Genomic DNA, 72089 nt, shown 5'->3' on the forward strand with positions numbered 1-72089 from the left:
CCCTCCTCTGCACACGTTCCAGCTTGTCAACATCCTTCTTAAGTTGTGATGCCCAGAACTGTACACAGTATTCATTGTTGTGTATATTTTAAAAGGTGGGTTTCTGTGGAGAACAAATTCATGGAAATGCTGGAATTTCACATGGAAGCCTTTCCCCCATCACACTTGCTTTTTAGTCCAGCTCTGCAGATGCAGGAATCCTGGTGTAAGTTTGATCGTCTGCCAGGAGAGAATCATTACCCGGAAGAAGGCATGTCCCAGTGGGGCTATTTTGTCTGGAGTGTGTCAGGGAATGCTTCCCATTAATCAAGGCTGAGGATCAAAGCAAAAGAAAGGCACTATAAATATTCACGGCGGGTCAATATCATGAACTGCAAACCAACAGTGTAGTTCATATGTTGCTCCGACCGAGGCTTGAGTAATCATTTATGCCTGACAGCAGATCGGTGATTTGGATAAACACCGGAAAGCCACAACACACGCACAAATGCAGATACTTTTGTGTGCATAAAATGCATATATAAGTGAAAATAGCATAAGAAGAACTAGAGAGCTAGAATCATGGAATTGGAAGGGGTCGTGAGAGTCATCTAGTCCAACCCTCTGATAACACAGGAATCTTTTGCCCAACCTGGGCTTCGAACCCATTACTCTGAGATTAAGAGTGTCACACTCTACCAACTGAGCATCTAAGGGACAATTGTTTTGTACTGCTTACACACACGTGTCTGCATATTAGGAGAAATTGACAGTAAAATGCAGCTGAATTTGAATGAGCTTTTTAAAACAAGCAATCAATTGTAGACTGCTGTCTAAGATGTTGAGATTTGAACTTCAGTGGAGAAATGAACTGAGAGAATTGACAGAGTCACCCATCCCTATGTATCACCTCCCTCTTTGAACACCAAACATCACCAGCTGACAGCCTCTGCCCCCTCTCCAAACACTCTTACACCCTGCCAGAGGTTCTTCTTTGCCAGCTGGGCTCTCTCTTCATTTAAACTGCATTAGGGTTTCCGTACCAACTTCTGAAGCAGGTGCAAAAAGCCAGCTATCCATTTGCTGCCTCAGGTTCCACAGAGGTGAGATTTCTCAAACAATCAGAGAAAACGCACACTCCAGCCCACAGACTTTCTGAGCCTATGATGGGATAGAAATTCTCAGAGAGTTTCTGCCACATAGAACTAATCATTAAGGAAAAGTCATGGGTGGCCACCGATGGCTCGTTACCTTAATTAATTCTAATTACTTCCCATAAAGCAATTATTGGAACCAAGGTATGCTGTGTAGATAATAGGATTTTTCTTGGCATTTGCGTCCTGTCCACTCCATGATATACTTTTGGAACAGAAAAGAATCTACCCTAGAATTGAAGAATTCCGAGCCTGCCATTTGCACAGGCAACAGAAAGAGAATAGAACTGAAAATAAAATCGCTGACATCATAATGCTGTTATACAGCTCTATGGCGCAACAAGATTTTGAATACTGTGTAGAGTACTGGTCACCTCATCTCAAAAAGGATATTGTAGAGCTGGGAAACCAAGGGGATCAAGGGCAGGTGTGCTGGGTTCTGTTCAACATTTTGAGAGCCTGGCACATGTGTGATGTCACATGGTAGGAGGAAGTCCGATGGGGCCTGTCGCAACCCACGAAAGATCCAACGGGGCCTAGTCACAACCATGGGAGGGCCTGATAGGGCCCGTCCTGCTGCAGAATATTGAGGGGGTCTGCCCCCCTCAGTGAAAATTAGGGGGGTTCGGCTCTGCATAGATAGCACACCTGATCTAAGGAATGGAACAACTGTGCTATGAGAAAAGATTGCAGCATTTGGGGCTACAGTGGTACCTCGGGTTAAGAACTTAATTTGTTCCAGAGGTCCGTTCTTAACCTGAAACTGTTCTTAACCTGAAGCACCACTTTAGCTAATGGGGCCTCCTGCTGCTGCCGCGCCGCCAGAGCACGATTTCTGTTCTCATCCTGAAGCAAAGTTCTTAACCCAAGGTACTATTTCTGGGTTAGTGGAGTCTGTAACCTGAAGCGTATGTAACCTGAAGCGTATGTAACCCGAGGTACCACTGTATTTAGTTCAGAGAAAATGTGAGTAAGAGGTGACCTGATAGAAGATTATAAAAGTATGCATGGCATAGAGAAATTAGATAGGGAAAAGTTTTTTCTCTCCCTTGTAATACTAAATCTCATGGGCACTGAATGAAGCAAAATGTTGGAAGATTCAGGACACAAACATCTTCATGCAGTGCCTAGTTAAACTATGGAACCAGTTTCCACTAAGCTGGATGGCTTTAAAAGAGGATTAGACAAATTCATGGAGGGTAAGTCTCCCAATTGCTGCTAGCCATGATTGAGGCGAATGTTCTGCTTTCATGGTGAGAGGTATTAATGCTCCTAAATAGCAGCTGCTGGAAGCCAAAGGAGGGCAGACTTGCAGATTTCTCACAGGATGCGGAACTAGGTGGGCACTTGGCCTGATCCAGCAAGCTCTTGTGCTGTTCTTCTGCAAAGGAAGTGGTAGAGTCCTGCAGCAATAAGAGTACTGTAGCACTTCAGACAGACATAGACAGCATCTTAAAAAGCAGAGAAATCGCCTTGCCAACAAAGGTCCGTATAGTTAAAGCTATGGTTTTCCCAGTAGTGATGTATGGAAGTGAGAGCTGGACCATAAAGAAGGCTGATCGCCGAAGAATTGATGCTTTTGAATTATGGTGCTGGAGGAGACTCTTGAGAGTCCCGTGGACTGCAAGAAGATCAAACCTATCCATCCTGAAGGAAATCAGGCCTGAGTGCTCACTGGAAGGACAGATCGTGAAGCTGAGGCTCCAATACTTTGGCCACCTCATGAGAAGAGAAGACTCCCTGGAAAAGACCCTGATGTTGGGAAAGATGGAGGGCACAAGGAGAAGGGGACGACAGAGGACAAGATGGTTGGATAGTGTTCTCGACAGAGGACAAGATGGTTGGATAGTGTTCTCGAAGCTACCAACCTGAGTTTGACCAAGCTGCGGGAGGCAGTGGAAGACAGAAGTGCCTGGCATGCTCTGGTCCATGGGGTCACGAAGAGTCGGACATGACTAAACAACTAAACAACAACAACAACAACAAATGTACTCTCCGCAGTTATGAATACCCCCCTCTGCAAAAACGAAAACAAACCTTGCAAGTAGGGGAGAAAAAACAACCCAGCAGAGAAAGGGCTGTGCTAGAGTCTTGCACCCTGATAACCTTATGTTCTACTTCCAGAAATATATTTTGTTCTGTTCCCCCCATCATGGGAGAGCCTTCCATAATGCTACCCCACACCTGAAGTTGGAAGTGGTAAGCCCACCTTAGATCACTACTAGCTCATTTTCACTTCATTCCGCTGCAAGTACACATTCCAGTTTTTAAATTTATCAACACATTCATCTCACTAGATTGCTTGTGCCCAACATGCTTGTATTCATCATATTGGTTTCTGTTGTGTGCCTTCTGAAATGTGTTCCACCCTGGCTGCTGTTTGCAGAGATCCCTCTAATTAATCGAATCGAGACATTTCCTTTCTAGTGATTTACCGTGGTTTCTACTCCTGGCAACGAGGTTCAAATAAAGTAGCATAAATCTCCCCATGATTAGAAAATGTGATCATTTATTAGCTGGACAATCAGTTTATTTAAAGGCCTAATTAGTTTGCACCTTGAGAATCCTTTCTGCAGGTAAGATAAACTACAAATAATTACTGGTTCTCCTCTGGTAAAATTAAAAGTCACACAAGACTGCTAGTAGGAATTTGTGACTCGACAAGGCAAATAGAATAGTCTTGTATTTGCAAAAGTCTGATTTATTCCCCACTCTCCTCCTAACATTAGTGTTAGGAAGGATTTCAGAGACATGAAAGGTCCCCAGATGGCAACAGAACATGTTAGTGTTGCTTCTTTACATGCAGTAGCCTTGTTCTGTGCAAAATTTGCTGAAATATACTCAGGGTCCTGTAGTGATTTCATGCTCTTTATTGCAGCTTGTAAAACAGTGATTGAATTGCCCCCCAGACCTCAGGCTTTAATATACATTATTTACCCAATGAGTCCCATCTGATTGGCTGATTCTGCTTCCCTCCTGGAGCTTGATTGGTCTTTTACTGCAGGCCAATCAGTTGTTGCATTCTACGATCCTACCAGCCCAATAGGCTGATTAACTTCCTCCTGGAGCCTGATTGGTCTTTTCCTGCAAGCCAATCAGTTGTTGCATTCTAGGATCCTACTTGCCTATTGTTCTAGGATCCAAGCTTAGTACATAACATTTGCGCAATCTGTTTTCCACCTGTCCTGGAAAATAGTTTTGAGAGAGCCCCTTGTTTCTAATTTTGAGCAACCCCTGAGCAAAGTGTCCTCTGCTGGGTCCCCTCCTTTGTCAGTGGGTCCTGGTCAGCTGACCTGGCAGCACCTCAAGCATCTGGATCTAGCCACCCTATTAATTTCCCACAATCCCCCATTAGTGCTGCTAGATTTGGGGAATTATAGGAAATGAAAAAGAAATGGCTAGATTCATTAATCGTCTCTCAGAGTTTGGAAGGCTGGGCCAGAATATTTTTTTCAAGGAGGGGGGTAACCGATCAAGGATGTAGGGTGCTAATACCTGACCTGCACTTGTCAACATATTTTGGTGTTGTCTGGAAGCGCCCCTTCTGTCCAGAGACACTTGGGCAAAACAGCCCCCCTTTTCTGACATGCTCCTGGGAGTCGATGTCCCTTCTTCAGTGGGTGAGATTGAAGACTCTGGATCAGAAGGAGAATTGCACACAGGCAGTGGCGGAGCTTCATGCTCCAGCACCGGGGGGCGGAGAGCAGGCGTGGGCGTGGCTGGTGACACCCCGGGGGCGTGGCACACCGCCTGGGGGCGTGGCGCCCAGCGCGGGGGGGCCCCCAGCCATGACGGCACCCCACCGGGATCGTGCTGCCTTGGGCAGTGCGCTCCCCCGCACTCCTCTTCCTCCGCCACTGCACACAGGGCCAACCCCAGAAGCACTTTTGTGAGATGAGGCCAAGCATGTTGCCCTGCTGTCCTCTGATTCAGAGGACTCCATTGCAGAAATCACAGTACAGTCAGACTCTTCCCTCACTGCTTTGAAGTCAAGGGTTGCAGGAGTGGGCTGGACCTCTTAAACGGAAGAGGCACTTTTCAGTCGAGAAAAAGAAACTGTGGCAACAGAAGGGGGCGAGCAGCTAGGATGAGGGGCCTGGAGAATGTTGAATGGTTTCTTTAAATGTAAAGGTTCATCATTGTTCCACCCGATGTGTATGTCTTTAAGGGGCCAGAGCAAGGGCCAGAGCAAGATAACGAGACCCAGCTTTACAGCTGTGAAACATAGCAGGTGCTGCTGAATTGTATTTGATTAAGGTGTGTCAGCATTTGGGTGTAGTATATAAGGAGCAGCACCTAGCTCTCCCATTACCGTGGGGGATGGGTTGGTGGTTGGGTCTGGTTTGGTTGTTAATGTATTTAGTGTAAAAGGAGTTTTTGTTTTTCTTATTAAAACCTTGTTTAAGTTATTTTTGAGTCATTTTATTTTTAATGCATGGTCTCCCCAGCAAGCTCTCTGCAGCGCTACCATACTGCAAACAGCCAACAGAGAAGACCCTTTTCCCAGTGTCCCCTCAAACCTGCAGTAGTCTTGGTTCTAGGAAATGTTACTCCTGCAAATGCCCAAATCCTATGAGATCCTAGAGCAGGAATGGGAAATCTTTGTGCCTCCAGATGTTGTTGGACTACAAGTCCCATCAACCCCTGACCATTGGCCATGCTAGCTGAGGCTGATGGGAATGGGGTTCCAGCAATATATTTCATAGAATTTTAGAGCTGAAGGGATCAACTCCCTGCAGTGCGGGAATTACAGCTAAGGAATCCTTCTCAGATGCCATCCAACCTCCATTTTAAAACTTCTGATGGAGAGTCCACCAACTTCCATGGTGTCCATTTCGCACTCAAACAGCTCTTACCACCAGAAAGTTCTTCCTAATGTTTAGTCGGAATCTCCTTTGCCGCGTTCAAATCCAGGAGTACAGTGGTACCTTGGGTTACATACGATTCAGGTTACAGACTCCGCTAACCTAGAAATATTACCTTGGGTTAAGAACTTTGCTTCAGGATGAGAACAGAAATCGTGTTCTGGTGGCATGGCAGCAGCAGGAGGCCCCATTAGCTAAAGTGGTGCTTCAGGTTAAGAACAGTTTCAGGTTAAGAACGGACCTCCGGAACGAATTAAGTACTTAACCTGAGGTACCACTGTACAAGTTCTATTCTCTGTAGACTGTAGTCCACAAAAGCTTATGCCATAATAAGTCTGTTAGTCTTTTTTTTAAAAAAGATATTTATTAAGCTTTTCCATTTTATACAAAGCAAAAAGAAAAAGAAAAAAGAGAAAAAAATTAAAAAGAAAAAATATTAAAAACACATAAATTTCATATCATATTTTCCAATAACATATTTCCCTGACCTCCTCATACCTCCCCTTCTTGTATTCCAGTTCAAATTGTTCATCCAGCAAATCCTTATCTCATAGCATTACAGCTACAAACCTTATTTTCTATCCATCTTCTTAAATTATTGTAACTTATACTTTTACTTATGTACAAAAAAGAACTATTTTTTCATATCCTTTTGACCATTACAGCTGATAACCCCTTAATTTCAATCCAACATCACTCAGTATTCCTTAATGTTACAATATTTTACAATATTTTTAAGGCACCACAAGACTCTCCTTTGTTCTTGCTACAAGAGCCTAACACGAGTATCCCTCTGGAAAATGCCACAAGTCTATCATAGTTATTATTAAACTTATAAGACAAAGGACTGGGGTTTTTTTAAGTCTGCATATCTGTTAAGAAGAAGTAGAAACCAGATTCCTTGGATTGTGGAGGAAATGAAAAGTCCACCTTAGGTCTGGAATTCGTTTCTGACTAGATTTGTAATAATTTGGAGCATAACAAGTTCTCCATGCCTGGCTTAGAGGAAGAAGTGGACTTTCTTCACTTGGAAATGCGCAGCAGCAACACATACATTCAGTGTCACAACACGCTGTGCATTGCAGCTGACACAGCCGTGTAAACCACACTAAAGAGCTTCTGGTTGTCATTTCACACAGGCTTATTTCATTTACTCACAGACCATGAATGGCAGGAAAATGAGAGACATGCCGCTGAATATATCTTTTGTTCAGCCCAATGATTACCTGGTTTCTGTCTAGCACAGCTCGCTGTCAAGGTAGTTACACCAAATAAAGATCTATTGTACCTTGACAGCAAGACCAGTCGGAGCGTGTCCTGATCATTATTTTGCATTCTTTCTTTCTTTTTATTTCCATGTATATATTAATACATCAAAGCAAATATTTTCGGACAAGAAAAACAAGGGGAGGGGGAGGAAAATACAGTAAACAGAATGTACAGGAAATAGAAGTGACATTAAGTGATGTCTCAATAGAGTTTGGCGAAAGGAAACATAGGGTTGAATATTATATTGGAATTTCCAGAAGCTCATAAGCAAGGACTAAATCTACCATTTTGTAAGTTACGTTGACCACTCGAATGGTAGGCTGGCTTGTAAGCAACACTGTATTCTATACTTTTCTTAATCATTCTACAATGGTATGTATTTTCATTGGTGAACAATATTGATAATTATGCTTATCATCTGAAAATTCCTCTTTTCAGACACCTGAAGCATCAAAAATGAGTCTAAAGGCATCCTTATTATGCATTTGTCACATTTGTACCTCATATTTCCACAATAAAATCCACAATAAAAATAGCCACTCCATAAAACAAACAAAAAATACCACAATAAAGTCATATATAAATCAGATAAGAGGCAATACAATGATTTTTTAAAAAAATGACAGCCATTTAAAAAACAAAATGAAATAAAATTCTGCTTAAAAATCAGACCAGCAGTGAGGCGGGAATCAGCACAGCAGGACAAAGACCGCTTGGAAGGCCATTCTATGCCATTTTAAGATGTGTTGGGGCGTGTTATTGGGTTGTTGTTGTTTTTATTTCAATTAAGTACTTTGTGGTTTTATAGTCTGATTTTATTCTGTGATCTGCCCTGAGACCTGAGGGTATAGGGTGGTATATTAATAATAATAATAATAATAGTAGTAGTAGTAGTAGTAGTAGTAGTAGTAGTAGTAGTAGTAGTAAATAAATTACAAAAACAAGGGGGCTAAATGAGCTAAACCAGGTTTCCTCAACCTTGGCCCTCCAGATGTTTTGAGACTACAATTCCCATCATCCCTGACCACTGGCCCTGCTAGCTAGGGTTCATGGGAGTTGTAGGCCAAAAACATCTGGAGGGCCGAGGTTGAGGAAGCCTGAGCTAAATGATCATTTACCAAGAGAATTCTGCATACCTCTCAAATGTCCTGATAAAACTGGGACTTTCCATTTTCCTCTTGCATGAGAGCACGGCAGCCATTTTGGAAATGGATGTTGGAATGTGGATAACTGAACTTACGACTGGAAGAATGGGAGCCTGAGAGAAACTGAATTCGACCCATTTACTGACCCCTAGCTCTTAAGAGTCCTGTCTGAAGTGTTCTACAATGCCCAGCTGAGATATAACGAACTTTTACACTCGCTGAAGGCATTGTTCATGAGGCAGTTTTAATGTTTTGGATTTTATTAGCACCATGGACTTCTAAAACAAATGGTATTGTTGGACTTTGAGAGACTCATACATTTCCTCCCCGTCAAAACTGTTCTGGAAAAAACACTACCCCTAGAATGTACACTTGCTCTTGACATTTAAGCCAGGAAAATCACCGTTGATCACTTGCACTTTCCAATTTCATTTCACCCAGAAGGCTTAGGGTTGTTCAAGCTGCTGATGTCCTCATATTTACACAGGGAAGTGATAAAGAGTCTCCCAGAAGGATTTGAAATTTGATTTGCCCTCCTCTCCAGTCTCCAACAATGATAGATGATGAAACCAGACTCCTTTATCAAGTGAGCCAGATCCAGTAATAAAATTATTCAAGGCACCAGAGACTACTGTAAAGGGCCGAGGTTGTAAATTCATCGTTGCAGCTTTTGTACACAATTATGCAGCCATGGCAAAATTGTTCCACTTCCTCCTTTATGGCGACATGGCAACCCAGAGTTTTAAACACCTTAATTGGCACAATAGGGAGCACTCTGTGATTGGGGGAAAGATGGCCCTGCAATGAAGCTGAAAATTTAAATGGGAATGTCTTTATGGCCCTAAATGTTTTATGCAGTTTTCAGCTGTGATTAGGAAGGCTTTAAAACACTCTGTGGAAATGTATCTATAGGGAGAACCTTTATGAACAATGGAAAGTGCAATAGTTCCTTCAGCAATATCCATCCTTGGTGATTGCTCTACCATTTAATCTTTAGACACAACAGCGCACATTTTGCATAGCAGAGACAGATAGGATGTGGGAAATGAAGTCAAAGAGCTGCAAGTTGGGTCCACAATATCCTTTCTAGTTGGTGGTGCTCAGTCAGGAAAAACTGGTAAATGCCACCATAAAAGAAGACCATCGAATCAGAAAAACAATGCTGGATGTGCTGTGAACAGGGAGGTACCTACTAGGGATGCTGGAGGAGTTTGATCTTAATAATAATATCAACAACAACAACAGCAGCAGCAGCAACAACAACAACAATAATAATAATAAATTATTATTTTTACGCCACCTATCTGGCTGTGTTTCCCCAGCCACTCTGGGCAGCTTTCAACAGAACATTAAAAACAGAATAAAACTTCAAATATTAAAAACTTCCCTGAACAGGGCTGCCTTCAGATGTCTTCTAAAAGTCAGATAGTTGTTTATTTCCTTGACATCTGATGGGAGGGCATTCCACAGGGCAGGCGCCACTACTGAGAAGGCCCTCTCCCTGGTTTCCTGTAACTTCACTTCTTGCAGTGAGGGAACCACCAGAAGGCCCTCAGAGCTGACCCTCAGTGTCCAGGCAGAACGATGGGGGTGGAGACACTCCTTCAGGTATACTGGGCTGAAGTCTAATAGGAACAAAGTCTAATATGAATGAAACTGATCTGCCCCTCCTGATCTCATCTTTGGGTTGAGCACATTTATCCTTTGGATACTGCGCTTCTCTGAATTTTCCGATGCATCTCTCAGATGCAAAAAAAGCATCTCTCAGATGCAAAAAAAGCATTTTACAATATTTATTTTTGTGTTACGTCATTTATATACTGCATTTTGCACCAGAGGCCGCCAAAGCAGTGAACAGCATATTAATACAAAGTAAGATGCAATAACAGTACAGTAAGTCAAAAGTCAAAACCATATAAAACAGCAAAATCACAAAATACCTGCTAGTGGTTTGTCTATGCAGTGAACCAGACAAAATGTGATGCTAATTGGCTAAACTAGGGCTATCCTTTCTCACCTGGGAGGTTTCAAAATCATATTTGGTCTTTGTATTCCTGAGTAATCTAAGGGCTCATCCAGACTTCATTTTGCACTGCGATTTTCAGGCACAAGTCCACACTTTAAAGTTCTGAGTCTGAGTATTTTGTTTTCCCCCCTCCCAGAGCTTTTCTGGGGAGAACCTGCATTTTGCTGCTCAATTGGAGCAAACAGTAATCCATGGAAAACCCAATGGTCATTTGCTCTGACTCAGCATTAAAGAGCGGGTTTTCCTAGGAACAGTGTCAGGACAAAAATAAAACAAAACACAATTGGACATGAAGCATTAAAACCCAGACCTGTGCCTAGAAACACAGCACAAAAGGAAACCTAGATGAGCCCTAGGATGCTGCGTTAGTTTCTCCATAAGGGCTATATTGCATAGTCTAGTCCAACATGCCTCTAGTGTTAACAGCTGTTTTCCATCCATAACAGTAACCAGAGGAGGAACAACTGCTAGAGTAGCACAGAGAGAAGAAACGCCATGGTGCATCTGCAGCAGTGCAACCGGACACCTTAATCTTCCCCGGCTGCAACAAAACATGTCTCTCCCATACCGGCCTCTATAGCCACAGCAGGTGCTGTAACCTTCCAAGAGTTTGACTTCGCCCCCAAAGGCGCACTTGTGTCCCAAGACAGGCGGATGCCAACCAATACTGTGTAATTATATTTTGAGCTGCAGACATGAAAAGGATTAGCAATGCACTTTAAAGCTATGGTTTCCCCAGTAGTGATGTATGGAAGTGAGAGCTGGACCACAAACAAGGCTGATCACCGAAGAATTGATGCTTTTGAATTATGGTGCTGGAGAGGTGCAACCTATCCATTCTTAAGGAAATAAGCCCTGAGTGCTCACTGGAAGGACAGATCCTGAAGCTGAGGCTCCAATACTTTGGCCACCTCATGAGAAGAGAAGACTCCCTGGAAAAAACCCTGATGTTGGGGAAAACTGAGGGCACAAGGAGAAGGGGACGACAGAGGAAGAGATGGTTGGACAGTGTTCTCGAAGCTACTAACATGACTTTGACCAAACTGTGGGAGGCAGTGAAAGACAGGAGTCCTGAGGTGCTCTGGTCCATGGGGTCACGACTAAACAACTAAACAACAAAGCAATGCACTCTTATGGTCATTTATAAACAGATGTAATAACGTTAACCTCAGATCAAGTGGCACTACCTGTCCTGTAACAGAACAAACTTTTTCAAAGACCAATTTCCAAAATAGGTTTGCATCCCCTGTAGGTAAGGACTGATCCGATTTATCTCTGGAATAGCTGAGTTTATTCTACTCTGTCAAAAGCTCTGGATATGAATGGCGTTGCCCTCATTTGCACCACCAGCCAAATTGGCCCCTTGGGAAGGGAGAGGAACCAGTTTAGGAAGAGTGTGAGAGAGTGAAAGCAAAGGACAAACTAGGATGGCTTTAAGCTTTATCTTCTATGATACAGATCCTAATAAGAGGGAAGAATCAATCCATAAAACAATTTCTCTTTCTTTGGTTCAAGGCTGCACACACAGATGGGCCTGTGTGTCTGAGATGAACCAGAGCACTGTGGGCAATGTGTACTTATATTTAGCAGCCGGCTTGTCGGCCAAGTCAATTTGTATTCAATGGCTCGCTCACATCTCCCACATTCACAAATGTTTGGGGGGGGGGGGGACGGGACTGAGAACTCATATTGATTTTTTTTAAAGCACTATTTTAGGTTTTATTCCCAGGAATTGATTCCAGCAGTCATTTTATATTATAAATCAGGACAGCTAAGTAATATGCACGCGAGTGGGTTCCCTTTAACAAAAATTAGCTCTAATGTTTCATCTTGATTAAATATGGCAGATAGGTTGCTTTACTGTTTGCACAGGAGAAATCTATTAGGTGCTTTATAAATCCCAAGTAATAGAGAAATGCCATTAATTCCCGACTCCTTTCTGATTAATATACATTGGACTCGGATCATAAGCATTCCATTATTTCAGTAGCATCTGCGTGGCTTATTTTAGCTTTGGAGTCCATTCCGGATAAGGGTGTAATATGCCTGCTTGTGCATTATGCATAGGAAGAATGTGCCGGGGGTTCATTCATTCATTTATCTCTTGCAACAGTTTTTATCCCACCTTTCTGCACAAAAGGTGCTCACAATTGAAAAATCAAAACAAGAAAATTGCAAAGAAAATGGCCTGCAAGTTATACAAATAGCAGCAGGGGAAACCCTATCAAAGGAGGTGGCATTTAAGTAGAAACATGCTCGAATAAAGCCATTTTCATTACTCACCAATAGGCAGGCACAGATGGGGTCAAGTAAAACAGAGGCTTTCAACAATCTGGTCACCACGCTTGTGTGATGGCACAAGCAGAAGCAGGAGAGGAGGGGAATCAAGTAACTAACCCAGCTCCTTTCGGTGTGATCCTTTTTTCCTTTTGCTCTGATGCCTTAATATTTTTAGTTACATTTTTTTCTGCACAATCCCCAGTCCTCCTATATTCATTCTGAGGTATGGCAACCAGAACTGTACAAAATATTCCACATGCTTTTGCACCATGAATACGTATAAATGAAAGGCAGTATTCCATATTTGGCTTAGTTTTGACCCTCTTTGGCAGAGCCTGAGACTCTTAATATCAGGGTTGTGGGTTTGAGCCCCATTGCAGATGGTTGGACAAGATGACCCTGGTGGTCCCTCCCAACTTTACAATTCAAAGAGCTCTGTGGTTCAGTGGCCTGTTAGCTGTGATGGCAATGTTCTGCCTCCGCAGTCGCTGGAAGCCACGGGCGAGCAGAGTGTTCTTGTGCTCAGAACCTGCTTGCAAGTTCCCCAAGGCATCTGGTCAATCACTTTGAGAACAGGAAGCTGGACTTAGATGACCATTGACCTGATCCAGAAGCCTCTTCTTATGTTCTCCTCCCTTTTTCACAATTGCTGTACACTGGGTCGACATCTTCATTGAGCTATCCACCATGACCCCAATATCTCTTTCCACTATTTCATCTTCTTTGGTGATAACTTGTAGCCGAGTAAGACTGTCTTCCATACACACGGTTTTAACAGTGAGCCCATAAGTGACTGTGGAGGCCAGTTCTGGATCCACACGTCCTTCCACAGTGGGAACATAGGTTTCCAGGCGGGAGTTGATCATGTTGAGGGTTTGCCAAGCATGCCTTCCTCTTAGTACGCTTCTCCCTTTAGTCCTGGGTTCAAGCGTCTTCAAAGTCCATGACACCTTTGGTAAAGGCTGTTCTCCAATTGGAGTGCTTGCAGGCCAGTGTTTCCCAGTTGACGGTGTTTATACTACACACACACACACACACACACACACACACACACACAAACATATATATGTATGTATATACTATACTTTTTAAGATTTGCCTTGAGGGAGTCTTTAAACCTCTTTTGTTAAATACCAGCATTACACTTTCCATTTTTAAATTCATACTCCATTGCTGTATATGAAGTTCAGATTTTTTAAAAAATAATAATTTAAAAAAATATTTTTTGTTTTTAACCACATCAGCAAGCCGAGCCACTTCCCTGCTCACCCCTAGCTCCAGATGATTCATAAACAAGTTTAAAAGCACCAGTCCCGATACAGACCTTTGGGCCACCAGACTTCTTACATCTTTCCTTCAAACAGCCAGGGACACAAAACAAGACCTCCAAAGCAGAATAAAGGAAAAGCTTCATTCTTTCTTGCTTGGAGAATGCGGAAGAAGTCAGGCAGAGAAACAAAATGCAGGCCATCAAAAGATTGGGCTTTTTAAAGCATTCCATTCAAGTCTCAGGATGTAAGTATTCTTAATTGTATTTACTCTATATACGTGCCCTAGCAGATGGTTCTGCGTGTGAGATCTTGTTGGATGGGCAGGGTGTTCCAAACTATAGGCAGCCAGCACAATTTACACTGGGGCAAATTAAGCTGGCGTGACTTACTCCTACTCCAAACTCCACCTGGGAGTGGGCCTATAGCCGGCAGAGCAAAGGGAAAACAAGCGTTCAAAATAGAGTTTGACTTTCACCACCTTTCTTGGCCCTGCAGCTTCTGCTTGGTTGCTAGACGATGTGACCAAGCTAAATGGAATCTGGAATGGAAGCCAAGTCTCTCCCTGCTGTGTTCCATGCGCATCACACCCCTGAAATGCCCCTTTTTGGAGACATACACTTGCCCAGTGTTATCTCTGGCTGAGTCAGGATGAGAGACTCAACCGGAGATCCTCCTGTTTCAAACTCCTCTCGGCAGATAATGGCTAGCTCCCCACAGCTGCCATCTTCCCAGACCACAAAGCCTGCAAAGGGGGGATGGTTGATGAAAGTGGCAGTCCAACAAAAGCCTTCGCCACGTTGCCACCTGCCAGCATGAGGCTTGCTTTGCACTGACATCTAGCATACCTGGGTTCAGGATCCGCCCATCCAGAGTTTTGCAAGGGTGATGGGGGGGCGGCCAACAACTCTCACCCCCCAAAATATTGAGGAGGCCTAAAAGGGCTTGCCCCCAGGAACTGGTACCCCTGCCCCAATCCTACTTTTTGAGGGAAGAGAATATTTCTGGTACTCCAGAAAACCTGACATGCTGCATAGAAGGCATGTTCACACAACTCCCACCTCCCCCTAATCACACACCTTGTTTCTTGTAGCAAGTTATTTTCTGCACTGCACAGCTTATCAAGCACTCTTCTTTACATGCCCTTGTCTTATTTCAGATTCATTTCCCCAATGGATTAAAAAAAACCTATCTTTGGTTTATGTTGTCATATCATAATGTCTCTCCCCCCACCTTTCTTTCTGGGCTCTCTTCCAGGCATCTCCAGTGGAAATTGGTTTCTAACTTTTAATTAAAATAAACTTTTGTTTGGCCTGTAAATTAAAAGGCTTCTGGGTTCATTTTACTATGGCCTGGTGAGGCCGGTGAGGTAATTGTCAAGCGCCAGCTTGTATATTTATTTTATATCTCGCTTTTCTCTCAGTGCAGGACCCAAGGCGGCTTAGAGCATGAATCAAAACAGACACAACATGCATTAAATGGAAATGCAGCACAGCTTATACTGGTTTCCCCACCTCTCTCCAGCGTTAGAGCGTCCTGGCTAGGAAACCCGTGTTTCTAAACGGCACCATTCGCAAGCCAGTGGCACCCACACGCTACATTTCCTCCGTGACAGACTTCACATTTTACAGTCCAGAAACCTGGTGTTGTGTATGCCGGCGTGGTTGCTCGAGAGCAAACAGGCAAGACTCCCCATGATCTTTTCAAGGCTTTATTATCTGTCCAGAACATTCACAATGCAGATTGACTCAATTCCATGTCTGCTCATTCGCTAGCAGAATCTGGGAGTGGGCGGTCCTTAAACTTTCCCCAGCAGAGTAGTCTTTTGACCCCCATCCTACGCCTCCCCTCTCTGCACGTAAAATGACTGCGCAGAGAGGGCGTGGGCAGAGGGGGACCTGCCTCCCCCCCTTTGTTCATGCTTGGTGCTCTGGCTCTCCCTTGCATCCTCCGAGCCCTGCACCCCCTCCCCACTGGAGGCGGGGCTTCCCTCCTCCGCAGAGGAAGTGCTGCTTCTCACAATCTTTGGAGGCTCCCTGTAACCCAACTGCCCTTCCACCTCTCGCCTCTGAGCTGATGGTAGTTCCCTGACATCTGGCTTCAAGGTTAGCACTGCCGCACGGCAGAGTGAAGCAGGCAGCCTTGGGCAGAGGAATTTAGGGTGACAAACATGGTAATTTTGGTTTCTCCACATTTCTGCATCACTTTAGGGATCCCTCCGCAAAAAAAAGTCATAATGAAAATTCACCAGCATTTTAGCATAATTTCCCCCAGCGTACACATTTCCCCCAAGCTATTTCCCTACTATAATACATTTATTTGCATGTTGATTTCACTCATTTGTACATGTATATGCACACTAGACCTTAGTACATATATGTCTGTTTCTGTACGCATTACTTGGCTGGAGAACTGCACTGCAGGATTCAAAGAAATGTCCATTTCAAAGGGTGGCTGTGTTTCCGTGCATGTAAGCATGTAAGTAAATTCAGCAAGTTTGCCTTTAAATGCAAACTGAATCAAATTGCATGGGGGACCAACACGTGTTGAGATTCCTGCATTGCAGAGGGTTGGACTGGATGACCCTCCAACTCCACAATTCTATGATTCTCCCCCATCCCTAGATGAAGGCAGGAACGGTTATCTGGATGCTATACTTCAGATTTTTGGGTGTTGGTGTTAGTGGGCCTTTCCTTTGCTCCATTTCAGGCATCAAAATGTCTTTGGCCAATTGTCCTTCCAAATACAGCAGTTCTTTCCAAGGATATCAGGACAAAAGGAATGAGGAGGTGGAAGGGGAACCAAAACAGTTTTATTAACAAATAAACAGCAGGCATGCAAAGCACAACATAAAACATACCCGACAGGGGCTACCCAATCTCCCCTTCAGCTGCCCGGAGCCCCAGGTAAAGCAGCAGGAGAAAGACCCCACCTGTCAGTCTCCCAGCATCAGGTCCTTTGATCTGGGTGGAAGCTCCCCGGGCCCCTCCCACCTATGGCTTTTATAGCCTGTCTTGATGTAATCAAGTGCACCTAGCATCCAGCCAGCACTTGCAACACAGAAGAACCCAAGAAACTCCCGACAGGTGTGTGAAACACAAGAATCCAGCAGACCTCAAACTGGGGATGTTAAAGGGAAAGGGACATGCCACCTAACTCCACGAAATAAAATTGTTTTCCACATTTCCACTATACCAATATACATCTTTGTGTGCTGGTTGTTGCCACCGGTCCTGGGCTTACAACCAGGCTGGGACATCTTGTTAGGAGAGCTGTAGCAGGAGATCCTTCAAGAGTCCTCCAGAGTTCTGGAGGCTTTGTTTGTTGGCAGCAGGGAAGGGGGAGAGAGTTAATTTCGCTTGCATTTAAAGCTGACCCATCCTAACCATCACTTTCCAAAGCAACAGGCAAATCTTTCGAAATATTAGGGTTGCCATGTTTCCAAAAGTAAAATTCCTGATACCCACAAAGTTGTTGAGGTCTTTTTAAGGAAGACCCCAAAACTTTTGAGCTTTTTTGGGGGGAAACCTCCTCCAAAAATATTGATTTTAAGCTTTCGGAGCTTTTTCCACTGCTTTTTCCATTGCATTGCCATACATCTGGGTTTTCCCTGACTTTATTTTGCCGATTCTGCAAAATCCCCCCCCATGCCATTTTTACACCTGAAAACCAGGAGGTGTCAGGAGTTTTCCTGGCGTATGGCAATATACACTTCCCTGACTTCTGCAATGCGGTTCTTCATCCAAGTACAAAAATGCATAAACTTATGCATGAGCACATGCAAACTTACCGGTATGTGTAAATGTGAAGAACTGAGGATTGGAAAAATTGAGAAACAGGGAGAAACTGAACAGTTTTGTACACCCTTAGCTGATAGCACCACAAATTAATTGGAAGGCAACTTATAAAATTGCAATTAAAACTTTCACTGATGAAACACACCAGCTTATCAGTCAAATCACCCCTCATTGACATTTACACAGAGGGAGCTTGCCAAACTTTAAATGGCGTTAAATTTAGCTCAGGTTTTTGGCCACTTCACACAGTAAATTCACCAGCTTGTCTACATTATTAAATAGACAGTGTATTGTAATAGACACAGATTGTATCTAGCATGCCACTTTCAAGCAAGAAACTGTGTGGGTCTTAAGGTGGCCAGCTAGGTACTCGACACAGCATCGGGGCAGACTTGAGGGCTGGACAGGGGAGGTTGCTGTGGTGTGTAGAGATTATTTTTCTCTCTCCAGCCTTTCTGTCCAGCTGAATGGGGATCTAGAGAGTTTGTTCCTGCCATTGGGTAATCGGGACAGATTAGGGATTCTGGTTTACTGTCTGCCTCGCTACCCAGCAGTCTCCCTGTCTGAGCTAGCAGACCTGGTATTGATTGTGGTGTTGAGAGCTCTCAGAAGCTGGTTCTGGGAGACTTCAACTTCCATACCAAGGTGATTGGTTCTAGGGCATCCCAGAACTTCATGGCTGCCATGTTAACCATGGGGCTGCCCCAATATGTCACCAGCCCAATGTCCCACTCTGGATCTTCTGTTTTCGACTGTGTGGACCCTGCACTTGTCATCTGAGGCCCTTCTCTACATTCTCCCTGAGAGGTCTGGAGGGTGACAACATGAGAACAGGCCTTTTCTGTGGTGGCTCCCTAACTCTGAAATGCTCTCCCTAGAGAGGCTCGCCTAGCACAATCATTACACATCTTCAGGTGCCAGGTAAAAATATTCCTCTTTCCTCAGGCCTTCAAACCTTTAAGTAATCTATGGCCTGTTAAATATAGTGGAGAACTGTTATTATGATTATTTTATTACGCTGTGTATTATTATGCTATGTGTTATGTTTTTATTATTAATTATGCTCTCTAAATTATATTTTTTATGTTGTACTCTGCCCTGGGATCTTTGGATATAGGGTGGTATACTATTTGTAATAATAATAATAATGTGAAATTATGACTCGACACCATCATGTTCATTCTAGTAATACAAACACCAATCACAGGCTAAACTGAAGGTCACCTGAGATACAGTGCTACTCCGGAATACGTCCTGTTGCACTCAGTGGGGAATATTTCTGATTAGATATATATAAGGTTGCTTTGTTACTTGACTTTAACCCAGTTTTGTCCCACTCAAATCAGCACTCTAATATGGAATGAGTTTGGCAACACACAGCAGCTGATGTTTATAACACTATATAGATCCTCAGTGCTATATTTAGTGTCCTAATCATCCAAATGCTGACAAATTTGTAGGCTATATAAAATGGGAAAGACTTTTCTTCTCTTAAAATGCTCCATTCAGCACATTATCTTCACTAGGCAGCCTTTGTGCCTTAACTTATTGATTTATTACTGACTCAACCCTAAAGTGTATATTACTGCAATGTTGTAGGAAATGCTTCTCCTTGTTATTTTCACATACTGCAGTATACATGTGTTAAGGAAATGTGGCTGACGTAATTTACATTGCTCCTTCCAAAAAACCCCCCACTGTTTTAGAATGGTTTTGTTAGAGGTTGGGGTGGAATTCCATTTCGCTTCCCACATTACTTGGGTAGTATGGGAGCTGCTGCTGTAAAATTATTTCCCATGCTGCCCAGGTAGCATGAGAAGTCCTAGGCAAGGCACACTGTGGCTCCTTTCCATGGCAGTGTTGACCAAGCCAAAATGTTAGGAGGAGCTCCAGAACAGAGATAAGAAGAACAAAGGCAGCTCTAGTCCAGCACCCTGTTTCAAACCATGGCTGGGCAGATGGGTAAAACCTATTTGGTGTTTTGCAACTTTCTGACTAGTTGCAGGACCTTAGCCAGACCTAGCAGAGTAAACGCAGAATCCACGGAAGCAATTGGCAACTTGGCTGCAGACAGGATAGATGAAGCAGAACCAGGAACTTGTAGTTAGGTGTTTATTATATACAGTGGACTATTTACAGGAACGGAACACGGATCTTTTGCTAGCTCTCTCTGACACGACTCACAACTCCTACACTCACTGACACACTGAACCACTGAACACTGAAATACTGAACTATCACATTCCAGTTAGTAGGCCATTAATTATCACTCCCTTGAGAGAGCTTGACCAATCAGGGAGCTGTCTCCATGCCTCTGTTATCACCAGGCAGACTAACTCCTTCAGATTGCCTTCTGGCTGTCTGCCAAACCTTAATTGACTCTGTATGAGTAGCTGCACGTACACAGTTTCCCAACATCTGGGAAGTCCCAAAGCAGGGCATGAGGGCAGTAGCTCTCTCCTGTTGCTCTACAGCAACTTGTATTTAGTGGATGAAACTTTTTGATCTGGATGTTCCCTATATCTGTCATGAATAGTTGTCACAGATATACCCCATATCCACAAATGGGTTCCTCCTAAATGACTTGGGTCATTACATTATCCAGGCAGAGTTCGCATTCCATCCAGGGCCAGCCCTACCAATAGACTGAGACAAACACCTCAGGCGGCAGATAACGGTGGTGGTGCTATTCTCCTATATTGTTTCAAAGCCTTTCCTGGGCCCCTTAATCTGGCCTGCTATCTCAGGTGTGGCAAGAGGACACCACACCACCACCAGTTTTGCAGCCAGATTTAACTGCAAGTTCTGTTGGCTTCTGTTCGTGGAACAGGGAGGGTGTCTTTTGCCTCAGGCGGCCATTTTGTATTGGGCAGGCCCTGATTCCAACCACGAGCATGATGAGATGTAGGAGCCATAGACACTAATGAGATGCAGGTGACTGCTCTATGAAAAGTAAAAAAAATTATCCACCACAGTTGGAGACACTTAAGTTTATCTACTGCTACCTTCCCCCCTGCAGCTCTGCCAGTTAAGGAGCTACTACTAAATAGCTATTCCAACTACAAGGCACCTTCTCTGATCCCCCACCCCTGGAAAAAGCTCTAATTACAACAACGTGTTGGAACTGAGCGATCAAAGTGTTCAAGTCCACTAATCACCATTTGACATGTTGTCTTTTATCTCTTCAAGATCACTTTCATCTGTTCATTAGAATCTTTTGACTCTGAAATCTCCGAGGGTCCTGCTGATGTCCTTTTCCCCACCGGTTCAAAGTACAGTATGTTGCACCAGAACAGATGGGACTCATTAGCTGTAGCCCACTGTAAAGCGAAGGCAGGAAAAAGAAAAGACCCCCAGGGACCCCTTACCTCCAGAGCTCCTACAGGCTTTGCGGCTGTCTGTTTGGTACGCCACCATCCCTTTTGACCAACATTATCGCAAACAGTTTTGTTTGCAGAAGTGGTTCCTCTGATCTCAGCTAATGGTGTGCCCACAGCCATGCCACCCTCTAGTAATTAGCTGGCTGTTGTCATGGAGACGACAACAGCTCTGTGGTGTCTTGGGATTCTGGTCTTCAAGTACACCGCAGACCCCAAGATGTGCTGATCTTGAATTTCAGAGGAAGGCGAGGAAGCATTCTGGGGCAAATATAGCAGCAAAGATCTACGCTTGTAAGCGGCACCTGGAATGCTTGGATAGCTCAGTTGGTTAGAGTGTGGTGCTGATGACACCAAGGTTGCAGGTTCGATAGCTGTGTATTCCTGCACTGCAGGGAGTTGGACTTGATGATCCACAGGGTCCCTTCCAACTCTACAATTCTGCGATTTTATGCTTTTATATCTTCTCCACTGATGGATCTTAGTGGCACTGTTTCAACCTATGAATGCCTGCTGAGAATCTTTCTATGCTGCCAGACTTATGAAAACAATTAAGAAAATATGTTTCCATAATAGTGGGTGGTCTCTGATTTTAAATATTTATGTGAGTTGGGGTTTTTTATGATATAGCGATATATAATTTTTTTTAAATAAATAAATAAAGGCTATATGCAACCTTCCTATTCAGAGGCAAGAGGGTTGAGTGAATATCAGTTGCTGGAAGCAAGGGCAGGAAAGGACGATGACCATCATTTCCTGCTTTGGGGCTTCTCTGTGTCATCTTCTCTGGCCACAATCCTCATCCAACCTCAAAGAAAGATGCAGATAGGGAAGAGGCGCCTCTCCTGGACAGAGGTAGCCTAATTCCTGTTGTCTATGCTCTGGTAACCTCCAGGTTAGATTACTTCAAGGCATTATACACGGGACTGCCTTTGAAAATAGTTTGGAAACTGCAGCTGGTGCAGAATTTGGTGGCCAGGTTGCTCACCGGCGCAAGAAGACCTGAGGACATCCCACTGGTCCTGGCCTGGCTGCAGTGGCTACCAATTAGTTTCCGGGTCCAATTCAACATGCTGGTTTTGACCTATAAAGCCTTATGTAGCTTGGGGCCCCAGTACCTCTGTGCATCTCCTCATCTGAACCATCTCGGACCCTTGCAATTGTCATCTGAGGCCTTTCTTTGTGTGCCCTTTCCATGGGAGGTCCACGGTGTGGCAACACAAGAACAGGTTTTTTCTCTGATGGCTCCCTGCCTCTGTAATGCTCTCCATCTCAAGTTCATTTGTGCCCTCTGTGATGCCTCATTCAGGTATAAGGTAAAGGGACCCCTGACCATTAGGTCCAGTCATGGCTGACTCTGGGGTTGCGGCGCTCATCTCGCTTTATTGGCTGAGGGAGCAGGCGTACAGCTTCCAGGTCATGTGGGCAGCATGACTAAGCCACTTCTGATGAACCAGAGCAGCGCACGGAAACGCCGTTTACCTTCCTGCCAGAGCAGTACCTATTTATCTACTTGCACTTCTACTTGCTTTCAAACTGCTAGGTTGGCAGGAGCAGGGACCGAGCAACGGGAGCTCACCCTGTCACGGGGATTCAAACTGCCGACCTTCTGCTCTGCAAGTCCTAGGCTCTGTGGTTTAACCCACAGCGCCACCCGCATCCCCATTCAGGTATAAACCTGCATCCTGATATTATTCTGAAGTGCCTTAAACTCTACCCCTTCGCATCCCTGGCTGTCCCTAGTGGCAATGGGGGGACAAACATCTTAACCGCCAGGACCTCCCTCCTGACTGTTCTATCCCCTTTCTTAAAAATGAGTTCTACCAAAACCAACAGGGCATATCCCCCTAGGAAATAAGAATTTGGAGTGGAACGTTAGCTGCAGGAGCCAAGTATTTATCAAATATTTTCCCCAGTAACATGAAAATCTTTGGGGATCCTTCGAACTAACGAGGAGTAATTTCCCTCCTTCAAGTATCTGACTGTTAAATCAAAACCCAAATTTTGTTCACAAGCTAATGTTCTGCTTGTAGTCGTATCGTCTGTTTGCGCAATCCAATTTCACTGCTGAAATACAGTTGAGAATTTAAAGTGCTGCTCTGCTTGCTCTCCTGACTCTGGGATTCCTTGTTCAGGCAATAGCCTATTATGGTATGTGGCGGTTTGGGATGTTTCTTCTTCCTTTTCCCAAAGTCTTCTTCTAATGTAAATAGCAATTTTGGCTCAAGCCAATCAAATGGGAATTCAGGGCAAATGATACCTGCACAGCGAGCCAGGTGGGAGAAATTTTAGTGCACAAGAGCAATGTATCAGGGAGAATGAAAGAAATTTTGCTGACAGTTTCACCGAATACAGCAAAGATGCATCCAAACAAAAGGAAATCCAGAGAATTATGAAGGGGATGAGATATTGATTTGGGGGAACAGAGTAAATATATACATATAAGAGTGGTATGTTGGATGTATTGAGAGACAGGGTTAAAGTGGTACCTCAGGTTACAAACACCTTGGGTTACAAATACCTCGGGTTACAGACTCCGCTAACCCGGAAGTGTGGCGAATTCCATTCCTCCCGTGCTGCAGATGTGTGGGACTGTTACATGTCACATGTCTGTTTACATTCCAGCACTGATTATTGGGTTTTGTGAGAGGAAAGGGAGATACGCTGTTTCCGCTCTGTATAGCTATTGCTTTTGCAGTTCTCTCTCCGAGGAAGAAAGACAGAGAGAGAAGCCATGTTTTTCTTTGTTCTGTTATGTTTGATGTAATTTGCAATAAATTAGGCTTAGATGTTACTCCTCAAGGCTAAGCCTCTGTTTGGACTCTGCTAGTCGAGTGCTCATGTCCTTGGATCTGGGTCACATCAGCGTGACAAGGGTACCTCGGGTTAAGAACTTTACCTCAGGATGAGAACAGAAATCGCACGCCGGCAGCGGAAGGCCCCATTAGCTAAAGTGGTACCTCAGGTTAAGAACGGTTTCAGGTTAAGAATGGACCTCCGGAATGAATTAAGTTCGTAACCAGAGGTACCACTGTACTTGCTTTTTCTGGCAGTGCAGTGCATTGAGTAATGGAAACATCAGGCCTGCTATTCTTCGAGAGTATGAAAGCAAACAATTTGCTGCTTCTCATACTTGGACTTCTTTGCCTAATTATATCCAGATGATATCAATTTTTTTCTGTCTCTCTTAAAGTCTCTTGTATCCTTCCTTTTGGCTTACTCACCCCCCTCTGAAACTAGGGTCACATTGACACAACACATTTAAAGTGCTATGATAGGTAAAGGTAAAGGACCCCTGGGAGGTTAAGTCCAGTCAAAGGTGACTAGGGGGTTGCGGCACTCATCTCGCTTTCAGGCCAAGGGAGCCGGTGTTTGTCCACAGACAGCTTTCCAGCTCATGTGACCAGCATGACTAAACCACTTCTGGTGCAATGGAACACCGTGACAAGTGCCAGAGCGCATGGAAATGCCGTTTACCTTCCCTATTTATCTACTTGCACTGACATGCTTTCAAACTGCTAGGTTGGCAGGAGCTGGACAGAGCAACGGGAGCTCACTCCATCACAGGGATTTGAACCGCCGACCTTCTGATCGGCAAGCCCAAGAGGCTCAGTGGTTTAGATCACAGCGCCACCCGCATCCTGCTATGATACCATACCCCCCAAGTGCCCCTATTTCTCACGGACAGTTCTGGAACTATGAAAGCCATCCCAACTTTTGATTTGATCCCAGAATGTCCCTATTTTCCCTGCCACTGCTGCCAAGCTTGGGGAGGAGAATGAGCTGGTGCTCTTCCCAAGAGATGGCAGCGGCGGGGGCTGTGAGAGAGCTTCCCATGACTTCTACTTGGCTTCCGCTGCCAGCCGCCAGTGTGGTGTAGTGGTTAAGAGCAATAGACTCGTAATCTGGTGAACCGGGTTCGCGTTTCCGCTCCTCCACATGCAGCTGCTGGGTGACCTTGGGCTAGTCACACTTCTCTGAAGTCTCTCAGCCTCACTCACCTCACAGAGTATTTGTTGTGGGGGAGGAAGGGAAAGGAGATTGTTAGCCACTTTGAGACTCCTTCGTGTAGTGATAAAGTGGGGTATCAAATCCAAACTCTTCTTCCTCCTCCTCCTCCTTCTCCTCCTCCTCCTCTTCTTCTCCTTGGGCAGCTCGTAGTGGCTTCTGGAGAGTGGGTGAGGAGGAAGAGAGGCTGCCGTCGCTGGGGCCCAGCCCCACATGATGCGCCAGCTCTGATAGATAGGCAGAGGGCAGGGCTGCCCTGGGCAGGAAGAAAGGGGAAACGGATTGCACGGAGTGTTGATTTTATTTATTTTTTAATGCTTCGTGCGTCTGCATCTAGTCTTTCCCCTTTCTAAAATTTATTTGTTGGCCTTTGTTTTTCGTTTTGTAAATCTACCAAAGAATAAAATATAATCGGGATTAAGGGGTTTTCTTAGGAAGGTGGTGGAGTGTGCGCGCTATATCTTGTTGGTGTAGTGATTGTGGCATTCATGCTTCTGGGGGCGAGGACACACACAAAATGGGGGTCAATTGGAGGGGAGTGATAAATGTCTCTATTTTATCTGAGGAATGTTGGAGGGTATTTTAAACTATCACAACATCCCTTAAAGAATTCTGGGAGCTGTAGTTTGTGTTAAGGGTGCTAAGAGTTGTTAGGAGCTACCTATTCCTGACAGAGATACAAATTCTCAGAGTGGCTTAAGAGCCACTCCCCCTTTCATGTGAAACTCTGGAACTCAAGGCAGCATACATAGAGTTTTGGGATGGCCTCCCATCCAGGCACTGACCAGAACCATGCCTGCTTAGCTTCAGCAAGATGGCTGCATCCTGTGCCCTCAAGCCACCTTTTCACTTAGCAAACTTTGCACTTTTGCTCCTCCCCATCTCTTCCCCTCACCCAACACCTACTGTTCATGCATTAGTTTCAGTCAGGACCTTTGTCGTTTCTTCAAAGTGCTCAGAAATGTGCCCTGGTTCACAATCAAACAGTGCAACATTTGTATTTTCATTAAAATAGCTGCATTTTTAGATTTTTGGGGGGAAATATCGGCAAAACGAAACAAAGGACAAGTGGAGTGCTTTGGGAAATAAATTCCTTGGAAGCACAGTACGATTCATATTTCTTCTACCTGAAGGTATATCCGTTTTTTAAAATAAGTTTTTCTAATTATGTGATTGCTTGAAGATACAGAAATGTTAAACCAAAACCCTCAGTTTAATTAGAGCAGTCTCACTGAAATTTAATGTTGTGTCTAAAAAAACTTCCCAGCTGTTTCTGAAATGCCTGGGATGAGTTTTTGAAGGTGTGTTGTTGTTGTTGTTGTTTTGCCACGCAAGTAGACTTTTGTGATCATGCGAAATAGAGCTCTTTTACACATTTCATTTGTTGTTCTAGGCAAAGCAAATGAGATTTCTCTTTTAATTTCATCTCAGCGCCTTTTAATTAAAAGTCTCAAGATTTGTTTTCTCTTTGAAAAAATTCTGATACAGAAGAGTTCTGGTAAATCATTCAATGGAGCTTGAAATTTTTCCAAGCAATGAATAAATTTGTAAATGCTGATGGCTCCAGAATGCTAAATATATAGCTGGTATATATTTAAAGTTGAAAGCTGGGTGAGGGGAACATTTTAAATGTTTCTCGGGGGAATATTAGTAAAAAGTACCAATTAATTCTGGTGATTAGTTTTCTTTTCCTCTGATACCATATTTTCCTTCATTAATGCCTCCTTTTCATTCTTATAGGAAGGATATTAAAAGCTTCCTGAAGAAGCAGTCTCCTTTTTGGGGGGGGGGGGTTGAGCCATTTCCTGATCAGCTGGTGAAGCAAGTGGGAGTAGGGAGATTGTCTGGAGGGATGTAAGTCTCCCCTTCCCATGATCTCTTCCCTGGCCAGCAATGCCCAGCTGGTTGGGATTGCTAGAATCCATCTGCCTCAGGAGGCAACAGAGGAGTGTGCCTTTGGCGGTAAAGTCAAACTGTTGGAAGGTTACAGTGCCTGCTGTGGCTGTAGAGACCGATAGGGGAGAGACATGTTTTGTTGCAGCTGGGGAAGATGAAGGTGTCCGGTTGTGCTGCTTCAGATTCACCATGACATTTCTTCTTTCTGCACTCCTTCCAGAGGTCATTCCTTCCCTGGTCATTGCTGTGGCTACATGACCTGACTGTCTGTCTCGAGACTGCCGTCGTCTGCAAGGGATTCCCACACAGTGGGGTTAATGTTGCCAGCCTTCGTGCCACATTTGCAGATGTCTTTGCAACACAGATTTGGTCTAGCTTCCCCTAGAGCAAACCATGGAAGATTCTGCCATTCTGTGGACATGACTAAGCCAGCATAGATGTCGCTGAGACAGAAGTGTGAACAAGCTGGGAATGGGGGCTTGTGAGAGCGCATCTTGATTGGAAACTCAGTCCTGCCATGTGATGCATGGAAGGCATGGAGCATCGCTCCTGGCGATGGGGAGAACCAAACTTAAAACTGGAAAAATGAGAAACGGAGAGAAACTGAAATTGACAGATTCACCCACCCTACTTCCACCATCTTTGGTTGTGGCCCCACCTGCGCAGCACCCAGAAGGCTATTTGTGGGAAAATGTGGTCCTCTGTATGAAAATGATTTCCCACCTTTGCTTCTGTCCAAAATGGTTTCACCATTTCCTTTTTAACTCTGCATTTGTGATCAAGACGTAATTGTGGGCTCCTGTTTTGTAATGTCTGCCTTATCGGTTCACATTTGTAAGGCTTAGGGAAGCAGTGTCGGTCACTGACTATGTCTTCGAACAACCCCTGCTAAAATTGCCTCCTGGCCCTGATGCCACCTGCCATGATTACATTAAATGTATTACCATAAAAGCTCGGAGTTAAAGAACACTTTGAGAAGAGAGGGAGTGTTTGTAACAGACTTCAGAATGCTCATGGCCATTGACTCATTAAATGTTCTTAGCTCATTAACCATCTTGGGGTTTGCCCCCCCCTTCTCTCTTTTTAATTGATTGAGAAGCCAATTAAAATAAACATTGTGCTATCTCATTAGGAGTGTTAGTTTGGGCATTTTGAAATGTTTGCTACTGTTTCTCTCAACCGTAGGTAAGCTGGGTGCCATAAAATTGACTGGTACCTTGAGCCTTGCAGCAGCAAGAGCAGAAATTGACTCTGGCTGTAAAGCTGTGGTGCATTTCACTGTTGGAGTGTTGTGGGTATCAAGGAGTTAAACACTCTGTGCTCATTGGGAATGCTGACTCAACAGCATGGGTTGACTAAGCATCACAAGACATGGGGCGTTGCCTAATTGATCCATTGCCAGCTAGTCTAAAGAGCCATGGTTGACTTTAGTTGGTAGGGGTGTGAAGAGATGACGGCTTCTCCCCAGAATGTAATTCCACCTGTAGGCTGTGTATCCTGAATGTAACAAGACGGCTTTACAATGCTGCAAGACTGTAACTGAATAAAGCCTTACTGAAAATCCAGCTTGAGTCCTGAATGCTTCCTGGGTGGCTCTCGTACTTCTCAACCTCCATGTCTCTCTGGAGGGGTGGTAAGATCTCCAGCAAGATTACAGTGGTTCCACCTGAGCCTTCTATTGTTGACAACCCACTCAGATGAGAGGCATATCTGTCCCAAGAGAGAATGGAAGAGTGCTCCATTGCGGGTGAAGTCAAACCATTAGAAATACCAATATGGGAGAGACATGTTAAGTTGCAGCTGGGGCAGATGAAGGCATCCATTTGTGCTGCTACAGGTGCACCATGGTGTTTCTTCTCTCAGTGGTCATTTCTCCTCTGCTGACTGCTGTAGATACATGACCTGACTGTTTGCATCCAAGCACTGTGGTCATCTGCAAGGGATTCCCTTGGGTTAATGGGTTAATGTTGCCAGCCTTCATGTCACGTCTTCATAACACAGAGTTGATCTGCCAAGCCTGGTCCCTGAAGCCAGCTCTCCACAAAGCACATCCTTGCGAATCCTGCCAACTTCCATTCTGTACAAACACAAACCCCCGTGTTGCAAAATGTGATAATTACAAAAATGCAAACGCAACATGCAGTATGATGTCATTCAAATTATACGAATAAGCCACTTCAAAATAATATACATATCATACACCACACCTCACAAAATATACAAGTAACTGTAAGTTGTTATATGCATCAGAGTCAAACAAAGGTTCAAACAACCAATGAATAGCGAGGAACGCCAAACCGTCTCTCAAAGGAAGACATCTCACAAAAGTTTCAAAGGAATGTACCATCTACATTATCCAGTGAGCACTGATCCACTAGTATTATCTTCACTAGTATGAAGATTTCATTGATAATTATTTGCTGATGAAGACTTTATTCCCAAACAGTTGAACTATTCCGGGTGCACTGTCCTTTTGAGACTTCAGAGAGACATCTTCCTTTGAGACTTTTGTGAGACGTCTTCCTTTGAGAGACGGTTTGGCGTTCCTCGCTATTCATTGGTTGTAACCACTGGTCCTGTTAGCTAGGGATTATGGGAATTGTAGTCCCAAACATCTGGAGGACCGGAGTTTGCCTATGCCTGCTCTACAGTGCTTTCAGGTGCTTCTGTCCTCTACACAGGAATGTGCTCCATGTCTTCTTTATCACGGACTACAAGGAGATCCTTCTGCTAAGACCTCCTTGTCTGTACAGGGGTCCATTTACCATGTCTTGTCCTAACCATACCCATACCTTGAATTGGTCTTGAAGAGTTGCAACCAAGAGCCCTTGTGCCATGTGCAACGACTCCCATTTTTACTGACCCCAGAAAACCAATTCACGCAGCTCCAAGCATCAAGCACTGGGTTACTTTCAACTGGTTATTGATTACAGCATGGGTCTTGTCTTGAAATCTGTTCCCTTTACAGACGCTACAGACACTTTCAAGTCAAATGGGCCCATCTGCCCCTTCCTGGGAAGCCACAGCTTGTTGCAGCACCTCTCCTCCCGATGTCTTCATATTTCTTCCATTGCCGGGGAGAACAGCTGCACTATCACCCTCCAGGTGATAGTGTAGGCTGCGTTCGACCACGTTTCCATGGTTCCATGCTACTACAGTATTTTATTTTTATTTTTTTACAGAATCAAGCCTTGCTATTTATAGTGGCATATTAATTACTAAGCAAAGGAGAAGCTGACAAGAGAGAGCTTTTTTACAAAGCTAAATGCATCCCCCACATACTGTAAAAATAATCTCCCCTTGGCTATATGCAGTTCAGAAGTAAAGATGGCAATTCCACTCCTACTACAGCAAGGGCTTGAGAAAGAAGACTCTCAGACCTCATTACAGGAAACCTCTTGAGAAAACAAACTGCTTCAGCCTTCCCAAACATAATCCTGCTGCCCTTCTAGGGATGGAGTTACCATCTATGTTGCTTTCCACTTTAGCCTGCAAATTCTTCTTTTACAAAAAAATAAATAAAATGAATCTTCATGAATCTTCCACAAATGCATACTTTTTGCCATATTTTCTTTACGCATTTCTAAACATAAAAAATTGCACGTTTTAAAAAGTATTTTGATACGTTTTGCAGCTTTATGAGAAGTGCATAGTTCAATGTTGTTGTTGTTGTTTAGTTGTTTAGTTGTTTAGTTGTGTCCGACTCTTCGTGACCCCATGGACCAGAGCACACCAGGCGCTCCTGTCTTCCACTGCCTCCCGCAGTTTGGTCAAACTCATGCTGGTAGCTTCAAGAACACTGTCCAACCATCTCATCCTCTGTCGTCCCCTTCTCCTTGTGCCCTCAATCTTTCCCAACATCAAGGTCTTTTCCAGGGAGTCTTCTCTTCTCATGAGGTGGCCAAAGTACTGGAGCCTCAGATTCAGGATCTGTCCTTCCAGTGAGCACTCAGGGCTGATTTCCTTCAGAATGGATAGGTTTGATCTTCTTGCAGTCCATGGGACTCTCAAGAGTCTCCTCCAGCACCATAATTCAAAAGCATCCATTCTTCGGCGATCAGCCTTCTTTATGGTCCAGCTCTCACTTCCATACATCACTACTGGGAAAACCATAGCTTTAACTATGGATAGGTACATTCCAATCTGCATCTAGGAGGTGCAGATCATGTCAGTTCATACTGGAATTTGCAAAGACATAATTCCGCAAGCATCCCTGCTTCCCAGCCAGCTCCCATAAGTTATCCATGTTTACAATTCACAGCAGTGGGAAGTCTAATGGTAAGTAGGAAAGAAGACTTCCGTAGCTTCTATTTTCACATGGCTTGTTCTTACTCAGCACCATGGACAGTTCTTGGTTCTGCTCTGTCTTATAGCTACAAGAAGAATCATAGAACCATAGAATTGTAGACTTGGAAGGGACTTCAGCGGCCATCTAGTCCAAACCCCTGCAATGCATGATAAGGAGTCTATCTCTTTATTATTAGGATTAGGTCAGCACACTTTTATTTAGGGTTATGTCAGTAGATCAGTCGGTTAATTGACGAGATTATGTTTCAGCTGGTGCAACGGCATATTTATTTATTTGCTAAAGATTCTATATTGCCAGGATTAAGTGTCGGGAATTATGGCAATGAACAGCATAAAATCAACATTAAAACTGCACCCATTAAAAAAAAAAATCAAAACCCAGTCAGGCAAACTTTTTTGACTTGGGTTATTTATGTATGCCACTATGGTGGCCTGTGTTTCGTTAGCCCCAAAATGGAAAACGAGTGAGGTCCCGATCAAAGAAGAATGGCAACTTAAACTGATGTAATATGCACAGCTTGGGGATCTAACGTATAGAATAAGAGAACAAGAAGAACATTCATTTAAAGAGGATTGGAAAATGTTTATTGTTTATATGGGGAGAAAATGTGTACACTTGAAAACATTGGCAGCATTAAGATAAATAAGTGTAAATAAGTTTTGATGGAAGTACTAATGGAATATTGAATGGTTTAGTTTATATAAAATATGCAGGGATTTATGCTATGTAAAATGAGCCATGGAAAGAGAAGCAGGGAAATCACTGATATTTTAAGATTGCGTAAATGAATATTCTAAATTGTAAAACGGAAAATTTAATAAAATTTTACACACACACACACACACACACACACACACAAATCAGTCAGCCAAATTAATACAAGGGCATACCTTGGTCACCCCTTGAAGAAAGCCTTATTTCTAAGCAGCTGCCTAAATGACAAAACTGTAGGTACCTGTCTGGTGTCCCCTAGGACCACATTGCAAACGGCAGGTGCTGTTATACTCCAAAGGCCCTGGTCTTAGCGGCCACAAGATGAATCTCAAAAGCATGTGGCACTACTAGGAGTGGCTGCCCCAAAGGAGAAAGCATTCCTGAAGATTACCTGGCCCCAAGGACTTTACAAGCGAGATCTTAAACTTGGCACAGTAGCAAAGAGGCAGCCAGTGGAAGTCTTTCAACACAGAACAATTGCACACTGCCAATGCACACACACCCCAACAGCAGCCTAGCTTTAGTCCTCTTTTCTAGCTGCAGAATCAGGATCAGCTTTAAGAGAAGTGCATTGCAGTGGTCCAATATGGAGGTTGCCAGTGTTTGGGCTAGCATAGCTAAGTTGCATTTGGGTTTTTGAAAGGCTGTTCCAGTTCCAGAGTGCTATTGTAATGGAGAATGGGGGGAAAGGAAATGTTGAAGCGAATGGAAAGTGGAGAGTTTTCTTTTTTAAAAAATAAAAATAGTCATCGATCTCACTCCAGATCAGTTTTACTATCAGGATGAAAGAGATTCCGCTGGACCTTGCAAGGGGAAGGTTTTTAAGTAAAGCTTCCCATGGCTAGGAGAGACATCTATACAGTGGTACCTCGGGTTACATACGCTTCAGGTTACATACGCTTCAGGTTACAGACTCCGCTAACCCAGAAATAGTGCTTCAGGTTAAGAACTTTGCTTCAGGATGAGAACAGAAATTGTGCTCCGGCAGCACGGCGGCAGCAGGAGGCCCCATTAGCTAAAGTGGTGATTCAGGTTAAGAACAGATTCAGATTAAGAACGGACCTCCGGAACGAATTAAGTACTTAACCCGAGGTGCCACTGTACACTGGTACCTCTGGTTGCAAACGGGATCTGTTCTGGAGCCCTGTTCGCAACCTGAGAGGAATGCAACCCGTGTCTGCGCACACGTGGGTCGCGATTTGCCGCATCTGCACATGCGCATGACGTCATTTTGCGCATCTGCGCATGCGCGAGCGTCGAAATCCAGAAGTAATCCTTTCTGGTACTTCCGAGTTACTGTGGAACGCAACCTGAAAAGACGTAACCTGAACCGAACGTAACAATAGGTATGACTGTACGTAGGTCAGCTGACCTTGCAGATCTCCATCCGTGAGGCCTGCAAGTTTGCATCTAACAGAAGACATGGGGAACGAAGCATGAGTCACTTCTTCCTCTGTTTCTCTGCAAATTAAAATAATTAATTAAGCTGGCTGTCAACCAATTAAAGAATGCTAGTTGACTCATCATCTGCCTTTTAACAAACTGATAGATCATTAAACACTTAAATGCATTTGTATGTGACTGAAACCTGAACGTGTAAACTTCTGAGATAATGAAGGGAGTGTTAACGTTATTTTATTTTATTTTAAAATCTGATTCAGTTCACCTTTATTAGCATCTGACTGTGGGATGATGTCACTGTATCTAGGAAGGCCTCCCCCCCTTCCCAAAACAGAGCAAAGAAACTGCAGCCAATCCAGATTGTGATTTGGAGTGCCAAAAATGCAAAGTTAATTTAAAAAGCAAGTACAAACTGCACCATTAAGTTGCAAGTTTGAAATGGAGAGGAGGGTGGTGGTGGGGAAGAATTCATCCTTCTGGGTGCCAGCAGGAAGAGAAACCTATCATCCTCTTTCCTGAGCCATGGTGGTTCGAGCCCACCCAGAGACAGCTGTGGACAGGATTCCTGCACTGACCCTCGAGGTATCTTCAAAACCCTACAATTCTATGATGCCCTGTGAGGAAATGGTCATTTTGTTTCTTTTGCAGAATCCCTCATTCATTACCAAATTGCTTTCTGAAGCCTCTTTGGTATTCTGCCCTGCTTCGTGTGGCTCCATCCTGCAACTTCTGATCTCCCTCCCCTCTTGCGCACTGTCCAGAACTGAGACAGGCTGTTCCTGAATTCATTACGGTTGGGACACTAGATCACTTTAATGATTAGCAGCAGCATTCTATCATGGAGGGAGCTTTCGCTTCCTCCTGGTTCTATGCCAAGGGAGTACAGATCTTAAATACCAAAGATGCGGCTTGTGAGATGTATAGACCTGGCTGAATTTACAGCCCTTCCCCAGCTGAAGAGAGCTCTGAAACAATGCTCAGCGTGGTGCTTTTGACGTATGACCCTGATGCAGGGATACTCGCTGGGAAACTGTTACAATGCTTAAGCCTGGGAGTGCAGAAGAGCAGATGGGGATGGCATTTTGTGCCAGCGTTGCAAGGAAAACGGGCACATCTCTGCTTATTTATTTCATAACAAAAAAAAATTTTTTTCCTTCCAGTAGCACCTTAAAGACCAACTAAGTTAGTTCTTGGTATGAGCTTTTGTGTGCATGCACACTTCTTCAGATACAATTATTTCATGAATTGCCTTTATACACTGCCTTTCTGTGTTATTTGGATGAAGCGGCTGCCGAGACCACATAACACCGGTCTTGAAAGACCTCCACTAGCTCCCAGTACATTTCTGAGAACAATTCAAAGTGTTGGTGCTGACCTTTAAAGCCCTAAACGGCCTCGGTCCAGTATACATGAAGTAGCGTCTCCTCCCCCATTGTTCTGCCTAGACACTGAGGAACAGCTCCGAGGGCCTTCTGGCAGTTCCCTCACTGCAAGAAGCCAAGTTACAGGGAACCAGGGAGAGGGCCTTTTTGGTAGTGGCACCTGCCCTGTGGAACACCCTACCACCAGATGTCAAAGAGAAAAACAACTACCAGACTTTTAGAAGACATCTGAAGGCAACCCTGTTTAGGGAAGCTTTTAATGTTTAATAGATTATTGTATTTTAATATTCTGTTGGAAGCCGCCCAGAGTGGCTGGGGAAACCCAGCCAGATGGGCGGGGTTTAAATAAAATAATAATAATAATAATAATGATAATAATAATAATAATACCAACATATCCATTTCACTAAGAGTAAAACATTAAGTTCTATATCTACAAGTTTACATGTTTTTTGAGAATGAACTCCTCTGTCCTGGACTGGTGTTGCAGACATGGGCAGACATGGCTGTCAGGGACTGGGCAGAGGAGGAATGGTGGAGACCGCCTCCCCATCCTGACCCTTCCAGGGAAGAGGAAGACAGTATAGATTGACAACATTAGTTTGAAGGAGGTCACAGCTCAGAGGCAGATGAAGGGGAAACTGGGAAATCATGGCACAGCCGGAACAACACCCAGCTGACACGTTGTTATTAGAAAGCATTCCAGACCCTCCATCTCCCAGAACCTGGCGAGCCTTAAAAGTAGGAGAGCAAAGAGCTCAAAGACAGAGAGCATGTAGCAGCACCTGTAGAAGAGACAGGGAAAGATGTGTGTGTGTGTGTTGGTGTGGAGATTCACATGGGACAACGCCATTATCCAAGAGGCTGTGTTCTATAGCTTCTCTTTTTAAAGATTGAAATATATAGGGACGGTAAGAAACTTTTCCTTGTCTTTATACTTCCCTGGGCAACCAGCTGGGAGCCGCTGGCAGCATCCTGACAATGGCTGGGTTAGTGCAGGACAACCCAGTTCATCCACCCAGGTCCTGGTTATATGCACCAAATTGCCCCCCTCATCCACAATCAAATAGTGGATGATAACATGCTTTATTCTGGATAGCCCTGGCATTTAAAGCCACTACCAGGCCAAGCCCCTTAATGGATCACTGCCTTGCCGTGGAGAAGCGGCTTGAATAACTCAGAGAAGCTATGAGCCATGCTGTGCAGGGCCACCCAAGATGGACAGGTCATAGTGGAGAGTTTTGACCATGGAAGTGAGAGCTGGACCATAAAGAAGGCTGATCGCCGAAGAATTGATGCTTTTGAATTATGGTGCTGGAGGAGACTCTTGAGAGTCCCATGGACTGCAAGAAGATCAAACCTCTCCATTCTGAAGGAAATCAGCCCTGAGTGCTCACTGGAAGGACAGATCGTGAAGCTGAGGCTCCAATACTTTGGCCACCTCATGAGAAGAGAAGACTCCCTGGAAAAGACCCTGATGTTGGGAAAGATGGAGGGCACAAGGAGAAGGGGACGACAGAGGACGAGATGGTTGGACAGTGTTCTCGAAGCTACAAACATGAGTCTGACCAAACTGTGGGAGGCAGTAGAAGACAGGAGAGCCTGGCATGCTCTGGTCCATGGGGTCACGAAGAGTCAGACACGACTAAACGACTAAACAACAACAACAACAACACCAGGCCAAGGGGCTGGTTGACCAGTATCCCGAGATTCTGAAACAGAGTGGACGAAGCAGAGGAGGCAAGGACTTTGATGTAACCACTAGCTCTTCCTGGAATGAACAGAACCACATGGTCAAATTTCAGTGCTTTGCTGAAATCTGGCGACTGTATTGCTCCTCACCATTTCCTGCAGCTGGTTAGGAACCCAAAGTTTCCCTTCTCCAGCTGAGAAGAAACTTCATCAGGGCTCAGGCGTTCCTCCCTTTCAATCACTCTGCAGCAGTGCAGATTTCTTTTGTAGATTTTTGTCATTTGCTTGCCAGCTCCAAGTTTCTCAACGACACCATTTGTAACAACAAGCAGCTGGGTTGGCAGTTTACTACTTCTTTTTTATTCGCCGCAATTCTCATCGCACGCTGACGGGTAATGTGAAAACAGAAAGCATGGCTTCTCCATCTCCTCTGTGAAAGTTAACGAAAGAGAACAGCAGAGTCACAGCCCTTCGAGCTGACATCTTCCCCCGTTGTGCAAAGAGCACAAGAAAGTCTAGCTGAACGGAGCAGAAGTCTCATCTATCAGTCTGCCACCAGCTGAGAAGCCACATGCCCCTGGAAGCTCATAAGCAAGGCAAGATGGAACTAGCTGCCAGAGAAGGTGGTGGACTCAGCTTTGTTAGAGTTTTTGAAACAGAGAATGGCTGGCCAGCCATCATGTTTGCTGCATCAGCAGGGGGTGAACTTCCTACTCTAGAATTTTAAGATGGTGATGGTCATCCTCTGTTGCCTGTCCCCAGCACCCAATATTTGAAGCCATTCTACAACGGAACATAAAGGTTTCATTTGGCTATAATCTGGCCATTATTCAATGCTAGTCCTACTAAGAATAGACATACTGGATATGACTTGGGTTCATTAATTTCAATGGGTCTTTTCTGAGCAGTTGAATATAACCCCTTAATTTCCATGCTGCCCTCCACCCATGGACCAACTTTGACAGGGGTACAGTGGTACCTCGGGTTACAGACGCTTCAGGTTACAGACACCGCTAACCCAGAAATAGTACCTCAGGTTAAGAACTTTGCTTCAGGATGAGAACAGAAATCGTGCTCCGGCGGTGCAGTGGTAGCAGGAGGCCCCATTAGCTAAAGTGGTACCTCAGGTTAAGAACAGTATCAGGTTAAGAACGGACCTCCAGAATGAATTAAGTTCTTAACCCGAGGTACCACTGTATTGGGGCACCCACCTGTCAAAGTTCAAAGGGGAAGTCGCAATTAGTTTGACTGCTGATTACAGAGAACCCCTTTGAGGTCTCTTTGCAGGTGCGGTTGGAATTCAATCTGCACCTTCAAACAGACAAAGCAGGTCTCACGGACAGCACCAATCAGCTGATCAGTTCCTTGATGGCAAACTCCTTAGCGTAGCCAATCCCAGAAGTGCGCACTGCTCAGTGCTGAGTCAACAATCCCTGATTGCAAAGGAGCAACTGGGATACCATACTAAGCTCCTGGTTGGTTCTTTCCTGCCACACATATATGATGTCAGGGGTGGGGTAGATGGACATGGTTTGGGGAAAACCACCTCATGAGCCACAACCTCGAGAGCATCACCCAGCTCAAAATGTAGAGATATGAAGGAGTGTCTCCACCTCCATCGTTCTGCCCGGACACTGAGGTCCAGTGCAGAGGTCCTTCTGGCGATTCCCTCGCTGCGAAAAGCCAAGTTACAGGGAACCAGGCAGAGGGCCTTCTGGGTAGTGGCACCCGCCCTGTGGAACGCCCTCCCACCAGATGTCAAAGAGAAAAATAACTACCAAACTTTTAGAAGACATCTGAAGGCAGCCCTGTTTAGGGAAAAATTTTTTTTTCCTTCCAGTAGCACCTTAAAGACCAACTAAGTTAGTTCTTGGTATGAGCTTTCGTGTGCATGCACACTTCTTCAGATACCTGAAGAAGTGTGCATGCACACTTATCTGAAGAAGTGTGCATGCACACGAAAGCTCATACCAAGAACTAACTTAGTTGGTCTTTAAGGTGCTACTGGAAGGAAAAAAAATTTTTTTGTTTTGACTATGGCAGACCAACACGGCTACCTATCTGTAACTGTTTAGGGAAGCTTTTAATGTTTAATAGGTTATTGTATTTTAGTGTTTTATTGGAAGCCACCCTGAGTGGCTGAGGAAACCCAGCCAGATGGGCGGGGTATAAATAAATTATTATTATTATTATTATTATTATTATTATTATTATTATTATTATTATTATACATAATAAAACCAATGCAACATTTTAAAGAAAATAAGGGGGACCAGAACATGGAAAGGCTGGCTTCCTGACCCTCTTTCTGAGAGACACTGGCAACTTCCCTGGAGGTCCAAAATCTGGCTGGGTGAAGAATGAAGTAGTCAGTTGGCAACCATCGATGCAAAAATCAGCAAACTCTGGCTCAAATGTTGTTTTTAGCTGGGGTGACCTGGGATGTTCCCTTTGGATTGACAGTGCTGTTGAGCAAGCCCCACTCATCTCAGTGTATCTTCCGCAGGGCAATGCCTCACTGGATTGGATCTCCCCAGCCATGGAGCTTGACAACGTCAATGTGGATTTGATACACCATCTTGTTAGGGATGTACTTTTAGCCCAGACAGATCCTATCATATATTCCTCAAGGAGAAGACACACAGGCTTACCTCCCAGGCAAATCATAACCTTTTTCAAGTCCTGGAAAGAGTCTCTGGGAGAAGGCCTGGAGAAGCTCTGCCTCAAATTTAAGCCCTGGATGAGTGAGATGAATTCCACCCTCTGTTGACATTATTCTCCTGTGTAACATTAGGCTGTTTTGGGTGAAGGTGAGAGGGAAATGAGTGGATCTCACCCGTGTGGTGCTCGGTAGGTAGAAGGTATCAGCTGCCGTGTCTTTATTCTAGTATGCATTGTTTATCTTTGGATAAGCAAAGCTAGACACGTGGCCTACTTTCAGATGTTTATTTCCCTTTGGATTCTGCTATTGTTCACTAAACTCTTGTTCCCTTGCTCTGCCATGCCTGTCCTTGCCTTCTAGACCAGGGTTAGAAAATCCTGATGGATGACTGCAGATGTCATTGGATTTTTGTTTAACTCTTTTGTCTTCACATCCCCTGGGGTGGAGTGTGGGGGGTGGAAGAGAGGGAGAAATTGTGATAGATGTCTGAAAGGTAGCCCAATCAGGCATATGTCAGAATTTGTCGGCTAAGCTCCGAGGGAGAAGGAGAGGATAAGACATTGAAATCTGACAGGGTTCTCTGGGAGCTGTCACAAATTGCCACTTCTGTTCCATCCGAATTTTCAGCTCGAGCTGAAGGATCATGAGATGTTAGAACCGGGAGAGCATCAGAAGGAAGAAAGGGGTCTCATGAACCCATCAGACCTTGGTTGGAGACGGAAGTTTTAAAGAGTGTTCTTCAACATAGCATAAAAGGGGCAACCCGTTTTTTTTTTTTTAAAGTATATACCAAAGGATTATTTAAAAGGGTATCTTAGAATCCACAGTTAGGAAATATTTTTTATTATTCGGGGTAACCTAAATGTCACAGAATAGTGGAGCTTTCAACTGCTCCAGAACTATTCATCAGACAAGATCTTACATAAAGCAGGTAGGAGGGGGGGAGAGAGGGAAAAAAACTTAGAAAAAGTGCAAAAATTAGGCTTGATGTTGCAGCCCGAAGGTCAGCTTGCAGAGTCAGTTCCAAGATGGAGACTGCAGGCTGAATAACATCTCTGCTTGGTGCCAAAGACAGCATTTTACACATTGAGGATTCTGGGATAAAGAAACAATGGTTAGTCCCCATTTTTGAAAACAGAAAGCCCCATTTTGCCCAGATATACTGTATGTTTACAAGAATGTGTGAAAGAGATAAATGCATGGAAATTAATGTGCATGCTCTAGTTATCTCTCGCTTGGACAACTGCAAAGCGCTCTACGTGGGGCTACCTTTGAAGGTGACTCAGAAACTGCAATTAATCCAGAATGCGGCAGCTAGACAGGTGACTGGGAGTGGCCGCCGAGGCCATATAACATCGGTCCTGAAAGACCTACATTGGCTCCCAGTATGTTTCCGAGCACAATTCAAAGTGTTGGTGTTGACCTTTAAAGCCCTAAACGGCCTCAGCCCAGTATACCTGAAGGAGCGTCTCCATCCCCATCGTTCAGCCTGGACACTGAGGTCCAGCTCCGAGGGCCTTCTGGCGGTTCCCCCACTGCAAGAAGTGAGGTTACAGGGAACCAGGCAGAGGGCCTTCTCGGTGGTGGCGCCTGCCCTGTGGAATACCCTCCCATCGGATGTCAAGGAAATAAACAACTATCTTACTTTTAAAAGACATCTGAAGGCAGCCCTGTTTAGGGAAGTTTTTAATGTTTAATGCCGTATTGTGTTTTTAATATTCGGTTGGGAGCTGCCCAGAATAGCTGGGGAAACCCCGCCAGATGGGTGGGGTATAAATAATAAATTATTATTATTATATTATAATTTAATTGCAGGGGGAAAATATTATTTTAATAAGCAACTGTTTCATTTTGAAGTTTCAAAGGCTTTTTACAAACAATATATATATAAGGATAAAAATGGGAAATAAAACCTTAATTGTGGAACTGAAAAAGAGAAGGGAATGAGAGGGATTTTTTTTGGTTTTGTTTAAGTATTTGGTTGCACTAATACTACATTGTTGGAGTGGAAGGGAGCTAAATTAAAGAAGGAGGGATTAAATCAACATTTATTTGCCTATATTGTATATAATTCAGTGAAGAGCTTCTACATGATGAAGATGGAAGCTGAAAAAATAAGCAAGCCAGCAACTTACAAAGAAGGCACCAGGCAAAGTGGTTAATAAACGAACCTGGGTGAAGCTGGAGGACCATCCTGCACATTACTTATTTACTTAGACATAGGTGGGGAACTGTGGCCTTTGAGATAGACTCCAACTCCCATCTTAGCCAATATAGTCAGGGACAATGGGAGTTGGAGTCCAGCAAGATCTGGAGGGCCTCAAGTCTCCCATCACTATGCTAAGAACTGATTACTAATAGTGAAAAGCTGAAGGGCAATGGTGTGGTGTTGAGATGCAATGTTAAACACTCACTAACTCAGAGGATGCAACTCTACATGACACTAGCTGCTTTCCGCAATCCTAAAATTAATTATTGCAAAACTTTCATGAAATATAACCCAAAGTACATTTTAATTGGAGTCTAATGTTTTCTGTTTTGGAGCTGGCAGCTGGAGTCCCATCTGGCTTCATGTCTCCCAACACAACCTCTTTTGTATTATAGTGCTTCCAAGCTGCTTAGAGCTTATTGTTGTTGGAGTGTGTGTGTGTGTGGGGGGGAGTTGTTTAAAAAGTTACCAACCTTCACAAGGAAGTGTTGATTTCCATAGCAGCATCTGCAGAAGATTGAGAGGAAAGTGCTTTTGGGGGCCAGCTCTCTTTCACTGAAATCTGAAGAAGTGTGAATGCACACAAAAGCTCATACCAATAACAAACTTAGTTGGTCTCTAAGGTGCTACTGGAAGGATTTTTAAATATTTTTTTCCGACTACGTCAGACCAACACGGCTACCTGCCTGTAACTGAAGCTTGCGCACCATCTCCAAAGACACATGGGAGTCATGGAAAAATCTGCAGTGGGCATTGTTTTCATTTAAGCTGAGCATTAAGATTTGCAAGTGTAGACCAGGAGGTGGTGGTGGTGGTAGGGAACTGTATGGCATCAATATCTTTCTCCAACCTGGAATAACATAGTGAAGTCTGGATTAGCATAGTGGTAAGAAAGATGCCTGCTTCTTGGGAGAAAAGCCATGACAAACCTAGACAGCATCTTAAACAGCAGAGACATCACCTTGCCAACAAAGGTCCGTATAGTTAAAGCTATGGTTTCCCCAGTAGTGATGTATGGAAGTGAGAGCTGGACCATAAAGAAGGCTGATTGCTGAAGAATTGATGCTTTTGAATTATGGTGCTGGAGGAGACTCTTGAGAGTCCCATGGACTGCAAGAAGATCAAACCTCTCCATTCTGAAGGAAATCAGCCCTGAGTGCTCACTGGAAGGACAGATCCTGAAGCTGAGGCTCCAATACTCATGAGAAGAGAAGACTCCCTGGAAAAGACCCTCATGTTGGGAAAGATTGAGGGCAGAAGGAGAAGGGGACGACAGAGGACGAGATGGTTGAACAGTGTTCTCGAAGCTACCAGCATGAGTTTGACCAAACTGCGGGAGGCAGTGGAAGACAGGAGGGCCTGGTGTGCTCTGGTCCACGGGGTCACAAAGAGTCAGGCACGACTAAACGACTAAACAACAACAACAACAAAAGAGATCAAGAATCCCCCAGTTCAGATGCTGCAACTAAGTTGGTCCCTTGGTTCCCTTTGCCATGAACAGAGGACAAAGATGGTACTGGAAGGTTCCCTATCCTCCATCCCAGTGGTGGGGAAACATCAGGAAGCGAATGTCAGGCTGGTCCCAACTGGATTTGAATGCTTGACCAGTGGGACCAGTGGGACCTGCAACATAATGTTGCAGTACAAACTTCTCCTGTTCATGGTGCCAGCCATGCCCTCTGCCCAGAATATTCCTCTCCATTCCCCCTCACTATTTTCTCTCTCTCCAGTGGATACTAAGCCATTTTCTTTTTATATTTTTGCAAATCTCTAGGTTCCCCAACCCAGCCATGTTGATATCTACCTCTTGTTTCTAAGTAATCCCATTTTGGCCTACAGCACTTGAGTTCATCAATTTGATTTGAACTGATTTTATAATGAATTGATTTTAGAATGCTGTATTATTTTACTGTTGTTAGCCGCTCTGAGCCCGGCTTTGGCTGGGGAGGGCAGGATATAAATAAAATTTTACTATTATTATTATAATTATTAATTACTGGAGAGAGTAACTCTCACAGTCATGGTGTGATCTCTATGCTATAGGTTTCCCCTCTCATATCAAGTCTTAGTTCAGCCTAATCATGTACTATACATGTTTATTTAGAAGTAAGCCTCAATTAATTCAATAGGTTTTATTCCAAAGTAAGTGCACACAGGATTGTAAGCTTGAAGGGAAAAGCTCCAGATGTTGGTGAACTTCAGCTCCCATTATCTCCGCCTATTGGCCATGCTGACTGGGACTGATGGGAACTGATATTCAATAACTTCCAGGGGGTGACATTTTGTCCACTCCAATATACTTAATATATAGTCTCAAAACTGATGATGTTAATGATAGCAGTAAAGGGTGTTCATGAATGGAACTTTTCTCATGTAGGCAAAAGTATATGTCAAACTTTGTCAATCTGGTACATTCCATGCTTTTTGGGGCTACATTAACTCCAGTTGGGCTGGAGAGGGAGGGGGCACCAGGTTGCTGAAGGCTGTTGTACACTAATGAATAAAAACTGAGAGATAGCGAAGCTGTCAGATAAGAAGATGTGGAAGAGGAGTAAAAAAGATGACATAAATACTTGAGTTTTATTCTGAGGGAAAGGAAGAATTTCCATTCTGATTTTAATGGGAAGCTGTAGAATTTCCTGCAGTAAACTGATAGATGTTCCTTTTCTACATTGAAAAAAAAAGTTCTTGCTATAACAAGCAGCTCAGATTTATGTGGAGGATGTGTTCTTACAGCCTAAAGGTGACAGGTTTCTTCCGTTTTGTTTAGGATATAATAGCTAAACTAGACATGATAATATTTGTGTCCTTTGACTAGAATGCTGCTGGTGTTCGTTCAGTGCTTGCTACACAAAACATTTCCAAGCAAATTACAACATACTCAAAACACTAGCATGAATAAAAATATATTATAATACAGACATATTTAGTAGCTCTGATATGCAACGTTAAAAGGCACAGAGAAGGATTCCACCCTCTCCCAGCCACAAACATGGCTTCACTTCAGTTTAAAAAGAGATTACAGTCACAGGCCGTGTGTCCTGTTTTGCCACCTGAGGCACGAGCCCCCAATAGTCTCCCCACAGATTTCAGTGTCTTAAAGCTGAACATTTTAGATACTCTCAACAGTATACTTTTCCTGGTGCATCTGCCAACACCACCACTATTTGCAAATAGTAGACATGGGGAGAAAGGAGGCTTTAACTCTTTGGCTCCCACCATGGTCCCAACTGGAATCAGGCCCCCTCACACCTAGTATTTGCAATGGCACCCAGTGGAAGGCCAAACAATGTGACTATCATCATGTTTACACTGGCCCTCAGAAGAGAAGCAGCAAGAGAATATTCTCTGTAATTTGTTGCTGTTACCACCTTTATTAAGTTTTAAAGGGAACAATTTATTATTTCTCTCTCATCTCAGTTTTTCCGTCACTACAGTAACTGGCTTTGGAAAAGTGATTCTCCCACAGGAGCGTCTTTACAGCAAAGCAAAGTTTATCCCCCCCCCCCCCACAGCAATTTATTTTGAATCAAAATTAGAGGTGCAAGTTTTCTTTGCCTCTGTATGGGATTCAGACTGATACCTGAGATATAATCGGGTCCCTCGGTACTTCACCACTGGAGATCTCTGAGAAGGCAGTTTGTGTGATTAGCAGAGCGCTGCTCAGAAAGCCTCTGTGGCTAAACATCAGGATAAAATAAGTCTTTGACAAGAAAAACAATCTTGTCACCAGACAAAGAGGGGAAAGGTGTGTGTGGCCTAGAATTATATCCTGAAAGGTGCCTCTTTCATCAAAGTAACTGGGGAGCATATGAAATTACTTTTTCCCATGGTTCCATCTGCTCATCAACTCTGAATGGTGGTAGTTCATTTCTTGCACCATCCTATACGTCTTTACACAGAAGTAATTCCCTTTGAGTTCAATGGGATTTATTTCCTGGCCAGGTGAATAACTATAAGGCCATTTTGATAGTGTAACTGGAAGTGGTCAGTTCACTCACATTTAGTGCAAATATCCTCAGCTAAAGAGCTATCTGGCTGATTTCAGAAACAGTATTGGAAAAATGGGAGGCAGGATATGAGATTCGAATGAATTCCCCAAACAATCCTTCTGGGAACAATTGCATACCCTCCAAATAATTTCACTGAATATTAATTTTGTTATAATTTGCTGACGGTTGTCCAGGGAAAATGGGGGAGGGGGAGAACAGAGGGATCATGAGATACATTTCACCGGATCCTCAAAAGAGCAGAAATGAATTATTTGTCTCACACTGGATGATTTGGTACGTTTTATGGGAAGTGAGAACAGATTATAGTTTATTATTTTTAGAGAGAGGGAAAAGGAGAAAAGGGGGGAAAACACTTGTATGCTATTTTTCTTCATTTTGCAGAGCCCAACGGGTTCAGGTAAAAAAGCACGTTAGAGTTTTTTGTATGTGCTCTTTGAAATCTTTGTGATTTAACTCCGATAGCCGTGGGGCAGCCCAGAGGCAGGATCAAGTTCCAAAAGTAATTTTGTTTAGCCCTCAGTGGCTCCACCAAATTTTAATGAAGGTGAGATGAAAAAACATAATAGCTCACAGGGTTACTTTTAAGAAGAGTGAGCAATGAATCTTTGCCTTGGACGAAAATATTTTGGCTTACAAAGCCAATATATGAATGAGTCTTTTGCCCTTCACTTCTCCTTCATGTAAGCTGCAATTAAAGCAGCAGGTCTCCGATTAAACCATAGTTTCCTATTTTCTTAAGGCAGGAAACTATGGTTTTGAACTTTGGAACAAGCCATAATGGGAAGCTCGGTTTAGACCCTAGCTTGTTTTGGAGTTGACAACCATAGTTTCCCAATTTGGACAAAACAGGAAACTATGGTTTACTGGGACAGCCTTCTGCAACCTGGTGCCATCCTGACACAATGAACCAAGACTCCCATAATCTCTGACTGCTGAATACACTGGGTAGGGCTGATGGTATTTGTACTTTAAAATGTTTGGATGGTAGCAGGTTGGGGAAGGCTGGGTTAGGGACTTCCTGGCTTACTGAGATGCACCACAAATGGAAGAGTAAAAGGGGCTGCCTGTGTGTGAGTCAAAAAGCCGTTCATATCTCAACTTTCCATGTTTTTTCATATCTATTTTATTGTAGTGTTCTTCAGTTGTGGGTACCATATGGACTACAACTCCCATCAGCCCTGGTTATTGGCTAGGTTAGCTAGGGATGATGGGAATTGTAGTCCAATAACACCTGGGGATCCAAGGTTGAAGAACATTGTTTTTTCAGTTTTCTACCTAATTTACATTCTCAAAAGGACTATTTCCAGTCTTCCTTTGGTGGGGATCTTTTGGAAAACACATCCATTCTCCTCCAAAGGTTCGTTCAACCACCTGAAAGTCTCCTGCCCCTTCAAAGGACTCTACATGTTCTCCTTCCTTGTTGCTTATGTCTGGAACGGCCTCTCAGAACATACCGTATGTGTGGTGCCTCCTCTTTTCCTTCTTTTAAATCCCTCTGCAAAACCAACCATTTTTGCAAAGCCTTTGAATGTTCCCAAATGCCCTACTGCAGAGATGGGGATCTTGTGGCCCTTCAATAGTTGTTGGACTCGAACTCTCAACAGCCTCAGCCGGCATGGCCAATGGCTAAGGATTATGCAAGTTGCTGCAGCCACCCCCTCGTTGGAAATAACTCACACAAGGACACAGATATTAGGTTTATGTTATTGGGCAAATTTTGGCCACAACTTTATTGAATTACAGAATGTGAGCAGCATTGGCTTAGGCATTGATTGGACCTGACTATATCTGATTCCTGCCCATTGTGCAGGAAGTCTAGAAAGGGTAAGCCACTGGTAGGGGGAGCCCTGTCAATGCGAACCAACTCAAGCTCCCCCTGGTGTTCCCGTCAGTGTTGTGTCAAGGCCCTAGCCCTCCAGCCGGGCTTTGGACTAGATCAACACCCCCGGATTCCTTTAACGGAATACCCTTAAGCATGGAGGGGCAGGTGATGGCCACACTTCCCCTCCCCCACACAAGGTCAAACAATGCCTAACTGCAACCCTAACAAAGTTGTGGCGATTGCTACGAGGTAGGCGAAAACCAAGTGGCCAGTGCCAATTTGCCAAGTGGAAAAATTCCTACCAGGCCCCTCAGACAACCAAGACGACCAACCAAGTCCATAGCAAGGCCATTGCCTAACTTGCAAAATAGGGAGGGAGAGCGGGTGATTGAGGAAGCGAGCCAAAGAGGAAGTCCTCTGGCTCGCTCCTCAGTTTAAACGGCCCCGGCCACGCCCCCCCGGCCAGTGGATTGGCTGGCCGGGCTCCCCAGGCAATGGGGGACAAAGTCCCCTGCCCCCAGTGCAGAATGGGTGGCCACGCAGTCCACCGCAACTCCTCCCCACTGGGAAGGGGAGTGGATTTGTAGCCCAACAACAGCTGAAGGGCTAAATGTTCCCCACACCCACTGTAGAGCACTGTACAATTGACAACGCTATAGTAGTTTTTGTTTCCATGTCCCAAAATAAGGACCTCATACTGCTAGACCACTCACTGGAAGGACAGATCCTGAAGCTGAGACTCCAATACTTTGGCCACCTCATGAGAAGAGAAGACTCCCTGGAAAAGACCCTGATGTTGGGAAAGATGGAGGGCACAAGGAGAAGGGGACGACAGAGGATGAGATGGTTGGACAGTGTTCTCGAAGCCATCAGCATGAGTTTGACCAAACTGCGGGAGGCAGTGGAAGACAGGAGGGCCTGGCGTGCTCTGGTCCATGGGGTCACGAAGAGTCTCACACGACTAAACAACAACAACTGCTAGACCATGTGAGCTCTATACCATGTAAAGCGAATCCTTTAATGTTGGCTATGCAAGAGCTTCAACGCCCATTGGAAGATTGGATTGTCCACTCTTGATGGATTGCAACAGAAGGATCTCTTAGAAGGCAGAAATTGGTCACCTATGGATAAACTCCTGCATGCTTTTTTGCTTTACAGTCAATATTGTAGAATACAGTACACCTGCATTTGAGGTATTCATGGACGGTGGTTCCTCAAATGATGCATGGTGCAAAGGAATGTATCTATTTTGGAGATGCTGCAGATTTTTAAAAAGGCATCTCTCTTCATTGTCCCTTGAGGCACAGCTGCAGCTCTTTTATAGGCATAAATTAGACTAATTTCTTTTTAAACTTGTGCTCATGTTGCACTTGCCTTATACTGACTGATTCCCACCTACAAAAAAAAATGCTTTCAATAATAACCGCAAACTTTACCCCCATCATATTGGGTAAAACTATCCTACATCATTGAGGGATTAGTACTGAGGCTTTCCCTATTTTTATAGAATGAATTCTCCTTTATTTGAAGAATGAATTATCCTTTATTCTAAGTGATAGGGTATACATTCAATCAAACAAATGTCTTATTCTTCTTGGTACCCAGTACAATGTCGTTTTATAATCTTTACCACTGCTCCTTTAAGAAAATAATTTGCAAATTTGCATCTCTTGTGTATACACTCTGCTTTCTTGGGTGGGAGGTTTGATAATATTCCAAATCACCAAATACTCTGTCTTTCTCAGTCTGGTGAGATTGAGGATGTCTTCCATTACCTGTTAAAGGTGCCCCTTATTATGAGAGCCCTAGGCACAAACATCTTAGTTGTTATCTTACACTCTCCTGTTAAACAGACCCATCCTGGGTCAGATATGTACCTTGCTTGCGGGCAAAGATGTATTAATCATCACCCAAGTAGCAAAATTTGCTCTGGCAACCAAGAAGATATGAGCCAGGTTCCAAAAAACCTTGGGGGCAGAGGAGTTAGGTTGGCCAGGAGTATAAGTCTTGTTTTCATTTGTGACAGTTGTATTTCTGCCGTGACAACCTATGGCTTTAAACAATAAAATTTAATTCATTCAAAGTGCCATGTTAACGTCACCATCTTTCCACATTCTGAAATAGAGGTACAAGTTTTGCCATGTGCCCCATCAACCATCCATCAATGATGATGGCACATTTTCATTAACTGCATTTCACCTGTTTTGATAACAGTGTTTTTTAAGATGCATATAGAAAAATATGGATCAGTCTGTGCTCAGTATGAGATGACTATACATTATAATTCTCAGGCTATTTTTGCCCAAGTTAAGAGGGATCCCATGCAAAATATTAGTTTGTCTTGCTGGAATTATAGAATAGCTGGAATTTGGGAATAAACCCTGAATCGTTTCCACAAAACAACACTAATATAATTCTTGCTCCTCCTAGGTTATTGGTATTATGCTCTTCTTATTCAAAAGCAAACACATAACTAGATTCTTTTGGGTTGCCAGAGAGATAAAGAAGTAATTTGCATTTGATAAAAGGAACCAACTAATGTACTTTTACAAATTACCAAATAAAAGGAGACACACTGCAGTTAGTCCACTCTGCTGGATAGGAAGAAGGAATGTTAGAGCATTTAATGCCTATTATAGCATGCGGTAGAACAATGCACCAAACGACCCAATCTAAATTACCTGGCTACAATAAAGCTGTTTGGGAGACCCTGAAGAGAGGAAACATTGAGCAGCCATTATTAGCAAGAACACCTTGTCACCGACAGGTAAGTATTTCCTGCAATATGAAAACCTTCTCTTGGGCTGTGAGTCAAGTATCTCCACGCAGAACAGCCAGATCTATGCATTGCAAAACTACCGCCCTAAAGCCATAATTGTGCCAATCACCTGTAGTGGGGCTGAATCCAGACCCCCTACTTCCTGCTCCCAGCTGACCAGTTGATAAGGCAAGTGGGGCCCTGCAACAAAATGTTGCAGCATGAAATGCTTCGGCTCAGAGTTCCTTCACCTCCCAACAGTCAGTCAACATTCTGGTGACCATTAAGCGTGTGCAGTCCTCTTTGGAACTTTTATTGCGAGGGCAGCGGAGAGACGCCCAATCTCAGAACCATTAAATTATTAAATTTTTCCATCCCCATGACCATTTAAAAATCGTTTCCAAGTGTGAGGTAAGGTAAAGGTAAATGACCCCTGGATAGTTAAGTCCAGTCAAAGGCGACTATGGGGTTTCAGCACTCATCTTGCTTTCAGGCTGAGGGAGCCAGCGTTTTTCCACAGACAGCTTTCCAGGTCATGTGGCCAGCATGACTAAACCACTTATGGCGCAACAGAACACTGTGACGGAAACCAGAGCGCAGTGAAATGCCGTTTACCTTTCTGCCACAGTGGTATGTATTTATCTACTTGTGCTGGTATGCTTTTGAACTGCAAGGTTGGCAGGAGCTGGGACTGAGCAACAGGCGCTCACCCCCTTGCTCAGATTTAAACTGCTGACCTTAGGATCTGCAAGTTCAAGAGGCTCAGTGGTTTAGACCAGGAAGTGACCTAGCCAGACAAATACATGTTACTGAAGACGATATTTTATTCCAGCAGGCACTTTAACTGAAGTTTGATTTAGTTACAGGGAGGTAGCCGTAGTCGAAACAAAATAAAAAAAATCCTTCCAGTAGCAATAACAATACCAATAACAAACTTAGTTGGTCTCTGGCAGAATCCGCGACCAGGGAGAAGAGTCGGCAGAAGAAGATTGGAAGAAATTTAAGGACTATTTACAGAAATATTGCAAAATTAATGAACTTTGAAAGATGCTGGATTGAATTTATGTGGTCTCTAGCTGTTATGGTAAAAAGAATTGGTATAAATATTGTTCAAGTTACAAAATTTAAGAAGTTGATTGGAAAATAAGGTGTTAGTTAAATGGAATGTTAAGAGATTAGGATTTGCTGGATAAACAATTTGAACTAGAAAACAAGAAGGGGAGGTATGAGGAAGTCAAGGAAATATGTTATTGAAAATTGGTATTGAAATTGATTTGTTTTTAATATTTTTTTTCTTTTTCTTTTTTGTTTGTATAAAATTGAAAATTCTAATAAATATTTATTAAAAAACAAACAAACTTAGTTGGTCTCTAAGGTGCAACTGCCAACCTAGCAGTTCAAAAGCACATCAAAGTGCAAGTAGATAAATAGTTACTGCTCTGGCGGGAAGGTAAACGTTGTTTCCGTGCGCTGCTCTGGTTCGCCAGAAGCGGCTTAGTCATGCTGGCCACATGCTGACCCAGAAGCTCCCTTGGCCAATAAAGTGAGATGAGCGCCGCAACCCCAGAGTCGGCCACGACTGGACCTAATGGTCAGGGGTCCATTTACCTTTACCTAAGGTGCTACTGGAAGGAATTTCTTTTATGAAGTTTGATTTGACAGTTTTACCTTATTTTTACTTTTGCTGTTGTACCTGTGTAAACTGTTAATAGACTATTGGCATATAACTTGTTTAAATGAAATGAAATGAAATGAAATATGCAAAATATCCAGAGAGAGAAATGCACACACACAAACAAACAATTCCCCGGCTTCCTGTTACAGGCAGGGGGCTGCTTGCCATATCATTCGAAAGCATCCTGTTCTCCCAGTGGCCCATCAGATGCCCCAATGGGAAACCCACAAGCAGGACCCATTCACAAGAGTCCCTTCCCTGCTCCCTGACATGTTACTGCCTCTGACCACTGAGGCAGAGCATAGCTATGAGAGCTAGTATCCATCAGTAGCCTAATCTGCCATGTCCCTGGATCTGCTACCATTATTAGTTAATAGTGAAAGGCCAAAATAAGAAATCATATATTTACCTTATGTATCAATAATGATCTCAGATTCCATCCAACAACCACCAGCCCCCCACATTGGCAAAATGCAAGGTCAGCCAGACCACTTATACTTGCCAAAATGGGCTTTATCGTGAATAAAGCTATTTAAAATATTCACGGTTCATTATATCTAACACAGCTTGCGCCACTATATATTCTCAGAATAATTTCTTTTATAGCTTGCGGAGAAATATCCTGCAATCAAATGGTTGGTGTTCTTACATGCCCTTAAAAAAAACCCCTGTGAATAACTTTGTAAGCACTATAAATAGCTCAACAATATCCACATTAATAGGGGCAGGGAGTAAACGGTTTGCTTGGATGCCTCGAATAAGGGTTATAAAATAGGCAAACGTCTGGTTAATATGCACAAAACCGATGGCTGCCGAAGACCTATGGTCAAAAATTCATGTGATGGTAACCATGCTATGCACATTTTAATTCATGGGTTGCCCTACCACTGCTGTAATGGATGGCCCGTCAGAAGAACTAATGGTGTTGCTTAATTTGAGCCAAGCTTCTCAGAAGTCAGGGACTCAGGTGGCGCTGTGGGTTAAACCACAGAGCCTAGGGCTTGCCGATCAGAAGGTTGGTGGTTCGAATCCCCGTGACGGGGTGAGCTCCCGTTGCTTGGTCCCTGCAGTTTGAAAGCACATCAAAGTGCAAGTAGATAAATAGGTACTGCTCTGGCGGGAAGGTAAACAGTGTTTCCGTGCGCTGCTCTGGTTCGCCAGAAGCGGCTTAGTCATGCTGGCCACATGACCCGGAAGCTGTACGCTGGCTCCCTTGGCCAATAAAGCGAGATGAGCGCCGCAACCCCAGAGTCGGTCATGACTGCACCTAATGGTCAGGGGTCCCTTTACCTTTACCTTCTCAGAAGTCAGGGCCCTGCACAAGATGTCAGTGTCCAGCTCCCATTCTGTGCATTAAATGGGACCCATTTTCCCGCATTGCAGAATACCCCTGCACATGTGCAAAATGCTTTCTCCTCCTAGCCAACTCCTACTCTTCTAGAATTCAGGACTGAGGCTTAAGCCCAGGCGTGGGGTACTTGTGACCCCCTCCTGATGTTGTTGGACTCCAATTCCCATCAGTCCCAGCCAACATGCCCAATGCCCAGGGGATGATGGGTGTTGGGGTTCAGCCATAAGGTGAGAGCCAGAGGTTCCTCAGTCCTGGCTTAAGCAATGACTAAGTTGTGAGAAAGAACTGTATGTGAGAGAGCACAGGAGCTCAGATGTTTATTCCTCTTGTCTTTGGTCCTTTAGCTAATTGGCAATTGGCAATACGCTTCATAGAGGAGAGACAAAAAAGGAGAGGCTAATTCAGGTAAAAAGACTCAAACTGTGACATCATTATCTCGGTTTCCAAAGACACTTGAGCAAATTAAAAGCAAAAAAAGAGTACTCAGTTGGATATGTTTTCTCAAGGACCTGTTTTCCAGCGAATGGACCAGCTAATTTACTTGACCGTTGCCCTCTTCTGCCATTTGGCCCACGTTCTTTCACACACCCCAGCTCACATACAAGCCTAGCAAAATAAAAATGATCTACATTCAGGAGTAAGCATTTAGATTTTTCATTCCTTGCAGGACCCGAGGACTTTTCCTTTCACCTTCTCTTTTCGGTTTGCTTATTTTGAGTACTCTAGTGAGATAACCCCAAAGGCTAGAATTTTCCATCACTTCTGAGTTAGCAGCAATGCTTTCAATTAGACACTGAACCATTCCCAGAACTGTGTCAAGAGTCTGCTTTAACCTTAATCTTAAAAAGAGGCTGTTCCCCGAAATGTGCATTCTCTGCTATTGAGCATTTGCACAATGGATCCTTCTCTCGGCTGACTATTGATTAAATCATTTTCCTCTATAGGCTCACTAAATTAGCATCAGGTCTCCAAAGAAGAAACACTCATTGTGCTTCATGCCTTTCAAGCTACAGAAATAGAGGCTGTGTAGGGATGCGGGTGGCGCTGTGGGTAAAACCTCAGTGCTTAGGACTTGCCGATCGCATGGTCGGCGGTTCGAATCCCCGCGGCGGGGTGAGCTCCCGTCGTTCAGTCCCAGCTCCTGCCCACCTAGCAGTTCGAAAGCACCCTTAAGTGCAAGTAGATAAATAGGTACCGCTTTATAGCGGGAAGGTAAACGGCGTTTCCGTGTGCTGCTCTGGTGCCGGTTCGCCAGAGCAGCTTCGTCACGCTGGCCACGTGACCCGGAAGTGTCTGCGGACAGCGCTGGCTCCCGGCCTCTAGAGTGAGATGAGCGCACAACCCTAGAGTCTGTCAAGACTGGCCCGTATGGGCAGGGGTACCTTTACCTTTACCTTTATGCCCAGTAAAAAATGGATCAGGCAAATTCTTGGAGGATGAGGCTATCAAGGGCATCCAATCACAAAAGATGGGGTCAGAGACAGATTGTCTCTGAATGCTGGTAACAGAGGAGCAGCTATGAGAGAGCCCTGCTTGGGGACTTCCCACATTGGTCCCATTGGTCATGGTGGAGAACAGGATGCTGCTCTAGATAGGCCAAGGGCTGTAGTGATCAGGTGGGATTGCTATGAGGAATTATAACAAATAGAGAGTAAGCCATCTGTGTCAGCAATGAAAGCATTGTGTTGACTGGGTTTAAACTATTTTGATATGATTCTTGATCAATCCACACCTCTGCATCCCTGTTCCATTTCTCTTTCTTGACAAGTCACGTACTGCAGGCAGGCATCCTGGGTCATCAAAGATAGTGGGCAGCTTCTTTTGATGTAGCTTTTCTGATATGTTAAATTTAGGATGTTAATCTTAGGGCCAGGAAACAGATCTCACCTGAAGGTGATAATGATCACTGTCCTCCTGGCCATCATTCTTATCATGTATATTGCTTGTTTATCATGTCCCGGGTTGCCAAACGGCACTCCTTTTGTATTCTGTTTTGTTTACCCCAGAAATATGCGTGCTTAATTAGATTTGGTAGTTTAACTTGTCCCAACGTGGGGTTTGTTGAAATGCTTAGAAGAAATCTGATTGGTTCTTACGAACACTCTGTAAAATGTTCTTTTGTGAATAAAACGACCTGGGCCAGGGGGTGGAGGGAGAGATTATTATACGCACCCTTCCCAGAGTCTTGCTGGTTCAAGCCTCTGTGTGTATTCTTATTAATCAGAGTTCAATCCTTTACTTTGGGAACGCCTCAAAGGGCAGGGAAACCAGAGAACCCCTGTGATCTATGACCATTCGCCATACTGGCTCAGACTAACTGGAGTTAGAGTCCCACAATATCTGGAGGCTGACAGACTGAACATCCCTGAGACAAGCCTTTGCTCTGATCCAACAGAGGCTCTCCTTGTGGTTGGGTTCTTGGCAGTTCACCACCACCGCTTGAAAACCGCCCAGATTATACTTTTATCAGCTAGTTTCTCTGTGCCAAATTTCATATGGATAGGACATAGAGTCTTCACTTGGTAATGAATAAAAAATTCAGGATTCATGAGGAGAGAACACTGAAGAAAGCCAGCCATTTCCACAGCTGCATAATCTTACATGGAAAATCAGAAAGAGAGCTTTATCATTCAAGTGTAGAATAGCTGCTGTTTCTTCCAACTTGAGCAGCAACCCCACCCTTTGAGTAAAACTTGGGCCAAAGATTTTACTAAACCTCGATTGAAGTCTGTCAGGGCCTGGATGGTCAGCCAAATAAAGCTGCGTCAGGAAGCTCATCTGAACTATAGCCAGATATTCATGGTCTAGGATCTTGTACAGTCGTACCTTGGTTTTCGAACAGCTTAGTTCTTCGATGTTTTGGCTCCTGAAGGCCGCAAACCCGGAAGTGACTGTTCTGGTTTGCGAACTATTTTTGGAAGCCGAACGTCCGATGGGGCTTCCGTGCAGCCAATCAGAAGCTGCAATTTGGTTTCTGAATGTTTTGAAAGTCAAACGGACTTCTGGAATGGATTCTGTTCAATTCCAAGGTACAACTGTACTCCATTTTGCTTCAGAAAAACTCTTACATGCTCCCAGAGTGGCACAGGAAGGAAAATTAAGGGTGTGCGGTGACCAGATGTATGATCTGGAAGCGGTCTAATCCGTTACAGAGCTACTCTGTGTTGTTTTGGGGCTGCAGTATTGTTTAGTGGTAATTGTTGGGGTGAGGTTGCTGCTGCTATTGATATTTATATTTTGTATCTTTATTTTAGATCTTATTATAATTTATGTGGAAATTGTTCAGTTTGGCTGTGTATTTTTTTATCACGATTATGTTGTAATTATGTATTTTTTATGTTCTAAGCTGTCTGGACTGTGATTTGTACTATGGGCAGGTGACATACAAATAAAACTATGTATGTTTGCTGATTAAATTCATTATTCAGGTCCAAATCTATTATTCTGAAGCTCTGTTTTGCCCCCATTGGTTATAATGGAGAATTTAAAAATGGCTGTAACTTTTTCTCTTTTCACGTAAGTGGTTGGAATTTGCAGGCAAAGGAGTGGATTAAATACATTAAATTTCAGGTAGATCCATCCAGTGCTTATTTTATTTTTAAAGAAAGGGTCACAAGACTTTTATTTTCTGACACAACTAATTGAAGGCATCCTTCTGCAGGGATGAAGCTAGCCAAAATTCACAAATATAGTTCTGCAGCAGACAACCACTTTTCTGGACAATCTGTTTTCATTTTTTGTTTTGTTTTGTTTTAACAATCAGATTGAAAGCTGGAATCATGAGGGAGGTGCCTCTAGGCAACTCTCAAACTTCAGACAAACACGCACAGGAGCTTTTGTGCCAGGTGATTTAACTTTTATTACGAAAAACTGGAAAATACAGGTTTCTCCCCCTCCCATTTTCTGGAATTCCTGCCCCTGCCCCCCATGAAGGAGTGGGGGAAATAGAGAGTTGGTTTTAAAATTTTTGTTAGGAAAAACAATAGGTGGGAAAGAAGCAGACCACCCTAATATCCTAACTCTGCCACTTATGCCCTGCTTTCTCAGCCTAAACTCAGAGAAGAAAGGTGGATATTAAAAATGCTGTGAGAATGCATTTGAAAAAAAGAGTTTTGAAAAATATATTGAATTTGACATAGCTCACCATCGCCATCTAGTGTCACACTTGTATATTGCACTTTACGACACACTTAAAATGTTTTATTTGGAGCTGTCCAAAGATAGCCCATGGGTTTACTTCAACACCTCTCCCCTAAATTACTGTGATTGGATGGCACTGGGAAGATAACTCACTGTCACTAAAACCAGGACCTGCCCCTCCAAATGAAACACACTCTCACCCCCACCTCTCCACCCACTTCCTTCTCTCAGTCAGCTTTGTTTCGTTAGTGCCACTGTATTCTGCTCTGGTCAGACCTCACCTGGAGTACTGTGTCCAGTTCTGGGCACCACAGTTCAAGAAGGACACTGACAAACTGGAACGTGTCCAGAGGAGGGCAACCAAAATGGTCAAAGGCCTGGAAACGATGCCTTATGAGGAACGGCTAAGGGAGCTGGGCATGTTTAGCCTGGAGAAGAGGAGGTTAAGGGGTGATATGATAGCCATGTTCAAATATATAAAAGGATGTCACATAGAGGAGGGAGAAAGGTTGTTTTCTGCTGCTCCAGAGAAGCGGACACGGAGCAATGGATCCAAACTACAAGAAAGAAGATTCCACCTAAACATTAGGAAGAACTTCCTGACAGTAAGAGCTGTTCGACAGTGGAATTTGCTGCCAAGGAGTGTGGTGGAGTCTCCTTCTTTGGAGGTCTTTAAGTAGAGGCTTGACAACCATATGTCAGGAGTGCTCTGATGGTGTTTCCTGCTTGGCAGGGGGTTGGACTCGATGGCCCTTGTGGTCTCTTCCAACTCTATGATTCTATGATTCTATGGTTTCTGAGGAAAAGCAAGGGATAAAAAACCCCCCAAAAACACCCAAAACAGTGGAGTGTTTAACTTTATAGAAAAATCAAGGCAAGGAAGCAGCTCAGAAGTTTGTGCACTCCCTGACCCACCTTGACATATCTTGTTAATGGCATGGTTCTACTAAAAGGTAAAGGGACCCCTGACCATTAGGTCCAGTCGTGGCCGACTCTGGGGTTGTAGCGCTCATCTCGCTTTACTGGCCGAGGGAGCCGGTGTACAGCTTCCGGGTCATGTGGCCAGTATGACTAAGCTGCTTCTGGCGAACCAGAGGAGTGCACAGAAACGCTGTTTACCTTCCCGCCGGAGTGGTACCTATTTATCTACTTGCACTTTGACGTGCTTTCGAACTGCTAGGTTGGCAGGAGCAGGGACCGAGCAACGGGAGCTCACCCCGTCGCGGGGATTCGAACCGCCAACGGCAAGTCCTAGGCTCTGTGGTTTAACCCACAGCGCCACCCGCATCCCAATGGTTCTACTAGGTAATATGAAATACTACCCCCCAAAACACCCTGATTTGTCTGTGTTTTTGGAGTACAGAGTGGATGCACAGCCCTAATAAAAGACAGCAGCCAGAGAAAAAATTCAGATCTTGAAAGAAAAGAAAAAGAAAGAGAAAACTGTGGTTGTTAGAATATTCTAATTCTACTTAGAACATCAAAGGCAGAGAGGAACAAACGGAAGTTAGTTCAGTAAGAATGTTAGGCAATATATAATTAGGAGCAATGGACTGAGCTGGCTTCTGCTAAACATTATAAGATTCCGTTAAATCCTTCATTTCTTATGCTTCTGTCCCAGTTTGAACTGGTGTCTTTGTTTTGGGTGGGGAATGCAACAGAGCAGTTATTATGACTATAGGCCAAAGCAGATGAGAGGTGAACTTGTCAAATCCTCTTTTAAAACTTTCCAGGTAGAAGCTGAACCAAGCAGAAGGTGGATGAGACTTGACCTCTGGATTCCCTACATTGAACATGAGACTCAGCTCAGTGCACAATGTTTACAACACAGAAACCAGATAAATGTGGGCATAGAATAATAACATTAAAAAATAATAACAAAAAGAAATCTAGTATATGCATAGTGCAGATCACAATATGGGAAACTGTTTCAAAGAACACACCGATAACCATATTCGTTATCTGTTTTAAAGTAACCTATAAATTATCCTCACTTTTCTCCTTGAAAGGCACAAGGATGGCAACGCATAATTGCTCAAAGGGCTATTAGGTGTGGATAGCATCAACCTCGATGAAGCGAGCATCTACATCAACCGACTGATTAGACCATTTTCCAGTAAGAAGCCTGAGTTTTTACTCAGAGGGGGAAATGAAACCCGAAGGGTGACTTTTACTTGTACTCAGCTATTTCAGGAGACAAATTGGACTGTTAAAATTCAGCAAGCTCTGGTCATCTGGGAATTGGGTACACAGTGCAAGGAAATGATAAAACCTCAAAGCAAGAATTGGAGAGCATGTGTGAAAGCAGGAGCCAGGCTGGTTATTAACCAGAATTATAGGATGAGCTCTGACGCTAAGACAAGAAAAAAGTGCAGTGCACTTTACAAAAAAAAAAAAAATACCAAAGTCAAACACTTGCTTTTGTCGAGGACATTAGAGCCAGGAAACTTTTCTCTCCTCGGGAGGTTAAATACAACACTTAAATGTTTGAATACCAATTGAATTATTTGCATAAAACCACCCCAGAAATATTACCTTGTGCATCCTGCTGCATAACCCAGTCTTCCAAAAGGTCAGCAAGTTCAGAGCTAATGGTCCCTTTGGCCTCATAGTTCTTTTGCATCTATAATTTCCCTCCTGCCGTATATCTTCCAGTGAAGCAAGTTGAAAACTGGCTGTGGCTCATAGTCCCAGCTCCGCCCCCTGGCTGCCATTGGCCAAGCTGCTTCGCGGTGTCAAGAATGTTCATTGTTATTCCAACTGCTGCAGGGCAAGGGTCGCTTGAGGAAGGTTGAATCGGCGCAGCTGCTGTGATGGAGGCCGAGAGACCTCTGAGGGTTATGGTTACGCAGGCTCAAAATAAACAAAGGATGCCTCTGGTTTTGATTCAGAAAAGAGGTTGCTTCAGGTAATGTGAGCCCCAGCTGAGGTGTGCTTTCTGTGCCTCCAACTTTCTGAATATATTTTTGTTTAGAACCTATGTGGCCCATTCCGTGACTCCCTCTCCCCATTTACATGCCCAATTGATAAACCAGGCACACGTGGATCTGATCACACTCACATGCACACTGCTTGTTGAGCACACGCAGGCACACAATTTGGGGATACAGATCTAGAAGCCTAAATGGTGAGGATGAGCTGCATCTGTTGTGAATTGCCCAAAGGAGCTCCCGTCTAGCTATAGGTCAGCTTCACATTCCCTTTATCTCCAGCAGCTTTGTGGAACTGCTAATACGAAGCTTTGCAGTTAACCACACAGCGCTTGATGTTTGTTCGTTCGTAGCCCAGAAGCACAAAGTGGCTCCCTGTTGCGATATTAACTTCCGTCATTCTCCCCCTCTCGTCTTTCTCTCTCTCTTTTTTCGCCAGAGAAGTCATAGCGGAATGGTGCAGGTTGAATGCGCTGTGCATCGGCACTTGGGAAGTTAAGCACAATCTTTGGCTCAGCTGGTTGGTTATTGCACAGGCAACATGGCAATATTGACAGCAGAACCCCAGCCTGGCTTGAATAGCCTTAAGGCACCCAGATCTCTCAAAGACGCCTAGTTTCTGTGCTGCGAATCTGCATTTTGACTGCAGGATTTAAGGAGTGGTATCACAGCGCTGCAAATTGGGCTTGAGCCAGCTTTCCTCATTCTAATCAAAATCCCTGTTTTAGTATTCATGGTGATTTACATTTGTATCATGCTCTACTAGGCAATTCTCAGACTAGTTGGAACTTTATTTTTTAAAAAAATATTCTCCCTTGACTCTTAGGTTTTGTATAAAGATGTAGGATAAATGAAAGAGAACAACATTTTGCAGGCCTCCAAAACCCTTTCTGGAATGTTACTTGGTCATTGGTCACCTAATGCTAGAAATCTGGAGCCAAATTAGATGTCACATTTGCCATGTAGTTTGGGCCTTTGTAGTTATCTTTCATTTTGCAAATAGTCTGTGGGGAGCAGATTTGGGCCATGACATGAGGAGAAGGGGGATTTACCTTTGTGCCCCTTGTCGTGGTCACAATGGGAGCCACAAATCCCTAACACCTGGTACTCACAATGAGAGGAAAGTTCTCATCGATGTCTGTAAGAGAATAGATTGGGAGTGGCATGTCCCAGAACGGATAGGAACCTGGATCTCCCTTGTGAAGTGGTACCTCAGTTTACGAACTTAATCCGTTCCGGAAGTCCGTTCTTAAACCAAATCCGTTCTTAAGCTGAGGCACGCTTTCACCAATGAGGCCTCCTGCCGCCGGTGCCCTTCCACCATTTGGCTTCCATTCATAAACTGAGGTAAACTTTGCAAACCGGAACACTACTTCTGGTTTTGGGGAGTTTATAAACCGAATAGTTCATAAACAGGGGCTGTTCATAAACCGAGGTACCACTGTAATGTCTAAAGGTTCCAGTTGTAGCACAGATCAAGCTTACAGCACCCGCCCCAGAGTTGCCTGCTCATAGCCTAAGGAGATTAAATGCAAAGCTGTCTGCAATCACTGATCTCACTGCTCTGTGTGACAAGTAGGGATGGAAGGATCCAATCAGTTTTGTTGCTCTCGGTTTCTCATTTCCCCAAACTTAAATTTGGTTCTCCACATCTCTGCAGCAATTTGCCAATTTTCTTTTTAAAAATCCCCAAAAAACTTCTCCAGCATTTAGTGCAAATTTTCCCTAATATAAACTTTCTTTCTGCAGTACCTGTAAAGCAAGCAATTTCTCCTAATATAATGCATTTTACGCTGTTATTTTTACTATATTCATTTTTATAAAGGTAAAGGTAAAGGGACCCCTGACCATTAGGTCCAGTCGTGGCCAACTCTGGGGTTGCGGCGCTCATCTCACTTTATTGGCCAAGGGAGCTGGCATACAGCTTCTGGGTCACGTGGCCAGCATGACTAAGCCGCTTCTGGCGAAACCAGAGCAGCGCAGGGAGACGCCGTTTACCTTTCCACCGGAGCGGTACCTATTTATCTACTTGCACTTTGACATGCTCTTGAACTGCTAGGTTGGCAGGAGCTGGGACCGAGCACGGGAGCTCACCCCATCGCGGGGATTTGAACCGCTGACCTTCTGATCGGCAAGTCCTAGGCTCTGTGGTTTAACCCACAGCGCCACCCGCGTCCCATTTATTTTTATGCACGCTTACATTTTTCGCAAACCTCATTTGGTTGGAGAACTGCATCGCAAATCTCAGATAATTGCCAACTTTACAGGATGCCTGTGTTTTGCTTCTTATATTGCTTTGGAAAGTGTGGGTCCAGCTTTAAATGTGATCTGAATTCAGTTTCTCTCCATCATTAGTCATGAACCATGTAGATGCAAATGGGGAAGAATTTTACAAATCAGGCCTGGCTTCACCCATCCATTGCCTTGTCCTGGGCAAGAGCTAGTGTAAAAGGGCACTAGAACAGTCTTAGATTTTCAGCAATATGGAGTGTGGTGTCCATACAGATTGGGAAGGAATGTGTAATATACAAGGCGAATCCTGCAACATATCTTGACCATAGTGCTCCTGTACACAGTCCAAGCCAGCAGGTTATCCCACAGAGACAAACTGCTTAGAGGCTTATGATGATTAAGTGGCATATAAATCCTGTTAACTAAAAATAAATACATAAATTCCACCCTCTGTCTCAGTTTTCTGGGTTTTCCCTTTTTCTTCTTTCCCGGTTGACATTCAACATCATGTGACAACTGAGCATATATGGTTCCCACTAGGTTGTGGGGGTTTTTTGGGGGTGGGGTCGCCTTAGATTTTATTTTTATTTTTTTAATATTTTGTACTTCTACAAATCCTGTTATTTCCCTGAGCATACTGAACCTCCCCTCTTGTTTCTCAGTGGCTCCATTTTTGATCCAATCCTGTCACCACACACCACCTGGGCTTGCTATTAGCGGGAGGAAGTGATCCACGGTAGGGTTGCCATATTTCAAGAGTTAAAAATCCAGACACAAAAAGCTGTTTTTGTTGAGCTTTTATTAGGGCAATCACCAGAGCCAGAGCCTGAACCAGAACTGCCTGCACACATTTTTATTATTATTTTAAAAACCCCGAAATCCAGGACATTTGCTTTAAAATGTAAAATTTCCCTTGGATGGGCATGTAGTACCCCCAAAAGAGGATATGGCTGGGAATTCCCAGATGTATGGCAAGTCTAGATGACACTCATGAAGGGAGTGAAGGGAAAGTGTATCTCTTTCCCACAGTCTGGAAGTTCTTACCCCATAAACTTTTTCCATGATCTTGACAGCCAGTATGGTGCAGTGGTTAGAGTGTCAGACTGGGACCTGGGAGACCAGGGTTCAAATCCCCACTTGGTCACAAAACTCATTGGGTGACCTGCTTGTTAACCTAACCTCCCCCCACAACAGGGTTGATACGGGGATTAAATGAGGAGGGAGAGACTAATGTATGCTGCTTGAGACCTTGGATAGGAAGGTGGGATCACTTTGCCAACAAAGGTCCGAATAGTTAAAGCCATGGTTTTCCCAGTAGTGATGTATGGAAGTGAGAGCTGGACCATAAAGAAGGCTGATCGCCGAAGAATTGATGCTTTTGAATTATGGTGCTGGAGGAGACTCTTGAGAGTCCCATGGACTGCAAGAAGATCAAACCTCTCCATTCTTAAGGAAATCAGCCCTGAGTGCTCACTGGAAGGACAGATCCTGAAGCTGAGGCTCCAATACTTTGGCCACCTCATGAGAAGAGAAGACTCCCTGGAAAAGACCCTGATGTTGGGAAAGATGGAGGGCACAAGGAGAAGGGGACGACAGAGGACGAGATGGTTGGACAGTGTTCTCGAAGCTACCAGCATGAGTTTGACCAAACTGTGGGAGGCAGTGGAAGACAGGAGTGCCTGGCATGCTCTGGTCCATGGGGTCACGAAGAGTCGGTCACGACTAAACAACTAAACAACAAATACACTAAATAAATAAATTTATATTTTAACAAGGATGGTGGCTATCCAATATCACAGGCAGAGCTCTCCTCCAGCCATGCTGCTGTGGGTGGAAAAATCAAGATGCCAAGGATTGATACTACAACCTTTTCCGCACAAGGTACGTTGCTCTACTGCTAAGATATAGTCTCTCCCCACAGCCTTTTAACGGAGCTTGTTTTTCTATAGAATCATAGAATTGCAGAGTTGGAAGGGACCCTGAGGATCATCTAGTCCAAGCCCCAGAAATGCAGGAATTTGAAGCTGTTCTGGATGGGGATCAAATCTGCAACCTTGACTTTATCAGCACCACGCTCTAACCAACTGAGCTATCCAGTATGAGCAAATCACTGGTTCCGCTGGGGCATGAACACAGGATTTCATTCCAGTATTTACAGCACCAGGCAACTGTTCGCTGGCGACACCCTCATTCCTAGAAGTAGTTAGGCAGCTTATTCTTCCAAGCAAGGAGCTCTTTAAGATTTCATTTTGTGGTTCTAGCTATGTGGTGGCTGGGTGGGGGGAAACCTATATGAAATGAGAATAATTCTTAGCACAAAATCTACTGCAGGAAATTGCATTGGTAACATTGGAAGAAAGACAATCCAAGCTAGGGTGCACTGTGCACTCTGTCTTGTTCTCTCTCTCTCTCATGTGTGCCTTGAAAGTAGCAAGTGTGACCTATTTTGGGACCTGCTATGTACTCAACCCTGGTGGAAATTACGCACATAAAAAAAAAAACGGTGTGAAAATGCTTTTTTAAAAAACGTTTTGAAAAAAATACATTGATTTTGGCATAGCTCACTTTCGCCACCTAGTGTCACATCTGTATATTTCGCTTTACAACACATGTTTTATTTGCAGCTATGTAGCTGAGTCCTCTGTCTCAGACATCCGCTTATGCTAAACGCTTGCAGGCAGAATCAGAATTGCTGCTGGTTTTCTGGCTGCTTCCTCTTTGCTTTGGTGGCAGGCAGCAACAATACATCCATTTTGACGGGACATTTAAAGGCAGATTTGCCAGTATTCTGTTCCATTTCATGGCAGGGGGTGGAGCATCCTGAGGAATCCACTTATGAGAAAGTGGATAAATTATGTATTCTCAAGTCATGCTGGCTGGCTGTTAACAAGATCCATTAGGGTTGCCTTCTTCCAAATAGATTCTTTGTCCACCTGAGTGCACAGGAAATGCTAAGTAACATTGCATAATTTATTCTGTTTCTAAGATTTAGGTTTTCGAATAAACTGGAGGCTTTGGCAAGGACAGAGGCAGGAAAAGGGTGAGAAGGGAAGGGAAGGCACAGCAGACAGAAAAACAGAGAAAGTACAGGCATACCTCGGGTTACAGATGCTTCAGGTTGCACATTTTTGGGTTACGGATGTGCTGAGACCCGGAAGTACCGGAACGGGTTACTTCTGGGTTTCGGTGCTCGCGCATGTGCACAAACACTAAATCATGCTTTGCACATGCGCAGAAGCACCGAATCGCGATCCACACATGTGCAGACACAGCGCTGCAAGTTGCGAACTGGTGATGACGGCAGCAGTGTTGACTAAAGTGCTCACAGAAGAGCTGGGCATTTGGGTCTAGCCACCATTTTCTTCTCCCACAATGCCCCAGTGCAACAATTCAGATGTTGATATCACCCATGATTTGGCTAATTGCAGTATGTTTTGTGCTCCTCTACTCATTCTTCTACTCAGGGCTGTCTTAAGCATATGAGGCGCCGGGGTGCAAAGATCCGCCCGGTGCCCCTGTCCCAGGTTGCCCAGTCCCAGGCGCACAGGAGGGGGGAGCAGGCTGGCCGCCTCAGCAACTTGCTGGCTTGGTCACCCCCAAACCCGCGGCCAATGGGTGCCTCTTCCCCGAACTCAACACTCAGGCCCTAGACTCTCAGCCTGGCATCCCTGAGAGCCTGGCGCTCGGGTGCCCCGCACCTATGCACCTAGCACCTATGGGTAAGATGGCCCTGCTTCCACTCACGTGCTCTGATTCACTCACTCAGTTCCTGGCTTATGCAAACCATGGTTTCTGAGTCCAGTTCAGAGGCCAACAATGGTTTGCACAAATTGCAGCTTTAGGGAAATTATGGTGCTGGCCAAATCTAGTCACCTAGCACAGTTCTGAATGTCCGGCCAAAAAATAGAATTAAACCAGGGGGGAAAGGGCAGGCATCAGTGGTGGACCCTGTCAGGACACTGGGACTCCAGAAGCTGCTGGTGCTGCCCTGCTAGAAATTTTTGGTCTCTCCAGCTACATATTCTATGACTCCGTATTGAAGTTGAAATGGCATTTTGTAGAACCAGAAATATGCTACCGTTTGAGCAGAGCAGGACTGAAAGCAGAGCCTTCTCTCTGATATTCTCCCCATAATGAGGCTGTGGATGCAATGCGAAGAACTTGAATTTCTAAGAAGGATTAAACTTTGCCCTATTAAATCTGCTGTGAACCAATTGGAAAGCTAAGCTTGTTTTCTTCTTCCCTTCTCTTTTTAAAACCAAATTCCTCTTGGCTAGAGGAGTCACTGAAGCAGAGCCTTTCTCCAATGCTGACAGAATTATAATACAACAACAAGTGTTCAGTCATCAGCCAACATGCTAAGGGCTGGAGATATTTTTTTAATATTCATTTTTAAATCAATGGATATCTGAACTTTTTTTTTTAAGGTAAGAGAAAAAAAAATCCTTTGGGGAGAAGACAAATGTTCATATGTTCACAGCAACACCCAGAATAACCTAAAAAGAACCTGCTGGATCAGGCCAATGGCCCATCTAGTCCAGCATCCTGTTCTCACAGTGGCCATCCAGATGTTTGTGGGAATCTGAAAAGCAGAACCTGTCTGCAGCAGCACTTTCCCCTCCTGCATTTTCCAGCAACTGGTATTCAGATGATTATGATTATTTATACCCCACCCATTTGTCTGGGTTTCCCCAGCCACTCTGGGCGGCTTCCAACAAAATATTAAAAATACAATAAACCACCAAACATTAAAAACTTCCCTAAACAGGGCTGCCTTCAGATGCCTTATAAAAGTCAGATAGTTGTTTATTTCCTTGACTTCTGGTGGGAGGGCGTTCCACAGGGCAGGCGCCACTACCAAGAAGGCCCTCTGCCTGGTTCCCTGTAGCTTCACTTCTCGCAGTGAGGGAACCGCCAGAAGGCCCTCAGAGCTGAACCTCAGTGTCTGGGCTGAATGATGGAGGTGGAGACACTCCTTCAGGTATACTGGGCCAAGGCTGTTTAGGGCTTTAAACGTCAGCACCAACACTTTGAATTGCGCTCGAAAATGTACTGGGAACCAATGTAGGTCTTTCAGGACTGGTGTTATATGGTCTCGGCGGCCATTTCCAGTCACCAGTCTAGCTGCCGCATTCTGGATTAGTTGTAGTTTCCGGGTCACCTTCAAAGGTAGCCCCACGTAGGGCGCATTACAGTAGTCCAAGCAGGAGATAACCAGAGCATGCACCACTCTAGCGAGACAGTCCGCGGGCAGATAGGGTCTCAGCCTGCGTACCAGATGGAGCTGGTAAACAGCTGCCCTGGATACAGATTTGACCTGTGCCTCCATGGACAGCTGTGAGTGCAAAATGACTCCCAGGCTGCGCACCTGGTCCTTCAGGGGAACAGTTACCCCATTCAGGACCAGGGAACATCTGCCCTCCCCCTGCCCCCCCCCCCAAAACAGTATTTCTGTCTTGTAAGGATTCAACCTCAATCTGTTAGCTTTGGAGGCAGAGCACTGTATGTTTAAAGCCCATTCAAAGCACTCAAAGAATTCTGAGCGCTGCCTTTTGTTAAGGGATTTCTAACCTTAACACCCCTCCCTCCATAGCCCCTCGTTGCAGGGAAGGGGCGTCAGCCTTTCCCTCGATCATTTCACTGGCTTTGCGGTGCACTTTCTCCAGCTCCTGTAATATATCTTCTTTATTATTTAGAAGAGATGGCTCAAACGGCACATGGCATTCTGAATGTGTCCTCTCACACTGTAGATTTATATAATGCCTTTAACGATGCAAGGCAGGGAACAAAACCAAATCTTACCATTCTAATTTCCCACGTTGTGCCCTCTTTAAAAATGCATACATTTTTAGATGTCTGTCTCAGATTCCACTCAGCACTTGTTTATGACTCAGATTAAATATTCAGCGGTCAGGCTGCACCATAATCTGCGTGGCAGACCACCATAAATCTCCTGGTCTTGCTGCACGAGAGAAGAATCTCCTCATAATCACGGGGCTGAAATTCACTCAGGGATTGGAGTTATTGTTCTGCAACACTTGTTACCCAGAGAAAATGAGGTGGGGAGAGAAAGAGGGAGTGAGTTAATGGGGGGGGGAGGCGCACTGAGAACCTTGAGTATGCATCATCCTAATTAGTAACCCAAGATCCAAAAATGAAGATTCTAAATAATAATAATCTGAATTAGAACCCATCAGTTTAATTAGACAGCAGATCATGGTATTTCCCTGCTAATGTTCTAACTGCCTGAGGGCTCCAGTAAGCAGTTTGAAGGGCTGTCGTGGTAGTTAGCCTGTAAAGATGTCTCAATGCATTGCACTCCTTGGAAAAGGGTCTGGCATGTTGATTATTTCATTTTTTTTATTATGTAATGCACTGCGAGGGGGGCAGGAAAGTCCTTACTGAAAAACTGTTCAGTCACACATACACAGGTTAGAGAGAGAAGCAATCAAAATAACGAGAAAGGAAAAGCCACATGTCCTCCATATGTGTCGTCCCAGTTGCAATTGCTTTGGGATCATTCTAAGAGACCGGTCCCATAGGCCTGACCTCAGCCTATAAAGAATCATAGAACTGTAGAGTTGGAAGCGACCCTGTGGATCATTTAGTCCAACCCTCTGCAGTGCAGAAATATGCAGCCGTCCAATATGGGGATCGAACCTCCATCTCTGGCATTATCAGCACCATGCTCTAACCAACTGAGCTGTGACTTCAGACAATGCTCCGTGTCATGTATGGAGAGATGCATTGCAAAGTTGGGTGTTGAATAAGGAAGAGACTTCTTTTCTTGGCACGGCTCCTTGAGGAGCGAAGCCATTTTTCTTTTTCTTCCTCCCCAGATTTTGAGAAGGAAATGGAAGCAGAGTCAAGGATAAATTTCTTCAGATATATTTATTAGGAAATGACTTATTCCAAATGAAACTTCCCAATGATTTTTTAAAAAAACACCTTCTTCCTGGTGCCTTTAGGAGGTTTCTTTAGTAGGTATTTGGAGTGGGGCCTTTTCACTGGTGGCACCTTGGTTGCGGAGCTAACTTCCTCAGGAAGCTTGCCAGTAGCATGGCAGTTCATCTAAAAAGCCACTCCTTTTAGGCAAATGGCCAAAGGTCTGGGCTGATCCTGTGCTGCTGACTAGGAGACTCTTTACCAGGACTACGAGCCAAATTCAGCAGTGGTCCGTGAAGGTGGTCCACTGGGTCAAACTGCTGTCAGCCACTGCATAACACCAGAAGGCAGGGCAGGCAATTCCCAACCTTGCCTTCCAGTGTCAGGGAGCTGCGTTTGCAGGTAAGTGCATGTTTTCCAAGTACAGAATTATTCCTTCTAATGTCAGCAGTTAGAAACTATTATGCGCCCAGGAACTAGGCACTTGCATTCATGATAGTGCCCTACCCTCCACTACAGCCTCCAAACACTGATGATCTCCTCTATTGCTATGCAGCACATCACTGGCCGCTGCTGGCTGGTTCAGACATATTGTGGATCTGGTACCTTCATTACACAACTTCTGGAGGATGCCTGAGATGTACCTTTGGCTTTTAACACTTGCGGTGTATAGTTTTAGGACCCAACGTATCCCTATGGTTGCAATTTCTTTTAAACTGTTTTTAATGTTATGTGTTAATGTAATGTTGCAACCTGCCCTGGGACCTTAGGGCGAAGGGAAGCGAACAAATAAATATATAAAGGTCAAACTATGGTTGGGTTGTTGTGAATGGGCTTTGCTCTTGCATGTGTACGCTTCCTCCTCTCCCTTCCTGGTTTAAGGAAAAAGAAAAAGCTTTGCCATGATTTGCAAATCAGGCAAAGCTATGGTTTGTGCAAACCGTAGTTAGCCCCCAGACTAGACTCAGGCTGGTTTTGTTTGTCCAAATGAGAAACTGAGTGAGTGGATCAGAGCAGGAGAGCGGAGGACAGAATACACAAGGCACAGGGCCAATAGCCAATTGTTGCACCTGTATGTGAGCTGCGAGTCTTGTTCCTATTCCTTTATTGTATTGTTTATATTGATTGTTGTTTTTAACTGCTTTGCGTGATTCTTTCTCGTGACTTTATTCATTCATCATCCTGACCATTCCTTGGCAAGGTGGTGCAAACAGCTCATAAATAAATCTTATTGACCCCTAAGGTTCCTCTGCTGGTAATGAGAGATCTGATCCAAGAAGCATCGAAATTCATTGAGGCCCTAGTTCAGCTTAAGATATGTACGTAGGCATCGTGGATGATAATGGGAAAGTGACTGTGCGTGTAAAGGCTCAGTGTTCTGGATTGTGGCCAAATCCTTCTTCTGAACACTGTGAACCTTGGGGTGGGAAATGAGCAAATATTTTATGCCGGGTTTTTATGAGGAACAAGAGATGTAGCATATAGATGCAGCCAGGGAAAGAACAGGTGACACAAGATGAATAATCCCGATGATTTTTTGCTCTTTCCTTTTTGGAAATTAAGCTTGGCTAGATCTAATTTTATACGGGCTATCACAGCAGCGAAATGTGTGTGTGTGTGTGTGTGTGTGTGTGTATTCATCATGAAGGCCTCCAGGGGCTGAGCCAAAATATGACACACACATCTCGGAGATAGGCCCAGACTGCACAGAAAGTTGATTACAGAAGAAAACCATTTGTCGATACAATAGTGGTGAGGCAAAGAAATTATTTCCCCCTCAGGATGACCCTCAGTTTGTTAGTGGTAATGAGATGTATGAAACAATTTAGCTGCCATTAGGACACTGTAGTAGCTGAGCTGTAACCACCAAGCCTTGTTTGGGCAAACCATGGTTTAATATGACAAGTATGAGGTACAATTTTGATGTGAGGTCAGTAGTGGACCTTGGTAATACAGTGCTCTGTGTGAGGCCAAAATTTGAGGGAGGACAACCCTCGCTGTGCCTTCCCAAAGCCAGGTAAGGGAGGCACTGAGCTTTGGGAAGAAGGCGCAAGGCTCTGGCAGGATCCTAAAATCCTTTTGCCTCCTTCCCCAAGCTGGGCAAATGTTAACTTGGCTTTGGGAAGGAAAGAGGAGGATTCTAAGACCCTGTCAGAGCCCTCCCACCTCCTTCCCAAAGCCTAGTGGGAAGGATATGGGCAGGTATCACCTTGGCCCCTGTGTGGGGAACCAGTTACACTGCCCTAAATCCACCTCTGGTGAGGTGGTCTTCCCTAAGCAGAAGGGACTGGACTGAACTGTGGCCAGAGGGATTGCAATTTCCACCACTGTGTGCTTTAATTCCACCCAGAGGCAGAGTTACAAACTCTGAAGCCAACTCTTTGCCATCTCAAGTTCCTTTGAAGGCTGTGAACCTAGGTGCTTTGTGAGTTGGGAGGAAGGTGTGAGAGAGAAGGATAATAACCATCAGTTCTTCCCTCCTTCTCCAGGGCCTCTTCTATGTGATCTTGCAAGTTTGACTTAGACTCTTAGAAAAGAAAGCAAGGAGGGAAAGAGCAAGATAGGTGCCACAGCTTAGCACATTTCAGAGACTATTGAAATTGGGGGCCGGTAGCTGTTACGAAAAAGGAGCAATGCTGCTGAGTGCTCCAGGTGGCTGGAAAGCCAAACAGGATGTTGATGTTATGGGACTGTACCGTGGGAACAAGGGACAGTCTATTCTGTGCACTGAGCACCGGATGTTAGCTCAGAGTGTCACATGACCCTGTACCAGAAGTACATGGGTGGAGTTATTCTCTCTCTGCTGTGGCTGCTGAGGAGTGCAGACGTGTTCTTTTCTGCACTGCTGGA

The 72089-nt window shown here is 44.2% G+C and overlaps 1 long non-coding RNA gene across 2 annotated transcripts; it reads left to right on the plus strand.

Moving 5' to 3' along the window:
- The first annotated feature begins 18541 nt into the window (after positions 1-18541).
- Positions 18542-28629, plus strand: LOC310760610. Of its 2 annotated transcripts, XR_014547058.1 has the most exons (4): positions 18542-18704; positions 18970-19049; positions 20973-21055; positions 26909-28629. It is a non-coding gene; the product is annotated as an uncharacterized lncRNA (long non-coding RNA). The 2 variants fall into 2 exon arrangements; XR_014547059.1 differs by lacking the exon at positions 18970-19049.
- The last annotated feature ends 43460 nt before the right edge of the window (positions 28630-72089 follow it).

The sequence above is a fragment of the Podarcis filfolensis genome, assembly GCF_964270895.1.
Source record: "Podarcis filfolensis genome assembly, chromosome: 4".
Lineage (NCBI taxonomy): Eukaryota > Metazoa > Chordata > Lepidosauria > Squamata > Lacertidae > Podarcis > Podarcis filfolensis.